The following is a 70,620-nucleotide window of genomic DNA, read 5'->3' as shown; positions in this document are numbered from 1 at the left end:
CCTTCTTCGTGCATCCACCATCTCGTCGCGCCTCAATGTCGTCGTTGAGCAACTCAGAAACCCATCATCCGCCACCACCTTCAACAATTAGAGAGAACCCAGATTCATGGTCGTGATTCGCGCCATCCCCGGACTGCCACAGCGCCTCCATCTCCTTCCACCACTGTTTCTTCTTTGAAACAATTTCACCACCGTGAAACCGTCTACCACCGTGAGTCAAAAAATCAACCAGCCAAGAAATCCAAAATCGCACAACTTCCCTCACCATTGTTCAAACACCACCAAGCTAGCAAACGTTCAAGCAGCCATTGTGAGTGTTCTCGCACCACCACGATCTAGGAACCTGCAAACAATCAATCCTCTCATGAACCAGATGTCAAGAACCCTAATCACAATCCCCTCTACGACGTTCAACCTCCACCGTGAGTTCTCCCCTGATCCAGAAACACACCCCGCAACAAACAACCACCCCTCCACTGCGACGCAGAAGCACTCTAGTGCCGCTATTACCAAGTCGCGCAGCCACCCTAAATCCCATTTGAAATCCTTATTAGGATTTCTGCTGTTGGGGAAGATGACGCTAATGTGGCAGGAGTGATGTGGCAAAAATTGGCCACGTCAACGTCCCAACTCATAAAAACTTAACCTCGTTAAGTCAATTTAACGGCAGTGCTCCAATTGACTCAAATTAACATTTTTTAGGACTAAATTGGGGATTCTAATAAAACGGGGATCGAACTAGGAAAAACCTACAAAAATAGGGACAACTAAAGAGGTTTAACTTTGTATTTATTATATAATTTTTTATATGTTACTTTTTTAACTTTTGATTTAATTTATAATATGTTTATATTTGGTAATTTTTATTTAAATTTTAAAATATTTTATTATTTGTTATTTGTTATTTATTACTTAATTTGTAATATGTAATCATATTTTTAGAATTTAATTTAATTTAATATGTTAAATTTTTATAATTATAATATCATTGATATTATTTTTTGTTTTTTTTATTTAATTTTTAATTTGTGCCGTAATGTTTATATGTTTTTTGATTTATTATATAAAGTTTAATATGTTATTGTGTTTTTTAGTAGTTAACTTTTAAAATGTTAATGTTTATTGTAGGTAGTATTTAATATCATAAGATGAATAACTATTATTTTTTTTTATTCTTAAATAAATTCTGATTTTCTGTTCGAATTTTCTTCTTTCCTAAATGAAGTGGCTGAGGGTGATTACACAGATAAGTTTTTCATTGATCAAATATTTTCCTCATGCGACGATTTAATTGAATGAGTTTGAAAGATTGCATTCGAACTTGGATTTGTTGTCATGATTATAAGATCTAACACAACAACTGGTGAAGCTGGAAGAAAGACATACGTTTTGTTAGGCTGTGAAAGGAGTGAGAAATATAGGAAGTATAAGCCAGATGTTCAGCCTAGTGTATCTGGCACAACAAAATGTGAGTGTCCGTTTAGGTTGAGGAGTAAACCTAAAAGACAGGGTTGGGTGTTAAATGTTATGTGGGCTATCACAACCATGAATTAGTAGAGACTTTGGTTGGTCATTCTTTTGTGGAGAGGTTAAATGATGCTGAACAATCAATTCTTGTTGACATGACTAAGAGTCAAGTAAAACCCTCAAATATTCTTTTGACTTTCAAAGAACATAATGAAGCTAATGTGACCACTATAAAGCAAATATATAACTGTTAAACTCATTGACAAGTGTGTTGAAACAATCGGTGCCTATTTTGCGCAGCGAAATATTAAAACAGAGTTCGATACAGATTGTTAAAAGCAAAGAGATTGTTTAGTCACTTTAAAAAATGGTTCCTTTAATTTTCTCTTAAACGTTTTATCAAAACGTTGATGAGCAGAAAATATAAAGAGTGCACGGAGTAGAAAAATCACACAGATGATTTTTATCCTAGTTCAAATCAAAAGATTCTACGTCCAGTCATTAATCACTATGAAGACTGACTAACCTTTTCAATAAAGAAATGTTTTACAATTACAATAGAGTGATTCAAAAATAACAGTAACAAAAACACGTTCCTTCGACGAACGAACCGGAAGGAAACAACTCTTCCAACTTGAAGCGAACCGCTCCGTCCTTTGACACACAAAGCGCGAGCTTCTCCTATTCACAAGACTTGACAGTAGCAATGAACGAGCACTTGAGAACTTCCTCAGATAGCACTGTATTCTCAGTTATGCTTAGTTATCTTCTAAAGTGTTTGGCAAGGTTTATATAGGCTACTGGTCTGAAACTGAAAAGACAGATTACAATTGACAATGATAATCGATTATTATAAGTGATAATCGATTATCTGCGAGACTTGGAACATTTTGAATTTCTAACACTTCAACCGATCGGCTCGAGTTCTTCATCTTCTGCCGCTCGGTTTAATTTTTCACAACCTCCTACTGTTCAGTTTTCAACTATGTTTGCCCTAAGCCCTTATCACCTTTTTCCGTTCAGCTTGGTTACTTATATCTTTCCAACGTTCGGTGCTAGCTTCTCGGTCTCAGTCATTCCTCGCTATTGCTCGGTCCGAACTACTTGGTCTTGGTCAAGCCTTAAACCGTTCGATCATGCCTTGTTTGACCACTGTCATCACATGTTCAGTCTGTTGTTGGAAGCCATTCGGTCATAAACTGTTCGACCTGTATCTGTTAGTGACCGTTCGGTATTCAACTGAGTTTGGCTAATGTTGAACTCCGTTCGGTCTTGAACTACTATTCACTGCCAAGCGTTTAACTAGTACATACCGTTCGGTCTTTAACTGATAGTGACCATTCGGTTGTTGACATATAGGTACCGCTCGGTCTTCAGTTGTGTACAGCCAGTGGTCAGCCAGTGTTCGTCTTTAATCTGTTTTTTACCATTTGCTTTTCAACTGTTGAGTGATTGTTCGGTCACGGTCATGTCTTTCACTGCTTGGTCTTGGTCATGAGGTCTACCGTTCAGTTTTGATGTCTTCTCTTATGCATAAATGCTTTTAAACTCTCATACAAGAGAAGTCTTCTTATTCTTTACTTTGTAACATCATCAAAATCATCATCTTCAAGGTAACAATGCTCCTCATTGGTAACAATCTCCCTCTTTTTGATGATGATAAAAAATCTCTTGTTTTAAAAGCATTTCTTTCCTGCACATATAACAGACTTACAAAAACAAAGATGTTAGAAGTAATCGCACTACTTGAAAAGACTTTCTCCCCTTTTTTTATCAGAAAAGCAAAAAGTAAGCATGCTCCCCCTCAAAATTTTCTCCCCCTCAAGAAAATAATGTATGCACGAAATGAGAACATGAAAAGGAGGGGATTTATTTAGGGAAAATATTATTACATCATAAGGAAATATAACCAAATTAGTACACTAATGGAAATCAAGCAAGCAAGCAGCCTAATCTAGAAATCGGGAGTAGGTGGTATTTCCTGAGGATGAAGATTGAGGCGATATTCAATGTTGCCAAGACGAGTGTGAAAATCATCAAACTTCTCAATCACATATTCCTCATGAGTTTGCTGCATTTCAATGAGTTCATCAAAACGTGCCTGATGAGCTAAACTCATGTCCTCCAATTGCTTGGACAAATTTGCAAAGTGCTCTTCCATTGAGATAGAGGAGGATGAAGGCATAGTAGAAGGTCCAGCTTCAGATGGAGCAGTAGCTCCTACTGGTTGAGTCATATAGGCATCCATATCATCATCTTCATCATCCTGATGATCATCATCCTGATGATCATCATCCTGATGATCATCATCCTTGTGAATGATCACGCGCCCACGTGCGACAAAACCCATTTAACGAAACGTTGTTTCTCCAATTTCAGTGCAAATTTCTTGGATGGGTTGGGTGAGCTCACCTTCTATACGAACTCCTTTGTATTCAATAATCCTAGAGATTAGAAGAGCGTAAGGAAGATGATAGGCATGATACTTTTTGGCCTTTACGATAGTATCAGAGATGAGTGTAGGCCAATCGATATGGATATTATTTAAAATCCCATAAAGAAGAAGGAGATCATGCTCAGAACATTGAGCATGATTTGTAGCACGGGGGCACATAAGCCACACTATCACATAATGAATTAAGCGTTCTTCTACCTTGAAGCCACCCACAAGCAGTTGACGGCGATGTGTTTGTTGTTGAGGATGTCGTAGGAATGATTGGAAGACTAGCAAGCGATTGAAGTCTGGAACACCAAGGTGAACTTTGACAGCATCAACCCAAATGGTGAGTTGTGCCACGTTAGTCCATATGTCGTCATTCAAAATAATTGGGACCCCTTTTACCTTTGTTGTGACAATACCATCGCGGTATTTTAAATTGAAGTAGAACACTCTAATGAGATCAGGATATATACAGCTTTTTTGTTCTACTAGATGAGTAAGACCTTGAGCTCCAAATAAATAAGGGAATTGGAAGCCATAAAATCGATAGAAATCCAACCTGATAAATTTAACTGCCATGAGCCAACGTTCTTGCCAAAAGTTGGCAAAATCAGCATGTTTTTCGAGATCAGACATCCAACCTTCAATGGAAGCAGGACGAGCATCTCGTGAACGAGATGAAGAAGCACCAGCATGAGAAGGATGGGATATGTGAAGAGTGAGGGGAATAAAAGAGAGAATTTGGTTATGAGGGAGTGGCTGTTTTTGGATGCAAGGAGTGGCTGTTTAATCGATTATGAGGGAGTATTTATACGAAGAATGGAACAACTAGCCATTTATGGCCGTTTTGGAACGTTGTAGCGACTCTATTGTTGATACTGCACGCGTGATAATCGATTCTTGTAAGTGATAATCGATTATCGCTTAAAAAATATTTTCCAGAAGTTCAAGGACAATCGATTATTGATGGTAATAATCGATTATCCGTCCATAACTACCCAAATGTGAAGAGCCCTCTTTTTTTTTAGGATAATCGATTGTGCCGCGGAATAATCGATTAAATGCGGACCGACCCCTTTCTCAGACGCTCGGAATAATCGATTATAACCCTTGAATAATCGATTAAATATGCTGGGAGTACGAAAAACGTGTAAAAGTCCGAAATCCTGAGTTTAAGACATATCTATGACTCCTGACTCTCTTCTAAGTTCATAGAATCTATCTTTAGGCAAGACTTTTGTGAAAATATCTGCTAATTGATTCAAAGTATCAATATGTTCTATAGAGCAATCACCTTTTTGGATATGATCTCTTACGAAGTGATGTCTTATCTCTATATGCTTAGTTCTAAAGTGCATTATGGGGTTCTTGGTTAGGTTTATAGCACTAGTATTGTCACATTTCAGAGGAATGTGATCAAGGAAGATATCAAAATCCTTCAATTGTTGTTTCATCCACAAGATTTGGGCACAACAGTTGCCTGCAGCTACATATTCAGCTTCAGTGGTAGACTAAGCGACGCATGCTTGTTTCTTTGAGTGCCAAGACACTAAAGAACAACTCAGAAAATGACAAGTACCACTAGTACTCTTCCTATCTATTTTACAACCCCCATAATATGTATCAGAATAACCAACTAAGATAGGCAATGCATTAGAAGGATACCAAAGTCCAAAAGAGATAGTTCCTTTTAGGTATTTTAAGATTCTCTTAACAACAGTTAAATGAGATTCCTTAGGATTTGCTTGGTACCTAGCACATACACACACTTTGCATAGTATCTGGTCTACTGGCAGTAAGATACAATAGAGATCCGATCATCCCTCTAAACAAAGTTTGATTAACGTCTCCTCCAGATTCATCCTTATCTAAGTAACAAGAAGTTGCCATAGGGGTGTTGGCTTCTTTACAAGTATCCATTCCAAATTTTTTAAGTACTTCTCTACAGTATTTGGTTTAGGACACAAAGGTTCCCCCTTCCATTTGCTTTATTTGTAGTCCTAAAAAGGAATTTAGTTCACCCATCATAGACATCTCAAACTCACCTTGCATTATATTTGCAAAACCCTCACATAAGGAATCATTAGTAGATCCAAATATAATATCATCAACATACACTTGAACAAGCAGAATATGCTTTCCCACTTTCTTAATGAATAAGGTTGAATCAACCTTTCCTCTAGAAAAATCTTTTTCAATCAAGAAGGTACTAAGTCTTTCATACCAAGACCTAGGTGCTTGTTTAAGGCCATACAATGCCTTTTGCAGTTTATACACATGATTAAGAAATTTAAAATCTTCAAATCCAGGAGGTTGACAAACATATACCTCCTCTTTTATAAAACCATTCAAAAATGCATTTTTTACATCCATTTGATACAATTTAAATTTCATCAATGATGCATAAGCAAGTAAAAGTCTAATTGCTTCTAACTTGGCTACCGGAGCGTAGGTCTCATCATAATCTATACCTTCCTCTTGACAATAGCCCTTTGCAACTAGCCTTGCTTTGTTCTTTGTAATATTTCCATCTTCATCAAGCTTATTTCTGAACAACCATTTTGTGCCAATGACTTGATAGTCTTCTTTTCTAGGAATAAGTTCCCAAACGTCATTCCTTACAAATTGGTTTAGCTCTTCTTGCATAGCAATGCACCACTTATCATCTTGAAGAGATTCTTTTATGTTCTTGGGTTCTATTTGTGACACAAAAGCTACTGTTAGACAAAAATTATTTAAATTACGTCTAGTAGTTACCCCTTTTGAAATGTCTCGAATGATGTTGTCCAGAGGGAGGCCACGTGGTTGTTTATAGTTCTTAGAATCCACTTCTTGATTTTGAGTTTGCCTATGATTATTTTCGTTTAAGTACATCTCTTCAAGAGCTTCCCTTAAGTAATCCTCATCTCTTGCAATAGGTTTATTCGATTTAAGAGGGTTTACCTCAAAGCCCACAATTTCATCAAAGACAACATGTAATGATTCCTCAATTATTAAGGTTCTTCTATTAAATACTCTGTACGCTTTGCTAGTTAATGAATAACCTAAAAAGATAGCTTCATCAGATTTAGCATCAAATTTTGCTAGATTATCTTTACCGTTATTTAATACAAAGCATTTGCATCCGAAGATTCTTAAATGTGACACATTCGGTTTTCTACCTTTAAACAATTCATAGGGAGTTAACTTAAGAATAGGTCTAATAAGCATCCTGTTCAGTACATAACAAGCAGTACTAACTGCATCAGCCCAAAAATATTTAGGTACATTAGATTCATTTAAAAGAGTCCTAGCCAATTCTTCTAATGACCTGTTTTTCCTTTCAACAACCCCATTCTGTTGAGGAGTTCTAAGAGCAGAAAAATTATGAGTAATTCCATACTTATCACAAAATTTTTCAAAAGATTCATTTGAAAACTCACCACCGTGATCACTTCTCAAAGTTTTGATTTTCAAATCCTTTTCATTTTGAATACGTTTTGCAAAAGTTTTGAATGCTTTAAAAGCTTCATTTTTCAAGGTCAAAAAGAGGGTCCAAGTAAATCTAGTATAATCATCAACAATCACAACTGCATAATAGTTCCCACAAAAACTTTTAATTCTAGATGGACCAAATAAGCCCATATGCAAAAGTTCTAAAGGTTTTGATGTAGAGATCATGCTTTTGGATGAAAAAGAAGATTTTGTTTGTTTTCCTTTTTGACATGTAGAGCATAATTTGTCTTTCTCAAACTTTAACTTAGGCAATCCAATTACAAGATCTTTGGAAATCAATTTATTTAGATGTTGCATATGAATGTGTACAACTCTTTTATGCCATAGCCAAGGATTTTCCTCCTTAACAACTAAACATGTTATACTATGACTAGATGCACTTTCAATATCAATCAAATAAATGTTATTATGTCTAAAATCTTGCAAAGTAATATCAAAAGAATTCTTAAAGTATACGGTGCATTTGTTACTTTCAAAAGTTACCTTGAGACCTTTGTCGCATAATTGGCTTATGCTTAGGAGATTGTGTTTGAGACCTTCAACGTATAAAACGTCTTTTATTGTCAATGTGTTTCCTCCTCCAATGTCTCTGGTTTCAATGATTCTACCTTGGTTGTTATCCCCATATGTTACAAACCCTTGCTTCTTCTTCTCAAATGAGATGAACCTTTTCTTGTCACCAGTTATGTGTCTTGAACAACCACTGTCAAGATACTATAATGACTTCTTTGACATAGTAGGTTCCTGCAAAACAAGTTGAGCAAGAATTTAGGTCCTCAATCTCATTATGGGTCCTTGGGGTTAGATCATACAATCAAACATCATTTTATAACTTTAACCCATGCAAATTTCCCATTTGTAACATCAAAATGTTTAACGTTGCATTTGTTTGATGTATGACCATGTTTCATGCAGTAAAAACAACAAACCTCATGTACCTTATTTTTCACAAAAGTTCCCTTTGCAACCCAAACTCTACGAGTTCTTTTCACTTTAGACTTCTTGTTTTGATGCATGTTTCTATTTATCACATTGCTTTTAGTAAAATTTGTTTTAACATGTGAATGAGGCTCGATTGCCTTTGCAAGTAAGTTCTCAAGTAGTTCAATATCAAACATATGACTCTTACAAGATAGACATTCAACAGGTTGTACAGATGCATTAGATTTAGACAATATAGTTTCAAGATTACTAACTTTGTTTCTCAAAACAACTTCTTCATCTAACACTTTTCCATACTTCAATTTCAGTTCATTATGCTCCTTTTTTAGTTTTTAATGTGCAACATCAAGTTTTTGAAATTCATTCATTAATTCAAAGAATGCTTTTTCTAAATCTAACTCACTAGACTCAAAGCTAGAATCACTTACTTTACTTCCAGCGTCTTCTGAGTTATCCATTAAGAAAAGATTTGCTTCTTCATCTGAATCACTTGAGCTTGAAGAGCTAGAAGATTTTCTTCCCAAGCTATGTAAGCTTTCTTCTTCTTTGGAAACTTTCTTTCCTTCTTTTCTTCACTCTTCTTATTCTTAGGACAGTCAGTCTTCACATGTCCTCTTTCTCCACATCCATAGCACTTGATACTTGATAGAGAACCTTGACTTTCTTTTCTTTCTTCACGGTATTTTTCTTTACCTTTTGCTCTCATGAACTTTGCAAATTTCTTTATCATGAGGCTCATGTTTTTGTAGGTATTTGAGGGGGTATTTTTCGAAGAGTATAGCGCAGCAGAATTAAAACTCAGAGAGCGGAAAGGGTGTTCGATCACAATTAAAATTAATTTGGTCCTTTTAGTAAAAATAATTTTTCTTTCAGAAAATTAATCAAACAGTTGATATACGTAAAATAATAAAGAGTGTAAGGAATAGAAAAGTTGACACACTGGATTTTTATCCTGGTTCGATTCAACAGAATCTACGTCCAGTCGTTAATCACTATAAATAGTGATTAACAGTTCCACTAAAAATGGTTTAACAGATTACAATCAAATGAACAGGAATAAAACGAAAAGAACCACTCTACCAACTTGAAGAGAACCGCTCCGGCAATCGACCAACGATTCGCAAGCTTCTCCTTTCACAAGACCAGGCAGAGTACCTTGCTAACTTGAAGAGAGTCTGCTCCGACTATCGACACACGATACGCGAGCCTCTCCTTTCACAAGACCAAGCAAGGGAACAATGAACAAAAAGCTCTCTAAGAACGTTCCTCTGACACACAGTGTTCTAAGCTTTCTCAGTTCAAAAAAAAACGTTACCTTCTGATTTCTCCAAATCAAATTATATAGCCAAGTACACTGAATGCCAAAGGTCAGCTCCCAACTGCCATGAATAATCGATTATTGTAAGTGATAATCGATTATTCAAGTCCATTACAGAGTTTTCAAAAAAGTGATAATCGATTATATGAAGTGATAATCGATTATTCAAGTATGACTTGTGATAATCGATTATTGCTTAACCATAATCGATTATACTAGTAAAAATTACAATGTTAACATTTTCCTACTACATTCAAAATCTACAAGTTGCTTTTTTTAAATATTTTCCTACTACATCCAAAATCTATAAGTTGCAGCATCATCAAAACACATCTTCAGGTTTTACCAATACTCCTTATTGGTAACAGTTTTCCTCATCATCATAGTCATCGTCCTCATTTCTTTTTGAAATTTCTCCCTTAGAAATTTTAGATTTGAAAGCAAGAGTCTTCTTCCTTCCTTGATCCTCTTCCGCAGTCAATCTATTCAATTCAAGTTCATGCTCACGAAGCTTTCTAAAGAGAATTGCCATCGACATTTGGGTGAGATTTTGTGACTCTGAGATAGTTGTCACCTTTGGTTGCCAAGACCTGTCCAATGATTTCAGAATTTTTACATTTAGTTCATCAGTATCAAATGTCTTACACAACTCAGTTAAGTGGTTCACAATATGAGTGAAGCGCTTTTGAACATCAGAAATAGTTTCTCCAGGTTCCATTCTGAACATCTAATATTCCTGGATGAGCGTGTTCTTCCTTGCGCGTTTCACATCATCAGTACCCTCATGTGTGACTCTGAGGACCTCCCACATCTCTTGTGTTGTCTTCCAAACTGAAATTCTATAAAACTCATCAAGTACAAAAACAGATCAAATAATATTGCGAGCCTTAATATCAAATTGGGCTCTTCTATTTTCCTCAGGAGTCTAGTTAAAGTATGGTTTTTCTACTTCTACACCATCAACAGTTTTTTTAGGAATATAAGGACCATTTAGTACAGCTTCCCAGATGCCTCTGTCAACAGACCCCATAAAAATTTCCATTTTGACTTTCCAGAAGGCATAGTTATCACTAGTAAAAAGTGGTGGTCTGTTGATGGAAGCACCCTCGGCATATACTTGATTTTGATGACTGGCCATTTTCAAAAAATTTGAAAGAATGTCAAAGCTAGCTCTTATACCAATTGTAGAAACAATCGGTACCTATTTTGCGCAATGGAAATATTAAAACAGAGTTCGATACAGATTGTTAAAAGCAAAGAGCTTGTTTAGTCACTTTAAAAAATGGTTCCTTTAATTTTCTCTTAAACGTTTTATCAAAACGTTCATGAGCAGAAAATATAAAGAGTGTAGGGAGTATAAAATATCATGTTTCGAATCAAAAGATTCTACATCCAGTCATTAATCACTATGAAGAGTGATTAACCTTTTCCCTAAAAAACTGTTTTACGATTACAATAGAGTGATTAAAAAATAACAGTAACAAAAACACCTTCCTTCGACGAACGAACCAGAAGGAAACAGCTTTGCCAACTTGAAGAGAACCACTCCGTCCTTTGACACACAAAGTGCGAGCTTCTCCTGTTCAAAAGACTTGACAGTAGCAATGATTTGGCACTTGAGAACTTCCTCAGATAGCACTATATTCTCAGTTACGCTTAGTTATCTTCTAAAGTGTTTGGCAAGGTTTATATAGGCTACCGGTCTGAAACTGAAACGACAGATTACAACTGCAAGTGATAATCCATTATCTACGAGACTTGGAACAGTTTGAATTTTTAACACTTCAACCGATCGGCTCGAGTTCTTCATCTTCTGCCGCTCGGTTTAATTTGTCACAACCTTCTACCGTTCGGTTTTCAACTATGTTTGCCCTGAGCCCTTATCACCTTTTGTCGTTCGGCTTGGTTACTTATATCTTTCCAACGTTCAGTGATAGCTGCTCGGTCTCAGTCATTCCTCGCTATCGCTCGGTCCGAACTACTTGGTCTTGGTCAAGCCTTAAATCGTTCGGTCATGCCTTGTTTGATCACTGTCATCACATGTTCAGTATGTTGTTGGAAGTCGTTCGGTCATCAACTGTTCGGTCTGTATCTGCTAGTGACCGTTCGGTATTCAACTGAGTTTGGCCATTGTTGAACTCTGTTCGGTCTTGAACTACTATTCACTGCCAAGCCTTTAACTAGTACATATCGTTCGATCTTTGACTGATAGTGATCGTTTGGCTGTTGACATATAGGTACTGTTCGGTCTTCAGTTGTGTTCGGCCAGTGGTCAGCCAGTGTTCGTCTTTAATCTATTTTTGACCGTTTGGTTTTCAACTACTGAGTGACCGTTCGGTCACGGTCATGTCTTCCACTGCTTGGTTTTGGTCATAACTTTACCGCTCGGTCATGAGGTCTACCATTCAGTTTTGATGTCTTCTCTTATGCAGAAATGCTTTTAAACTCTCATATAAGAGAAGTCTTCTTATTCTTTACTTTGTAACATCATCAAAATCATCATCTTCAAGGTAACAATGCTCCTCATTGGTAACAAAGTGTACCAAATCGTTCAAGTAATATAAAATGATAGGACCAAGTATCGTTTCCCAAGAGACTCGTGTAATACTAGTTAATTGCACTATTAATAACTCATTTAGACTTAAGAACAACATATCGATTGACAAACATGTGCAAAGAGATAAAATTACAAATATACAAGGTTGGACTTTGGTGTTTTAAGACACTTAGACATGGACTAGACTATAAATGGTATGAAATGACATTGCTAAGGTTAGTTTTCACCTATTTCACTCTTATGCTTACCCTATTTCATCTCCCCTCCATCAATTTACTAAAGTCAATCAAGAAAAACACTCTAGCCCTAATCCCTTAGGTGAAAGAGCCTAGGTTTTTCCTATTAAACTCCATTTCCTTGGAAAATATAACAAGTAAATCCACATTAATGAGATAGGATCTTAAGACAACATGTGATTCATCTTCCATCTCTAGAATTAATGACCACAAGGACTCTTGTTTCAATTCTAGGTTCCATCTTACATCCCCATAACCCATGAAACCCCAAAATCAAGTCGTGAACGTATTGGAAACAAGAATACTAGCAATTGAACAATTACACAACATATATATATATATATATATATATATATATATATATATATATATATTCAAATCATTCAACAATTACACAAGATTCAAAGGCTACAATTAACCATAACAAGATGGGTTTGGTTCTCCATTTCCATGGAGAGCCTTTAAGCTTACAAAATGGCCATTGAAGAAGAAGAACCGAGAAAGGAAGAAGGGAGTGTTCCAACAAACCCTAGCAGCCCTCCAAGTTCTCCTCTATGTGAAATCGTGCCTCCAAATCACCAAAGACCCAAACCCTGGAGGGGAGCTCAAGTGCGATGTTTTTTTCTCCCATTTGCAGATCAGCTTGATTTTGTGGCTGGTTTAGCTCTATACATTGGTAGAGGTTCTTCTAAGCACAATATTAGCTACAAATTAAGGGGATTAGTGATGAATTTATATAAATGTAGCCCAAAATATAATTAAACATTAAAACAGGATAAAAGAGAGGATTTAAGCAAGTAATAAGCTAAGGTAGAGTTGATTTTGTTTGTAAAATGAATCTCGAATAATGGTAAGAATTACCGTTATCAATAATGCAAGGTAAACTTACAAAGGATCTTTGAGAGGGTTGAGAGCTGAAATGCAACAGTTGATGATGTTGTTAGATAGATATAAATACATCCAATGGAGTAGATCTTTGTAGGATTCTAATGTGGTAAGTGACTTGTTCTAGACACATCCTAATTTAGTGCAATTGTTGAATTCATTTAATATTATTTTCTTAATGGATACCATATATAAGACGAACAAATATCGTCTTCCGTTGCTTGAGATTGTTGGAGTCACATCAACTGGTTTGACATTCACAGCCACCTCTGCATTGCTTTCAAGTGAACGTAAAAATAATTTCACTTGGGCATTAGAAAGGTTCAAAGGATTACTAATTACATCAGAGGACAATCCACGCGTTATTGTCACTAACAAAGACCTTGTTTTGATGAATGTCATTGGCAACGTATTTCCTGAGACGTATCATATGCTTTGTACATTGCACATTATGAAAAATGTCAAAGCAAAATGCATGACTGTGATGGTATGTCTTGATGGAAGTGTGGCAAAATGTGATGGATTGTGATGACTAGTCGATATTTGGTGCTTATGTTCATTGTCTTGAGTATGCCTCTACTGCATGATCTCTATTTTTTAATTATGTGAACCGTACTTGGATCATTCCTTGCAAGACGTACTTCATCAAGGCGTGGACAAACAAAGTGATGCATCTAGACAACACTACAACGAACCAATAATTGTCATTGTTAATATTAACAAATAAATATAAAAGTATAAAAGAACAAAATTAAAAACATAATAAATAATATTTAACCACAAAACATAACATAAAAATAATAAATACAAAGATCATAAAATTCTTCTAATATACAAAAATAAATATAAAATATTAACAAAAAATTTCAAACATATATTTTTAAATAAATTTAATATGATAAATAAATATTAAATACCAAATAATATACAAAATTTACGTATATAAATACAAATTAAAAATTTAAAACAAATCAAACTAAAATATAATTAAACATAATAAATCAGAAAATCATTACAAAAAAATATGTAACCGTAATTCGAATTGCAGCCATCATCAATCGGCCTTGGAACGTCGTTGAGGGCCTTAACCGCACTTCGAAGTGTGCTTAAGGCCTCATTGACGTTCAGAATGCGGCAAGCTCTCAACCGTAGTTCGAACACTTATAGAGCCTTAAGCGTATTTCGAAGTGCGGTTAAGGCCTTCGAGACTCGTCCCTGCCAATCCAAGCACCCAAGCACAAAATCAACTCTTCTACCACAAAATCATACATCCTAGCACATAACCATACTACTTTCATACATTTTTATACATTCAACCCATCATACAGTCTAAAAGCATGCATTCGAGGATAGGAAAAACCACCAACTTGACGCCAAGCCAATTGAAGACGAAAAAGACATGATGAAGAAGCATCACTACACACAAGGAAAGACCCTCATCACCATTGGATCGACCATGACAGAGCACCAAAGGAGAATGACGGTCGACATGGAGAAGACTTTGCCACGAGGGAGAAAGGGAGGGTGAACTACAAGAGGGTGAAGTGTGAGAATGGAGAGCGCGATGAAATGCGGCAACAAAAATGAAAAACGCAAATAAGAGAGAGAAAAGACATATGGGGTGGTGTAGGGTTTCGTTGGGAACGAGTGTATTAAAGAATCTGTTAAAATAATTCTAGGAATAATTGTTACTCTCTTCATTAATCTTTTCTTCTCAAATGAGATACAAATATATAAGCATTGTTAATCGCTTATACATAAAATTAGGAAACAACTTTATAAAACAGAAAAAGCCTTATAAAATTAAAATCGGTTCCTAACTAAGCGTAACAATAATTTAAATTCAAATTCTATCTTCAACACTCCCCCTCACGTTGGTGCATGAATATCACTCTTGCCCAATGTCGCAACCGAAATCGCGATGGGACGACGATCCAATAAGAAACGCGTTTTTGAAAAAGATATTTTGGAGTCGCCACCATAGTTTATTCTGGAAAACTACGGAAAAACCATAAAATGATAAAGCATGGTCTGCGAAAATGAGATTCTTGGTTCGGGAGTCGGTTACGCGTAGGGAAGGTATTAGCACCCTACAACGCAGTACCTTTAATTAAACGTGCAAAGTCGATGTGGTTTTCAAAATGATTATTATTCCCCGAATATAAGATTACAAGACGATGCAAAGAAAAATATATTTTTTATTTTTTAGGAAGCCCGACAAGGATTGACCTTGCTCCTACGTATTCTCATGTGAGAAATCAGGGGTACGTAGTTCTTTTAGAAAATTGCTTGAAATTTTGTTTAGGAAATTGTTTGAGAATTTTGTTTGGAAATGATTTTGGATAAATTTGGATTTTTGGGAAAGTGAACCTGACAAGGACTAGCCTTGCTCCTACGTATCTCCACTTTTGATGGAGAATCAAGGATCACGTAGTTCTGGCAAGGCGATATTGTTTGAAGTTTGAAAAATAGATGTTTTTTAGTTTTTGAAGATTTTATATTTTTTTTGGTATTTTTTATTTAGGAGAATGAAAAGGTTTTTGGCACAAGGACGATGCGTGCGATCACACATGTGCCTAAACCTTTAAAACATATTTTTTTGTAATTTTTGAAGAAAGAGAAAAGGTTTTTAGCACAAGGACGATGCGTGCGATCACACATGTGCCTAAACCTTTGAAACGTATTTTTTTTGGCATTTTTTGAAGAAAGAGAAAAGGTTTTTGGCACAAGGACGATGCGTGCGATCACACATGTGCCTAAACCTTTAAAACATATTTTTGGGATTTTGAAGAAAGAGAAAAGGTTTTTAGCACAAGGACGATGCGTGCGATCACACATGTGCCTCAACCTTTAAAACATATTTTTGTAATTTTTAATTTTTTTATTTTGTATTTTTCTTTTTATCTTTAATTTTTATATTTTAGTTTTCTTTTTATTAAGAAGAGAGACGAGTTAAAATGTCTATGACATAAAATTGTGAAAGAAAAAAAACATAAGATAAAATTGTGGTAGAAAATTGGATAAATTAAAAAAAATGATCAAAATGCATATAAATAGAATGAAAAGAAAATGTGTACCTCATTGAAGATTTGAAAGATGAAGCAAAACTTTGCTTGTAATAAGTTGTAAGGAGAGATAGGTTGATGGCGAAGAAGATGAATTTATAGTAGAAATGTGGTATGGGATTTACTATGTATAGAGGGATTAGGAAATAGTAAAATGTGAGAGAAAAATGAAGTAGAGTTTTGGGATGGAATGAAGAGGTTTTGAGAGAGAAGAGATGAGTATTATGTAATTTTTTTGTGTGTGTGAAGTGAAGAGAATGTAGGTATTTATAGAGTTAAGGATGAAGAAAGTTGATGAATAAAAATAATATAATAAGTTGGTGGAAAATTTAGATGAAATAAAATATAATAAAAAAAAGATGAATAGAAAAAGTTAATGTGGAAAATAAGTGAAAGAAATAATATAAAAAGTTTGTGGAAAAATTAGGTGAAATAAAATATAGTGAATAGTAAAAGTTAATGTGGAAAATAAGTGAAAGAAATAATATAAAAAGTTGGTGGAGAAATTAGGTATGGAAATTAAGTGAAAGAAATAATATAAAAAGGTGGTGGAGAAATTAGGTATGGAAATTAAGTGAAAGAAATAATATAAAAAGTTGGTGGAGAAAGTAGGTAAAATAAAATATAGTGAATAGTAAAAGTTAATGTGGAAAATAAGTAAAAGAAATAATATAAAAAAAATGGTGGAGAAATTAGGTATGGAAATTAAGTGGAAGAAATAATATAAAAAGTTGGTGGAGAAATTAGGTATGGAAATTAAGTGAAAGAAATAATATAAAAAGTTGGTGGAGAAAGTAGGTAAAATAAAATATAGTGAATAGTAAAAGTTAATGTGGAAAATAAGTGAAAGAAATAATATAAAAAAAATGGTGGAAAAATAAGGTGGAGAAAAATGGATAATAAAAAATGTTGATGGAGAAGATATAATTAAAAAATGTAAGTGGAATAATCAGAAAAGTTGATATATAAACTTAATATGGAAATGATGTGGAAAAAGTAAATGAAAAAGGTAGATGATGTGGAGGGTGAGGTGGATGGTGATGTGGAGAATGGGGTGTGATAAGAAAAGATGGGTGGTGAGGAAGTAAAAAAAGTGAGATTATTTTGGGCCATTGGATTAAGTGTTTAAAAGAAAATTTGGGGGTGCAAAAAGTAAAATAAATAGTATTTTTCATTTTGGTTTATTTTTTATTATTTATTATTATTATTATTTTTTTTGTGATAAATTATATTTATCCGGACGAAATTGGGTGTTGACAGCTACCCCTCTTTACTTAGATATTACTGGATAATATGAAAATTTGATATTTTTGTATTATCGGAGTAAAAGCTAAGTAAAGAAAGAAACGCAAATTTCGTCCGGATTTCAAAATGAACAAGGAATAAACAGAAAATTTTTTTAAAAAAAAAAATGAACAAAACTGAGAGAAATGAGGTGTAACAACCTCGTGGAGGGTGTACCAACCTTATGGATGAAGTTGATGAGGTGTCAAAACCTCGTGGAGGGTGTCAACCCTATGGATAAGTGAATGAGGTGTCATAACCTCGTGGAGGGTGTCGTAACCCTATGGAAGTGAATGAGGTGTCATAACCTCGTGGAGGGTGTCGTAACCCTATGGAAGTGAATGAGGTGTCATAACCTCGTGGAGGGTGTCGTAACCCTATGAAAGTGAATGAGGTGTCATAACCTCGTGGAGGGTGTCGTAACCCTATGGAAGTGAATGAGGTGTCATAACCTCGTGGAGGGTGTCGTAACCCTATGGAAGTGAATGAGGTGTCATAACCTCGTGGAGGGTGTCGTAACCCTATGGAAGTGAATGAGGTGTCATAACCTCGTGGAGGGTGTCGTAACCCTATGGAAGTGAATGATGAGTTTGATTGCTGGGCTCGATCATTGCCTTGCAGAGGGCCGAGATACCAATGGCACAAAGTAAAATTGGGCTCGATCATTGTCTTACATAGGGCCGAGACACCAATGACAGAAAGTAAAATGTTTGATTGTTTTGAATTTGAAATTTTTGAATTTGTTGAAATTTTGAGATGTTGAATTTTTTTTTTTTTATTTATTTTTTTTTTTGAGATAGAAATGAGTGTCCATTTTTATTTTTTTTGAAATGAGAAGCATGGTTGATGTAAATTTGGAAATTGCATGTTGATTTTTTTTGTCTTTTTGTAGGAAGAAGATTTGATAAATATTTACGAGAACAAATTCAAAGTTTTTTTGAAAATATGTACATGATGTTGACTTTGATGATTTTTTTTTGAAAGTTTTGAAATCAATAAACAAAGTGTTGCATTTTTGTACAAGGATTTGAAATCTCGATATGTAAGAGAAATATGGTTGATGTAAATTTTGAAATTTGAGGAGAAAATTTTGTTGTATGTTGATGATTTTTTTTTTTGTCTTTTTGAAGGAAGGAGATTTGATGAATATACATGGAGACAAAATCAAAGTTGATGAAAATATGTACATGATGTTGACTTGTGATTTTTTTTTTTGTTTTACTGGAAGATTATGAAACTATGACACTTTTTTTTATTGAGTCAATTTGTTTTCTTTGAAATCATCAAATTTATGAAGATTTAGACCTTCATTTTATTTTTTACAATGGATGTCAAATTCTAAAGTCAAATGTTCAAACTTGTGCGCTCAACATTTTGTTTTGAAACATCAGTGTATGCATGCCTGATATCAAGGGTTGGGACAAATGTGTGGAGGATGATTGGAAGGATTTGGAGAGTACCGGGTTGGCTACTTGGGTCTCTTACTCCTTAAAAATGCCAACGTGAAGTCGTAGATACTCAAAAGTTGCCCAGTTTGATGGCATGGTAAAAAGACGGGTATGGACAACTGTATCTGTGAATTATGAGGGAATCAGGGAGTGTGAGATTTACAAATTGCCGCAATTTTGGTGGTGATGGATTTTTGAAGTTCGGGGCGGACCAAGATCATGCGAGGCCCAACAAGGGATGCCCCAATCTTTGTATGGGTTTCGAATATTCAGATGAAAGATTAACAAAGACGCCCAATATTTTGAATGGGTCAAAACACATGAAACTCACAGAGTTGTCCCTAGTTTTGGGTATGAGTCAATTAAGCGAGGTTCAAAAAGATGTTGCCCCTCACTTTGGGTTTACGAATGATAAGATGGACTCAAAATCATACAAAGCCCCAAAGTGTTTGCCCCTGTTTTGAGCGTGGATCTATGAATTTCAGTACGGACAAAACTGAGAGGCCCAACAAGGGATGCCTCGGTCCTGGTACGAACTTTGACTATACAGATGAAACAAATGTGAGACTAACAAAGTTGCACCATATTTTGAAAGGGCCAAAACATATGAAATAAAGTTGCCCAAAATTGCCCCCCTAGTTTGGGAATCGGGGGAAGAGTTTGAATGGGATTTGAATGTGTTCAGGAATTTGTGATGGATATGGAAAGATTGGCTTGAAAAGATTGCCCCAAACGGCTTGATTTTCCTTTGTATAATCTCAATCAAAAGGGAGTTCCCTTCATCCGAGGACATTTATTTTTCATCATCATTTTTTTTTACAACTGCATTGTTGGTCATTTTTGTCTTGTCTCAAAATTAAGCTTTATGAAAATTTAAGCAACCATTATTCAATCTGTGTGGACTTTTATTAGGCTTGTAATGTGGCTTGGGTTAAAGGGTGTTGAAAGAAAGGATATAAAGGCTCAAATAAATTTTTGTGGGTTATTTGAAACAAGAGTTACCATTTGCACCTTGTATCAGTTATACGTCAAAACTGTTTTGACTTTCTTGCCATTTCTCAAATTTCATTCTTTGCTTGCCATCACTTTGTGATTCTTTCCGTTTTTACTTCACTTTTGAGGAATTCTCTTCATTTGATCACTAAGTGTGTTCTTCCTGCAATTTGAGTTGACTTCTACTGTGATGGTAACCCTTGTTTGGGTAAATTTTGAAAAGAAATTTCTTATTGGCTCAAATTTGGTATCAATGGATATATATATATATATATATATATATATATATATATATATATATATATATATATATATATATATATATATTTTGTTTTTGGATGAAGAAAGATGGCCACACATCATTTCAAATTTTGATTGTTTTATTTTCACAAGATTAATTAGGAGACAAGATTAAATGATCTCAACAAGAGTCATTTTTCTTTTTCTTTTTCTTTTTTTTTTTTTTTTTTTTGCATCCCAACGGATTCAAGTATCTCCCAAATGAAAGCCAGCGGAGGTAATGGAAAATCTGCCCCAGTATAAAACTTGGTGTTTATCATTTGGGCTCAAGAACATGATTGGGCCAATCTCTTTGGTATAGCGAGGGCTGAAGGATGATGTTTTCAAGCAATGCACACACAAATATCTCTTAAGAATATGTGATTTAAACATTTGACTACAAGAGATTATGACATCCATTACATTTTTTTTTTGAAATCTCATAAAATGGATGATTTGCATCGAAAATTAATTGACTCAACTTTTACGTATTTTTTTGGTTTTATGCATGAAGCAAAGTAATATGAAATGAAAATGATGATACTAATTGAAAAACAGATTTTTTTTTGCTTTGGAGAAAATTAGGTCTGGTGGCCAGTATGAAAACTGGGCTTGGGGGCCAGTGTGAAAACTGGGCTTACGGGCCAGTGTGAAAACTGGGCTTACGGGCCAGTGTGAGCTGGGCTTAAGGGGCTAGTGTGAAAACTGGGCTTAGGGGCCAGTGTGAGAACTGGGCTTAGGGGCCAGTGTAGAAATTGGGCTTTTGTGGGCCAGTGTAGGAACTGGGCTTTTGTGGGCCAGTGTAGGAACTGGGCTTTTGTGGGCCAATGTGAGAACTGGGCTTTTGTGGGCCAGTGTAGGAACTGGGCTTTTGTGGGCCAGTGTAGGAACTAGGCTTTTGTGGGCCAGTGTAGGAACTGGGCTTTTGGGCCAGTGTAGGAACTAGGCTTAGGGGCCAGTGTAGAAACTGGGCTTTTGTGGGCCAGTGTAGGAACTGGGCTTTTGTGGGCCAGTGTAGGAACTAGGCTTTTGTGGGCCAGTGTAGGAATTGGGCTTTTGGGCCAGTGTAGGAACTGGGCTTAGGGGCTAGTGTAGAAACTGGGCTTTTGTGGGCCAGTGTAGGAACTGGGCTTTTGTGGGCCAATGTAGGAACTGCGCTTTTGTGGGCCAGTGTAGGAACTGGGCTTTTGTGGGCCTGTGTAGGAACTGGGCTTAGGGGGCCAGTGTGAGAACTGGGCTTAGGGGCCAGTGTGAGCTGGGCTTAGGGGCCAGTGTGAGAACTGGGCTTAGGGGCCAGTGTGAGAACTGAGCCTTGCGAGCCAGCATGGAAACTGGACCTCTTTAATTCTTAATTTTTTTTGACAACAAATTCCAAGAAAATCACGCATGATAATTTGGAAGACTGTACTGAAAACACATTGTTAACAATTTGTATCTTCCACAATTATGCTGCTTTTTATTTGACAAATATATTACTGAAGGAAAATTATGCAATTTACGGAAAGAAATCTTTTTGTATTTTTTTTTTTTTTGACAGAGAAGGACAATTGGACTCAATGGGCTCCAAACCGATCTTTTCTTTTTTTTTTTGTTTTTTTTTTACTTTCCGACACGGGAAAATCCAGATCGGATCGGACCTAAGGAGAAGTAACATAGAAGGAAGTTGGACTTACCAGGCACATTGACCTAATGGATCAGATAACCTGAGCCGTTGAACTTGACACAAGAAGATGACAAAGAAAACATTTTTTTTATAGTATATGGAACAAGCTAAAAGAAATTTTTTTCATTTTTTTGTTATGAGAGGATTTCACAAGATTGAACTAAAGAAAATTTTGCAACACTACTAGACTCAATGGGCCCAACACTATTCTTCTTACAACCATGACAAGGGTGTGAATTCCTCTATTTTTATTTTTTTGCACAAATACTTGTTCACACAAATGGAAAGGGAAATTATGAATTGAAAACACAAAATCTTCATAAACATTTTTTATTTTTTCCAGAAATTCAGATGCACTGGTTCAAGAGAAACCGCATATGACAACGGGGCCCAATGAGCTCAAAAACTGTTCATCTTTCATTCTCAGATTTTTTTTTACTACAAATTCAAAGAAAATGACAACTTGGAAGATTGTACTCTAAAGACATTGTTGAAAATTTGCACTTTGATACTTTTTTTGAGATTTTTGGATTGACTTTTATTTTACAAGACTACAAAGAAAACTAGGTCAAGCTTGGACCTGAAGAAAAATCGAACCAAATGCAAAGCAGTCTGAGCTTAACGGGCCGGACGTACCCAAATGTGAGTGCGACACAAGGAATTGAAAATATTTTTATTTTTTTTGTTTTAAAGTGAAGTTTGACATTATGTGAAAATTATGAAACATGATGAGGGAAATATTTTTTATTTTAATTTTTTTTTTTGAGAATTATTCCATGAACTCGATAACAAGATAAATGCGAAACAAAATACATATGAATCAGAACATGTACATTTTTATTGCTCTAAATTTTTTACGTTTTTTCTTTAGGTACATTTATTTGTTGTATACAAAGAAAAGATGAAAAAGAAATGACAAAACGATCTCCCTTTCGTGTCTTAATCGAAGGATGGTACTTAAAGTTCTAAGACCACATACATGCACTCACCAGGATGGTTTCCTAATTCTTAAATCAAGGCCACCAGAGCTATGGCTCTTTCCACTGTCTCTCCACAACAGTCAGAGTAATCAACTAGATGTGGAGACACAAATGAAGAGAACAAACTCTAGCTGGAGTTCTCATGATAGCCAGACAGGAAATACATCCTAGAGTGACACCGCTACACAACCCCTCTATTTCTAAGTTGCGCTCAGACCCGGGTATAGGGCCTTACTCATGATATGCATATTGTGTGTGGAGGGAGATTATAATGCAAAATAACAATTACAAAAATAAACACAAATAAGTAGACATGTCAAACATAGATAAGGAAAAAGGGAATAAAAACATAATGAAAAACCACATCGAATTCGCTTATCTAATTAAATGACTTGACTCTCTAACGTCCCCAGTGGAGTCGCCATCTGTCGCAACCGAAATCGCGACGGGACGACGATCCAATAAGAAACGCGTTTTTGAAAAAGATATTTTGGAGTCGCCACCATAGTTTATTCTGGAAAACTACGGAAAAACCATAAAATGATAAAGCATGGTCTGCGAAAATGAGATTCTTGGTTCGGGAGTCGGTTACGTGTAGGGAAGGTATTAGCACCCTACAACGCCTGCCTGAAGGCAGTACCTTTAATTAAACGTGCAAAGTCGATGTAGTTTTCAAAATGATTATTATTCCCCGAATATAAGATTACAAGACGATGCAAAGAAAAATATATTTTTTATTTTTTAGGAAGCCCGACAAGGATTGACCTTGCTCCTACGTATTCTCATGTGAGAAATCAGGGGTACGTAGTTCTTTTAGAAAACTGCTTGAAATTTTGTTTAGGAAATTGTTTGAGAATTTTGTTTGGAAATGATTTTGGATAAATTTGGATTTTTGGGAAAGTGAACCTGACAAGGACTAGCCTTGCTCCTACGTATCTCCACTTTTGATGGAGAATCAAGGATCACGTAGTTCTGGCAAGGCGATATTGTTTGAAGTTTGAAAAATAGATGTTTTTTAGTTTTTGAAGATTTTATATTTTTTTTGGTATTTTTTATTTAGGAGAATGAAAAGGTTTTTGGCACAAGGACGATGCGTGCGATCACACATGTGCCTAAACCTTTAAAACATATTTTTTTGTAATTTTTGAAGAAAGAGAAAAGGTTTTTAGCACAAGGACGATGCGTGCGATCACACATGTGCCTAAACCTTTGAAACGTATTTTTTTTGGCATTTTTTGAAGAAAGAGAAAAGGTTTTTGGCACAAGGACGATGCGTGCGATCACACATGTGCCTAAACCTTTAAAACATATTTTTGGGATTTTGAAGAAAGAGAAAAGGTTTTTAGCACAAGGACGATGCGTGCGATCACACATGTGCCTCAACCTTTAAAACATATTTTTGTAATTTTTAATTTTTTTATTTTGTATTTTTCTTTTTATCTTTAATTTTTATATTTTAGTTTTCTTTTTATTAAGAAGAGAGACGAGTTAAAATGTCTATGACATAAAATTGTGAAAGAAAAAAAACATAAGATAAAATTGTGGTAGAAAATTGGATAAATTAAAAAAAATGATCAAAATGCATATAAATAGAATGAAAAGAAAATGTGTACCTCATTGAAGATTTGAAAGATGAAGCAAAACTTTGCTTGTAATAAGTTGTAAGGAGAGATAGGTTGATGGCGAAGAAGATGAATTTATAGTAGAAATGTGGTATGGGATTTACTATGTATAGAGGGATTAGGAAATAGTAAAATGTGAGAGAAAAATGAAGTAGAGTTTTGGGATGGAATGAAGAGGTTTTGAGAGAGAAGAGATGAGTATTATGTAATTTTTTTGTGTGTGTGAAGTGAAGAGAATGTAGGTATTTATAGAGTTAAGGATGAAGAAAGTTGATGAATAAAAATAATATAATAAGTTGGTGGAAAATTTAGATGAAATAAAATATAATAAAAAAAAGATGAATAGAAAAAGTTAATGTGGAAAATAAGTGAAAGAAATAATATAAAAAGTTTGTGGAAAAATTAGGTGAAATAAAATATAGTGAATAGTAAAAGTTAATGTGGAAAATAAGTGAAAGAAATAATATAAAAAGTTGGTGGAGAAATTAGGTATGGAAATTAAGTGAAAGAAATAATATAAAAAGGTGGTGGAGAAATTAGGTATGGAAATTAAGTGAAAGAAATAATATAAAAAGTTGGTGGAGAAAGTAGGTAAAATAAAATATAGTGAATAGTAAAAGTTAATGTGGAAAATAAGTGAAAGAAATAATATAAAAAAAATGGTGGAGAAATTAGGTATGGAAATTAAGTGGAAGAAATAATATAAAAAGTTGGTGGAGAAATTAGGTATGGAAATTAAGTGAAAGAAATAATATAAAAAGTTGGTGGAGAAAGTAGGTAAAATAAAATATAGTGAATAGTAAAAGTTAATGTGGAAAATAAGTGAAAGAAATAATATAAAAAAAATGGTGGAGAAATTAGGTATGGAAATTAAGTGGAAGAAATAATATAAAAAGTTGGTGGAGAAATTAGGTATGGAAATTAAGTGAAAGAAATAATATAAAAAGTTGGTGGAGAAAGTAGGTAAAATAAAATATAGTGAATAGTAAAAGTTAATGTGGAAAATAAGTGAAAGAAATAATACAAAAAAAATGGTGGAAAAATAAGGTGGAGAAAAATGGATAATAAAAAATGTTGATGGAGAAGATATAATTAAAAAATGTAAGTGGAATAATTAGAAAAGTTGATATATAAAATTAATATGGAAATGATGTGGAAAAAGTAAATGAAAAAGGTAGATGATGTGGAGGGTGAGGTGGATGGTGATGTGGAGAATGGGGTGTGATAAGAAAAGATGGGTGGTGAGGAAGTAAAAAAAGTGAGATTATTTTGGGCCATTGGATTAAGTGTTTAAAAGAAAATTTGGGGGTGCAAAAAGTAAAATAAATAGTATTTTTCATTTTGGTTTATTTTTTATTATTTATTATTATTATTTTTTTTGTGATAAATTATATTTATCCGGACGAAATTGGGTGTTGACACCCAACTTGTTAATGACTTCTGCAAACATTCTTCCTGAAACAGCCTTTGTTAATACATCAGCAAGTTGATCTTCAGACCGAACATATGGAGTTTGAATTTCTTGATTATCTAGCTTTTCCTTAATAAAATGTTTATCCACTTCAACATGTTTGGTTCTATCATGTTGAACCGGGTTATGTGCAATTTCTACCGCTTCCTTGTTGTCACAGAAAAGATTCATTGGTTGTTCATATTTGATTCCCAAATTAGCTAGGATGCTCCTAATCCATAGTAACTCACAAATGTCATATGACATACCTTTAAATCCAACTTCAGCACTAGATCTTGCAACTGCCTTTTGCTTCTTGCTTCTCCATGTGACTAAATTACCTTCTACAAATATAAAATACCCTGAAGTTGATTCCTTTGTAGTTTTATCACCAGCCCAGTTCGAATCTGTGTATCCTTCTATGCAAGCTTTATCATATTTTGAAAATAATAAACCTTTCCCTGGTGAACCTTTGAGGTATCTGAGGATATGGTATACTGTTGTCATATGTTCTTCACTAGGAGAATGCATGAACCTACTTACAATGCTCAAATAATAGGCAATGTCAGGTCTAGTGTAAGACAAATAAACTAACTTTCCTACTAACCTCTGGTATCTGTGCTTGTCCATCTAAATCTGGTTTGGATATATAGCAAGAGAATGATTCATTTCAATTGGAGTATCAGCTAGCTTGCAAGCCAACATTCCAGTCTCAGATAGAAGGTCTAGAATATATTTTCTTTGAGATAGAAAAATTCCTTGTTCAGATCTTGCAATTTCTATGCCAAGAAAGTATTTTAGTTGTCCTAGATCCTTCATTTCAAATTCAGCAGTCAGTCTCTTCTCAAGTAATTTCATTTCTTCCACATCATCTCCTGTTAACACCATATCATCTACATAAACAATAAGTATGGCCACTTTTCCTTTGTTATGCTTTATAAACAAGGTATGGTCCGAATTACTTTGTTTATACCCAAACTTCTTCATTGCTAACGTGAGTCTTCCAAACCATGCCTTGAATGATTGTTTAAGGCCATATAAAGCCTTTTCTAATTTGCAAACTACACTCTCTTTTGAAGGTGCTAGTTGTACTCCTGGTGGAACCTCCATGTAGACCTCCTCTTCTAAATCACCATTCAAGAAAGCATTCTTTACATCAAATTGCTTCAGAGGCCAATCTCTATTAGCTGCTATGGAAATTAGGATTCAGATTGTGTTGAGTTTAGCCACTAGAGCAAACGTATCTTGATAGTCTACCCCATATTTTTGTGTGTATCCCTTTGCCATGAGTCTTGCCTTGTATCTATCAACACTTCCATCTGCTTTTAACTTTGCAGTGTATACCCATTTGCATCTAATTGTCTTTTTTCCACTTGGTAAAGAAGTTATTTTCCAAGTTCCATTTTCCTGAAGTTCTTCCATCTCTATGTTCATTGTCTGCTTCCATCTAGGATCTTCTAATGCTTCTTGCACACTATTAGGAATAGATACAATGGATAATTGATCAATCGTTAGAGCATATGATTCAGATAATCTATGAGATGATACATAACTGCTAATAGGGTACTTTACTTTCACTCTCGGATCTGGTTCATAAACTAGTTTTGGTATACCTTTATTTTGTCGTTCTGATCTTCTGATTTATATATTGTGAGTGTCGGAAGAAGTTGGGGTGGAAGAGTTTAAAATAGGGACAAAAGTTACCTCAGTAGTAGGTTCAGGATGTATTTCAGAACTCTCCACAATAGATGATTCTGGTATGTAAGGTAGATTTGGTGTCTTACTTTGTGGAGGATGACTTGCATTGACAAGATCTGTACCTGGAAGATCGGTGGAGACTTCAGGAGAAGGATTTTGATTTGGTGGATTGTCCATAACAAGAGGAGATGTTGGAGTAGGAGTCATAGGTAGAGGTCAGCAGAATTATTCTTCTCCAATGTGATGAATCTCCCTCGGAGAAGAAGAAGGGTTGACTCCCCTAAATAGAAAGGTTCAGACTGCCTAAAGGATACTTCAAGTGTGACATGCATTTTGTGGGTTTGAGGGTCAAAGCAACGATATCCTTTTTGGATGTCGGAATAGCCAACAAAGATGCATTTTTTTAACACAAGGATCAAGCTTTCCGCGAAGTTTTTTTGGAACATGAACATAGGCAGTGCATCCAAAAACTCGAAGTTCAAGATTCATAACATGAGGAATAGAAAAAAAGTTTCAAGCTTCTGTTGAGGGGTGAGAAAACCTAAAACACTCGAAGGGGTGCGATTTATAAGATAGGCAGCAGAGATGACTGCCTCACCCCAATAATAGGAAGGGACATTCATGTCAAACAATGAAGCTCGTATTACCTCTAACAATTGTCTATTTTTTCTCTCAACTAGTCCATTTTGCTGAGGTGTAAGAGGTTTGATGTTTTATCCCTTTAGAAGTTAAGAATTCAAAAAAGGTTCCATTCTTATACTCGAGGCCATTATCTGATTGAAAATTTTGGATGGAAGTATTAAATTGTGTTTGAACCATACTGTGAAATTTCTGAAAAATAGGGAAGACATCATTTTTATGTTTAAGCAAAGAGATCCACACCATTCGAGTACACTCATCAATAAAAGATACATAATAATAAGAATGAGAAAATGAAGGGACTTTACTAGGGCCCCAAATATCAGAATGAATGACTTGAAAGGGAATACAACTTTTATTCAAATTGGGATAAAAAGGAATGCGATGGCTTTTAGCCATTTCACAAGTAGAACATTGAAATTCAGAGGGATGACATTTTGAAAATAAATGGGGAAATAATTTTTGAAGATAACCAAAGGAAAGGTGGTTATGCCAAAGCCAAGCACCAGAATGAGAAGAATATGGAGTGTTAGAGCATATGCTCTGCAATGCAAGTCAGTACCACCATCAGAGACGTCTAAGAAGTAAAGATTACCACGTCTAACACCATAACCAAGAATCACCTTGGTCTGGACGTCTTGAAAGACACAAAATGTGGGCCAAAAAAGCACACTACAGTTAAGTTGTGAAGTAAGCTGACTGACAGATAATAGATTGAAATCAAGAGAAGGAACAACAAGAACAGAATGCAGAGTGAGAGTTTTTGATAGAGTAATGGTACCCTGACTAGTAATGGAGGCAGAACCACCATTAGCAATGGTTATGGTGGACTTACTGCATGGGAAACAATGGTTTAACATAGAAGCATCATGAATCATATAATCTGTTGCGCCAGTATCAATTATCCAAGTAGAATTCCTAGAGTGAGCAGAGAAAGCAAGAGTTTTACCTAGGATACCTTCATACACAACATTAGCTTGAGGAGAGGGAGAGGAGTCACCATCAAAAGAGGAATAGAGGACTTTGGAGGAGACTTTCTGGCGAGGACGTTTGGTGAAGTCCCACCACGTTGGATACCCGATGATTTCATAGCAATGATTCTTGGAGTGACCAGAATCACCATAATGAGAACATAATAAGGGTTTTCTAGAGGAATTATCCTTACGGTGTTTAGGAGGATAATTGACCGTGGAAGAATGAGGAACCTGAGATAGTAGAGCTGAGGAATCCGAGGTAGGGGCAGGACTACCAATAGTGATACGTTGCTGATGTTCACAACGGACATATGCATATGTGCTCTCAAGATCCAATTTTGGGTCTTTACGAAGAATCTCTCCACGAACTTGGTCAAAATCAGCATTCAAGCCACTAAGAAAGATGTGAACGCGTAGACGAGCCATGGAAGAATGCATCCGGATCACGCCATTCACGATGGTTTCAGAAGAAGACATACGATGATCAATCTCTTGAAATATGGAGAGTAGTTCGTTATAATAAGTAGAGAAGGGACAACCATGTTGTTTGGTGGAGAAAGATCGCTGGTTTAGTTCGAAAAGGCAAGTTTCATCGGATCCATCGTAGAATGTGCGGAGAGCGACATCCCAAATTTGATGGGCAAATTCAAGGCGGATAAACCGTTGTATCAAGAGGCGGCTCATGGAGTCAATAAGCCAGCTTTTCACCCGTTTATTCTCAGTAACCCAATTATCATAGGTGGGGTCATCAATGGAGGGTTTCGTCGTTGCGCCAATAAGATACCCTGATTTGTTTCGAGCACCAATACACATGTCCATTAGCTGGGACCCAAGAGGATAGTTAGAGTCATCAAGGATAACAGTGATGGGAAAGGAAGAATTGTCTTGCTGAATGATAATATTGGAGGACGGAGTAGAGGTGGTGAACGATGAAGAGATGGAAGCATTGTCCATGGCTTAAATTGGAAATTTTAGGGATTGAAAAACCGTACGAAAATGAAGTCAGGGGTCCTGAAATTAAACAACATTTGATACCATGTTAAAACAATTCCGAGAATAATTGCTACTCTCTTCATTCATCTTTTCTTCTATGAGATACAAATATATAAGCACTGTTAACCGCTTATACATAAAATTAGGAAACAACTTTATAAAATAGAAAACAACTTAAAAAATTAAAACCAGTTCCTAAGTAATCGTAACAATAATTTAAATTCAAATTCTATCTTTAACATAATCAAAAGGCAGTTAAAGATTTTTTTGCATTCTGACAGAAACAAAAACGAAAAATTGATAAAAGTTGGAGATGGTTCATGGAAAAGCTCTAAGAGAGAAAATGAAAAATATATTTAAAGTAGATTTAACTTCGAGTATGTGAAAGTATTGGCTATAAAATTTGCGACATAACCCACTGAGAGAAATAAATATCTAAAGACAAGAATTTAACAGAAGACGAAGCAAGTGTCCCAATTCTACGAATTGGGTCCATCCTTTGATGAGTAGGTTGCATAGATTGTGGTGTGGTACATAGGTCAAGAGTAGTCAACTGAACGTGTTAAATGAAAAGGTTCACTTAATCTAGACACATTTTTGTTTTTTGCTCCCAAATTAAGTAAATATAAAGTAAGAGAAACGATGAAAATGGTCCAAAGTTCAAGAGTTACCAGTAAAGTAAAACAATCATTGTGATATGAGCTTTCTAACTCACTTAAAAAATAGATTCATATATGTGAAGAATAGTGCATATTGGAAAATGAGAAGCACAGAATCAGATAAATGGGTTTGAATTTGAAAGCAGATTGGTTCTTGTTCCTAAATTGAAATGGCAAAAAGGAATAATGAATGTGGGCAGATACATTTAAACACATGGTGAGAAAAGGGAGGAGTCTCTGCAACAGGATGCCATCATTAGCAGCCAAGGCAAAAAGAGGCACCCCACAATAATTACTCACAGACTCACGCACAAAACCATCAACTTTTTTCGATTATGGTCCCACCCTTTTCCCTTAATCCTCTGTTTCAAAATCCCTATTCATTTAATACTATTTTTTATTATTAACATTTTTACAAACATAAAAATTTACACGATTATTTTATCTTAAGTATCATCATTATATTATTCTTTTTTTCATTGGGGAAGAAGAAATCTGTAACATACATACAATAAAAATGACTAATGTTTTTCTTTTCTTTTATCTTGAAGTTGTGTAAGCTTCTGCCAGAACTTCATCTAAATACTTTTCATATTAATTCAATCCAATTATTCATGTATGTTTTAAAACTATAACCGTTTTATATATTTTTTCCCCTTATGTCAGAACCACTGTTTTTTGGGAAATTTAAGTTATAAGCTACCTTTATAATCATTACTCAATAATCGTATGTATAACTGATCCAACATTAACTAAATGGAATCAGAGCGTTTTAGGTAATACATAATTAAATATTTTCTAATCAATGGACATCAGTATAGAAGATAAGACTGCAGTTATGCATACATACATAAATAGCTCAATATACAAAGTGTACATGTAATTAGTATGATTAAATAAGTATTAAGATATGTACGAAACATTAAATTTGTTTAAAATAGTGATAACTACATATGAATTCTTTTATTATATTGTGATTAGTGGAAGTAGAGAGAATAAGACATTATAATAATTTATAGACTTAGGCAGCATCCACCTCATGGCGGCACTGTATGAGAAAAAAAATGGTGGATACAGACAGCGCGGAAACTGAGAGAAATTTTAATGTAGTTCCTGACAACAATAGTTTAATCATAGTAAAAATAGTAATAAATAAAAAAAAAGTAGTGGCGAAATGAAGATCACGAGTAACGTTGTTGTCATAAAAAAAACTGAAAAGTGTGTGGTGGCTCGTGACATGATAAGAAGCTTGGGAGATAAAAAATAAATGAGTTTTTGAATTGAATTTGTTTTTGTAGATAATAAAGAGTGGAAAAAGAATGTAGTAATTTGTGTGAGAGATATTTATGGCAAAGAGAAAAAAAAAAGGGAGTGGTGGGAGTGGGCATTTATGTGGAGCAACGGATATGTTGTTCTATGTGTAACATTGAATCTATCCATACACGTAAACATTATCGCCAACCCCACAAATTTAGGTTAAATCACAAAAGTGAAATTGGTAAATTTTAAATTGAATTTGCGTCGTCGTTTTGTTTATTATTTTGGGTAAGTAAATGGTTTGTGGGTGGCGGCCAGGACGTTCCAGTTGGAGCGTGTGAAACTGTAAAGTAAAGCGCAAAAACGAGTGCACAGTGGCCAATGCGGATTCTATTATATTTGTTTTTATTTTTTTGGAAAAATTAACCGAGGGAGAGTTACGGTTAGAGTTAGAAGGGTGTTGTTGAAAACGCACGTAAGACGTTAGAGAGAGTGACACGTAGGAGGAGACAGAGAGAAGAGAGTTATAGATTGGGAGTGTGGGCCCTCTCTCAAAGCCTTTCTCTTTCTAAGAAATTGCCACGTCACTTATCCAACCACCGTCTGCCGTCCCCTCCAACCCCAACCTTAGCTGTTCTTCACTCTCTCTCTCTCTCTTTCTTTTCTTTTCCTTTTTTATTTTCTCCTCTTTCGTCGTATCTTCCTCTTTCAATTGAACAAAACCTAACCACTCTCAACCCCTTCTTCTCTCTCTCTTTCTCTCTCTCTCTCTCTCTTCTTCTTCTTCTTCTTATTCTGATTCTTCCCCAATTCAACCTCTCTTCCTTCCCTCGTCTCCAATTGTGCTTAGTATTATTTAGAACATGCCCACTTGGTGGGGTAAAAAGTCCAGCAAGAGCAAGGACCAAGAGGACCACCACCCGCATGGCGGCGGCGGCGGCGGGAGTACCAGCGTTCTTCACTTCAACTTCATCAAGCCCAAGACTAGGCCCAACAAGAGCTTCGACGAAGTTGTCCACGTCCACAATTCCCCACGCGCTAGCCGCGATTTAGCTCCCTCCGCCGCCGACTCCGACGAGAAGCGGGGGCTCCCCTTGCCTCGCCCCTCTGTCTCTTCCACGCAAAGCTTCAGCATCGACCAGGGCCTCGTCTTCGGATCTGCCTCCGTTTCAGGCTCTAGCGTCAGCTCCAGTGGCTCCTACGAGGACCATCCCTCATATCACGCTCAGATTACTGGTGCTAGGTCTGTTGTTAACTGTTATGCTCCTTGATTAACATGAGATTCAATTCAATTCCGTTGGATTGGATTGAATTGGATTTCATTTACGCTATTATTTATTCATTTATTTTAATTTAGGTCCCCTGTTATTAGCTTAATCATTGATGAGATAAAGTGACTTTTACTCCGGTGGCTGAGGCTCTGTGACGTCTCCTCTCTTTCTATTGGAACATCATTGCATACTTTTCTTGATTTGTGAGATTCCTTTTTAGTTTTGTTCAGACTTGCAATCCCAATTCGAAACTGGCTCTTGCTACTTCCTCCCTATCTTTTAAAACACGATTTTTCACTTTTTCGTACACTTCTGCTCCTTTTCTTCTTTGTTTTTCTTTCCTCAACTTTTCTTTGATTTTAGTTTCAGAGTCCTCTCTCTCTGTAGGCTCATACTTAATACAATTTATAATCACGGCTTTGAGGAGTCTTCTTCAGTGTAGTTGTAGATTTGGAATTATCCGTTCTTCAAATTGCGTTTCCAAACTCCGAAATTGCAGCTCCTAGACTCTGGGTATGGATTTGTTCGGGGAAAATGAAGATCTACATCTTGATGGGAAATTTTGTTAAGACTTATAATTCATATCCTTTTTATCTGTACGAGGTTAACCACCCGCCATCCACCCTCACCCTCTCGAATATCTATCTGCTTTAGGCATCTAATTCATCCCAATTTATTTAGGTGAAACTTAAGCAAAAATATTTTTACCTTATTTTTTTTTTTCTATAATTAGTTAGTTTTGTAACTATAAAATATGGGGGGCCGTAGTTATATTATCTACACTCAATTTAGCATGGCTAGTGTTAAGGTAAAGGAACACATAAAACATGGACTGTTAAGTTTATTTCTCCCATCTGCTGCTGAACTAATCGATGCTGTTTCTTTATGCTAGAGCGCAAGGTGACGTGAAGTTCCATGTGAGGTCTAAAAGCCCAGGTCCTGGGTCAAGAGGGCCCACCAGCCCAACATCACCTCTTCATCCGAAGTTGCCTATTTTGAGCCTTGACTCTCCTACAGGCAGACAAGAAGACGGAAGGGGTGAATGCCATCCATTGCCTCTTCCACCGGGCTCTCCTACTAGCCCTTCTTCTTCTCTTTCCAGCGCTAGAGCAAATGGGGTGGCAGAACACACTACCAGTAACCTTTCAAAGTGGAAGAAGGGAAAGCTTCTAGGACGGGGAACTTTTGGGCATGTTTACCTGGGATTCAATAGGTATTTTTGGTTTGTTTTTTCTTTTACAGTGAAGGAAATTGACTTTCAATTCTCCTTTTTGGTTAGGCTGCAACAACTTTATAGTTTTCACTCCCTGAATTAAAGGCAGAACTTGTGGCTTTTGCTATCGGTGGTTGTATATGAGCAAATCTTTAGGCTACAAAGGAAATATTTGTGTCTGTTGTTGTGGCAATATAAAATCACAAGCTTTGAATTTAAACTATGTTCGTAGAATTATATCACAAGTCTTCTTTCAGAATGTGCACTGTGTCCAAATGTCCATGTTATGGACAAGCTACAGAAACTATATATGCTTCCTATGTTTGTTCTACGTCTCTGAAAAGCTTGTGTTGAAACTTTGCCAGTAATAGTGGACAATTGTGTGCAATAAAGGAAGTCAGGGTTGTCTGTGATGACCAAACGTCAAAAGAGTGCCTCAAACAACTTAATCAGGTAATTCTATTATTTTTTAAGATTTATGCATGGTGCCTTAAACATTCTATAGTGCTGTATTGGATTTTGTTTTGATATGTCTGATCTTCATTTTGTTGCAGGAGATCAATTTGCTCAGTCAGCTTTCACATTCAAACATTGTTCAATACTATGGGAGTGATTTGGTATGTGGCTAAAATGTTATAAGTTTTGAATCTTGTAACTATAGCTGTATGCACATAGGAAAAGAAGGAAAAAAATTAATGATTGAGAACCATTCATAAATATATATATATATATATGTGCGGATGTGCCATGTTTGCAGGGAGAAGAAACACTCTCCGTTTATTTGGAATATGTCTCTGGTGGTTCTATTCACAAATTACTTCAGGAATATGGGGCCTTCAAAGAGCCTGTTATTCAAAATTATACCAGGCAAATTGTCTCTGGTCTTTGCTATCTTCATGGGAGAAATACAGTGCATAGGTAATTTGGTTAATGGTTACTCAAAGATCTATATTTATAATATGAATTGCATGCATCTTGACTCTTAAACTTTTTTTTTTACGCAGGGATATCAAGGGGGCTAACATACTAGTTGATCCTAATGGTGAAATCAAGCTGGCAGACTTTGGAATGGCCAAACATGTAAGCTTTTGAAATGTATTCTTTAAAGAATCAATTGCTTTTGGCTGCTCATTTGAAAAGTTAGCGCTTCTTGCAAAATAAATTGGCCAATACACAAGATATAAAATCATGGGAGTACTTAAAAGTCTTTCTTTTGCTCCAGCTTCAAACCTGCTGTTCTATTCATATCTGACTGGGTAGTGATAGAGACATTCCACTTTACCCTCTTGATTACGTATGATTTCTCAGTAAAATCGCAAGATAGAAGAATGAGAGCTAGAGTACATCTGGCTCTTCTTTTAAAATTCAAGGGTCCATTTGGTGGGTAGGATGTTGCAGGATAAGATAATTATCCTACCGTGTTATGATCTGTTATTTGTTGCACCAACATTATATGATAATGTTATTTTATCACTTATCATATCTTGCCAGTAGTACAGTGTATTTCTTATCTTAAGAAAGAAGGCGAGGTAGGTTTGATAGGATAGGATAAACCCTCCCCCCCCCCCCCCCCCCCCCCCCCGGTTTTCCTCTCCTGCCCTCTCTCTATCTATAGATATAGATATAATATTGACACATAAATTTAAATTATAATGATAATTACAGTATTAAAATTAACATCTTATTAAATTTTCTCAGAGAAAAATATTTGAATCATAATATTAATTTTGCAAAATTTATATGATTTTATTAATATTAGTTTATATCATAATATATATAATAATTATTTTACTTAGCATATTATGTTATATGTATTTAGATTTATAATTATTGTGGCACAAATTTAAATTTTATTATTTATAGGCTACTAAAATTAAGTAATAATAATTTAAACATTTTTAAGATATCAGTTATAATTTTAAAATCTTATATAATCTTTTATAGTATAAAAAGTAGTTATATAAATGAAAAGTAATTTTGTATAATTTAGTTAAAATTATATTTTTATATAATTTCCATTATTTGTAAAAAATATAAATTAAAAGTCATTTTTTTAGAAAATTATGTGTAATTTAATGAAAATTTGTCATTTAAACATCCTTTATATTATATCCTATCCTTGTGTAGTTTGTTCTCTTGTGTTCACTAAACACTAAATATGATTATATCTTATCTTTTTCTTATTTTTATCATGTCCTTATCATGTCATGTCCTATTTTCTTATTCTATCACATCATGTCCACCGAATGGGTCCCATGTGACATAAATTTATGTGATAGAAACCCTTGTGAAATGGAAGAGTCGGAAGAAAAATAGTAGGGGGAGCAGAGTTTCTAAATGTATAGTTTTATGATGGAGATCATCTCTGAATTATGATTGTTCTGAAACAGATAAATTCTTCTTCCTCCATGCTTTCTTTCAAAGGGAGTCCATACTGGATGGCACCTGAGGTAAAATATTTTACCCTTTTTTCACAATTTTCATTTTGAACAGACGCGTCCTTTTCACTTTCACTGTAAGTTGTAATGTATACTGATCTTTGCTTTCTTAGGTTGTAATGAATACAAATGGCTATAGCCTTCCTGTTGATATATGGAGCTTGGGATGCACAATTCTTGAAATGGCAACATCAAAGCCTCCCTGGAATCAATATGAAGGGGTGCGATTTTGGATATCTATAACTAGCATTTATTTGCATGTTTGATATCAGCCTATTTAAAGAATATGAAGGGCAAACATTGGTTTTAATGCTTGTATTCATCAGGTAGCGGCAATATTTAAAATCGGTAACAGTAGAGATATGCCTGAAATCCCTGATCATCTCTCTAGCGATGCAAAGAATTTCATTCAGCAATGCTTACAAAGAGATCCATCGGCCCGCCCCACAGCCCAGGAGTTACTAGATCACGCCTTCATTCGAGATCAACCAGCAACAAAAGCTACAAATGTCAGAATAACTAGGGATGCTTTCCCCTGCAGTTTTGATGGAAGTCGGACACCGCCGGTATAGTCCTTAATGCTTTTTTATTTTCTTTCTGAAGTTATGTTGTTTGGCGTCTTACATGTTAATTCCATTCTCATGTTTAACATATATGTGATTTCATCATTTGTGGTTATCCTATACTGGATAAGATGTAATGATTGGATTTGATCATGTCATATGTCAGGATTTATCTCAATGGTTTGCTTAGTTTTTCTTATGCTGTACGTATTATGCAGCTCAATCCTATGTGCCTACTATTATCATGTTTAAAATAATATATTGTAGATATTTAGTATATGGCTGAGATGTGATGATTGGATTTCGTCACATCATATGTCAGGATTTTATTTCAATGGTTTGCTTACTTTTTCTTATGCTGTACGTATTATGTAGCTCAATCCTATATGCTTTTACTATTATCATGTTTAAAATAATATATCGTAAATATGTAGTAATTATATGGATGAAGTGACTTCTGCAAATCAATTGGTGTCTGTCTGGATATAAACTAGAAAAGTTGTTCAGGTTTTCTTTACTAAACATACATGACTTCGTTGTTTAGTTGTGTCTATAGAATTATATGTTAAACAGATATAATGTTGTAATCAGGAAAGGACGAATAAAAGCAGATGATTGTCTGTTATGTGTGTTTTGGTGGTTATGTAAGCTACTAGCTTTTTGTATGGAATTTGATCGTCTTTTTTTACCCAAGACTGTTGTTGGATTGCATACTCATGTACTGGTGAAGTTGGAGAACAGATTAACAGGGTGATCATGGTATAGTTATGGGTGACAACTGATAACAGAATATCGCTTTCCTTTTTTTGGATAAAAGTGTATTGCATAATTACTTAGAGCACATAATGCTGCAAGAGAATCCTAAAAGTACAGCAAAACTTGGATAGAAAGTATTAGTTCATTTGAAGTCATGGTTATAATAATGCACATACTCCGTAAACTTTATTTTGTCATTTTGAAGTTCCAAAATATCTTAAAATCAATTTCTATGGCAAGCATTGAGATGGAGCTAACTTTCTCTTTGTTTGAATTGCTTTGCAGCCAGTTTTAGATCATTCCAATAGAACGAGTATAAATTCATTGGATGGAGAATATGGAACAAAGCCAGTTCCTGTTACTTCACGTGCAGTAAGGAGCCCAAGGTTAAACATCTGACCTTCTCTTATCAAGGCCTGGTGATGAATCTCTGTATATGCTGAATAATTTTTATGCTATTTAGAATGACTCGCTGTTTGAACTTCCTTCTGCAGAGATAACACAAGGGTGATCACATCTTTACCAGTATCGCCCTGCTCAAGTCCATTGAGACAGTATGGGCCAGCCCACAAGAGCTGTTTTCTTTCTCCTCCTCATCCAACTTACACTTTGATGGGGCAAAATACCCTCCCTTCATATCCAGTGAGATCAAATGCAACATTCACTCTTGATCCTTTTCATGAAAAATCTTTTTACAAAGCCCACACACCGGGTGGATCCCCTAGAAGATTCATTTGAGTTACCGATTGTAAATACCTCTAAAGTCTTTTGGTTTCCCCGGCATACCTTGTGGTCAGTGGTTGAACTTCAATCATCTGCACTATTAGAGTACAAACTCTATGTAAAGGATTCTGGTCAATTCTTTATACATGAGAACGAGACCACCTACGGTAGAAGTGAGGTGTAGGACCTCTTGATGCAGCCATTAGACTGGGGACACCGTGCTGCTTGTAACAATTTATTGATTACTGTAAAGGCAAGTGTTTACTGTTTGTAGTAACGTTTATGTTGTATATTGTTAGTTCATGGCAGGAGAAAAAAGAGGGTAATTTTTCATACATACTCTTCCACTTTTTTAAAATTATGTATTTTACCTGAGGATGATGTGTATGGTGTGGAACTTGGTTCCAAACCGTGAGCCATGCCAGAATGATGGGCTATAAAGTTGAAAGAGCCAACGAGTCCGGAATGTCCAAAATATTAATTGGAAGCAATTTTATTATTACGAATTTCTTTGATTTATATTCAAATTACTACTGCACGTCATGAAGTTGGTGTTGAAGCAATGTAAAATGAACCTCGAAGCTCATTTTAAAACTTAGTTGCAGAGGAAATTTGCAATTTTTTTTATTGTATGACAAGAATAGTTGTCTAAAGATTGTTTATATAAAGAAGCGGTGGAATGACGTTATTTTTTATCTTTATTTTTTCTTTCGAAACATAGAATAATTTGGTTGAGTAACCAATTTAGCTATCAGATTTTTCAAAGCCTGAATGATGAAAATAGAGAGCATTTTTGTTTTTGAAAATCTAATGGTTAAAATTAGTTTTTAAATAAAACTATTATATTTTAAGGAAATGAATGTTTAAGTTGAAAAGTATTGGTATGTTGTTTTTATTCGTCTCTCGTTCAACAACTTGTTTATTACATTTTTTTTAAATGATCAGTGTTTTGAATGGAGACGTTTTAAGAGTATAAAAATGACATTATTTAGATATAAGAAAAGAGAATAAAAAGTAGAAGGAAATAATTGAAAAAATTAGAAATTTGATTCAATGCAAATTTTTATTTATCTAATCCATTTTTCTCCAAACTCCATTCTTTTCACCATGTTCTACAAAATTTGTCACATTTTCAGAGTCAACTTTGTATCAAATATGATTTATTTTCTCTTTTCGTCGTTTCCATCACTTCATTAGCAAGAAGTACCACATTCAACACATTTCTTCCCCCTATAAGAACGGCAATCGCCTCCTCTACCGTATTATCAAACACCCTTTGTCACTGTATCACATCACGCTATCACTGCCATCACGCCTACCATCATTGTCGCACCGTTGCGGCAGAAGAAGAGACGGAGAACCTTGTGCCAAAAGAAGAGAGAAAATATGGGAAAAGAAACTTGTTTTGGAAAGTTTTTCCTAGAATGTATTTCATGTATTTCGGATAACTCTTTTTAAAACATATTTTATGTGTGGATATTCTGGAAAACTCATTTCGAAAGGCATTTTATGAGTTTTGGAAAGTTTTTTCAAAAATCTTATTTCGGAAAATTTATTTCATAATACATTTCATTTGTTTTGAAAATTTTATTCTGGATAGAAATTAGAAAAAGTTTAACTTTCTCCACAAGGTAAAATGGATATTTTGAACGTTAGTGGGAGTGTGAGAAGAAATTCGAAGAAATTCTGGAGATGGAGGAAGTAAAAGCCTTAAAAAAGTTTCATGTAATTATCAATGACTTGATGTAGCATCCCGGATCACATCTGTTTGATTTAGACCTCCAAAGCTCTTAAAAGGTTGATAAATGATTATATTGTCTAGTCTGCAAACTGCTTAGAAGTTATTAAAGATAATATAGCAAGTTTCAATTTTACTCCCTTAGTAAGTCTGACAATGCTAGAGAAGTGTTTAGGACCTTGCTGTTCATAATCTCCTAGCAACCTTCTTTATTTAATTCTCCCTTGAATCCTTTCAGCCATTGCTGTTAATTGAGTGTGCAAATCAAAGTCTGAAATGGATGTCCCCTTCTACTGTTGCTGCACTTTTGCTTATTGCTTCTATTTTCTGGTTTTGCTATTATTCCTTCTCGCACTCCTTTCTATTTCAGAATCAAATAACAACGTCTGGTTCTGTTTTCTTCTTTGCATACAAGAAAAATTTTAAAAGAAATTGAGCATAACAGAGTATACAACATAGTAAGGAATATAACTAAATGTGTTAGAACTATATATACAGATTTATCCAGCAATCTAATCCAATTATAAATATCTTAGCCAAATCCCGACGACTTCAAATTAGTTCTAGCAAGTGTACTATGTGCATTTGTAGTATCAACAAATGTTTATCCACAGGAATTTATTAAGATCATCCAATATTCAAATCTGAGTTAGATTCAATAGAACAATGTTTGTAGTAATTTTAATGATTATGAAAACAGAACTAATTGAGTTTTTAAGAAGTGCAATAGTAAAAACGTGTTGACGTTAGATTTCATTTCACCTTTCTTTGTTGCACTGCTGTTGATCTTTATTTATTTAATATGCATGCCGTATAAATGTCTTAGAGTTTTTTAAGGTAATTCCAAATTCATTTTATGACATCTAAAGTACAAGGAATTCAAATTTTCTGTTGCTCTGCAGATCATTGCTGTTGCTTTTTCTTTGCAGATGACTCCATTTTCTGTTTCTACGTTTTTTATACAAACTTTTGAAATTAAAAAATCCAAATGAGAATTGATATTTATTAAAATTTAAAAGCAGGGAAGCACAGATACACATTCACAAGGCTTCGAAATACTCTGCCTTACAGATGGGGTAGAGTTTCAGATGGTGTTTCTATCTGAGATTCTTGAATTGTAAATTCTCTTACAGCGTAAGAAAAAAAGTATCATATATCCATTTAGCATTTGTGGGTCATAGCCTCTCATAGTCAAGCTTCTCTGACTGCAAATGAAAAAGAAAGAGTGAGGTAACTTGCATTTTAACAAACAGCTAAAATGAAAAGAAGAAAATGTTATGTTTGTAGAGAAATATAGAAAACTTCAGTCATATTTCATTCATTATATGACCATGTAAAGAAATCAACTGCTACTAAGCACAGTATTTATTCAGTGTATTAAATACAAAATAAGACAGGTACAAGTCAAACTCGATTAAACAAGTTATTCTTGGCCAAATACTAGTTCTGCTTGATCAGGATTTTGCTTAAGCTGTGACCCTGCAAGAATCTTACCCAGTTATAAATAGTAGTTCAAAATTTGAACACGTTAAACGATACCTTGATAAGCATGTACGTAGGAAGCCAAGCTGGAGCAGTGGGAATCCCTACCCATGCAATCTATCAATAAAGCACGAGTTTTTCTCAGTATAAAACATTAAAATTCTTGACAATTTCTTCATAATTGGAATCTAGCACATATATCATGCAATCAATTGATATAGGCTCAGCTTTGCTTGATCAAGAGAACATCATTGGCATTGCAAAAAGAGAGTTAGTTTTGATTCTTGCCGAGGTCTCACGTTCATCAGAACATTGTTTCTTAGAAAGATATTTGTATTCTATGAAAATACAATAGGATAGACAGATGTAAGTTACTTACAAGAGCATACTCTCCTGTTTCAAATATACGCATATCCAGGACCTAGAAGAATTCCCCACAATTGAATTAGATAAATTGTGATGACGTAAAAAAGCAGAGCCACCCCATGCAAACTAGTTCGACAAGTTTTGCTTTTTACCTCACCACGGTCTTCATAAATGTAGTCTAATCCTTTGTAATAAGGTGGGTGCCCAACAGAAAGATACTGAAACATTAAAAATGGACACGTCTGTGTTCACAATCGAAACCAAGCCAATAAATAATACGACAAAACAACGTTCTTCTTACATTGATGCTATTGAGATATTTCTCCTTGTCCACCCTCACAATCTGACCTTTCTTCACTGCCCCCCGCCAAAAAAGCAAGCAGCAGTAATCAAAAGAAGAGCTTTAGTCTCTTAAGAAACACTAGTCAGTTCAATGTTTGCTATACTCACAGGAATAAACTGGTTTCTTGGGAGGCTTAGGAGAAGCACTTGCAGACTGAGCCTTAGATGACCCTTCACTCTTACTCTCCGGGGTCTCTGATTCACCGCTCTGTGCTGCACGAATCAGTCGGAAATGAACTCTCTTTGTTCTCAAAATTTGGGGGAAGCGAGGAAGCGAAGGGAAGGTGGTGTAGGATAGAGTTGCAGAGAACGCCATGAAGAGAAATACAATGCCACGTGTCTCGGGTCTCCTGTGTAACGTTCTACATGTACTGGAGATAAGAGAGGATGTCACACCTTAAAAACCGTAGCTAATGAGAGCGTGCCACGTTGTTACGAAGAGGACTCAAATGTCCATTCATGAAAAGTTAAGACCAGCTTAGGAATTTCATCTCAACGTTAAAACGGTCGCGTAGAAACCATCAACGATAGGGAATGCTATGAATTTCCCATATCTTACTAGCTTCTCCGAACGTGTCGTTGCTCCTCTTCATGCCACAGTTCCCACTACAATTATCAGGTTCCGTCTTTCAGTTGGCCATTTTCTCGAACAGGTTTTGGTGAAGTCTTGTATTTCGTCCTCTTTTTTATTGATTCTATTTTTTTTTTTCAGGGGCAATAAGGCGGAGAGTTTTGCAATTGAAGGGCGTAATCTGAGATTCTCATTCACGACGAGGCAAACGCAAGATGTGCCTGTTCTTAGGGATTGTTCGATTCGCATTCCTTGCGGGCAGTTTTGGATGCTTCTTGGACCCAATGGGTGTGGAAAATCTACCCTCTTGAAGGTATTATCAAAATTCAGAAGTGAGAATCAGTGTTTTGCAGTGCAGTGTTACTTGTAACGTAACGTTGTGTATAGTGTGCAGATTTTGGCTGGTCTCTTGACCCCAACTTCAGGAACAGTGAATGTGAATGAACCTAAAAGTTTCGTTTTCCAAAATCCAGATCATCAGGTTTTTATTTTCAGACTCATATATTATTAATTTTTGTTCTTCTTCTTGATTCATGCTATCTTTCTTTTAAGCCAGTGTGGGCATTGATTTTCCAACGGCTGATAGTCATAAACACCGGCAATTTGGCTTCCTCTGAGATTGTGAATCTGCTGTTCCAATCTCGAGTCTTTAAACCAGCCAAGTAACTGTGTATGGAAATATTTACTTAATGTTTCAGCAATTGCTTACTTTCTAAGGCTAGGATGAGGGTGAGTCACTGCTAAGACACTTGACATGACTATGAAGTAATATCATAAGGTGCGGTAGCCTCTAACTACGAAATATTCTAGAGTTGCTGACATGCATGTCCTGAGCAGGCAACAGGAACCTCCTGCCTCAGTCGTAGGGAGCAGCACCAGATGTATGTGAAAAGGCTGAACAGGCTTTAGTGGACCTCAGGGGGCTCTTCGGCCCAGCAATGATTTGAGGGTGGGGGTTTGTTCTTGGTCAGATTCTATTTGATTAGGCTCGCTGTTGTAGACCTAAAACAGAAATTAACAGATAGGTTAAATCTTTTGTGTCTATGTAGGTTAAATCTTTTCGCTCTACGTTTGAAAAGGAAATTCATTGGACTTGTTTTCTATGGGAGTGGAGATATGAGCTAAAATGTTATTTTTGGATTATAAAAGTTCAAATTCAAAGATGGAAACCTCATCAAATTAATTCAGAGTCACACTGATGTCATTAGGGGAGGAGAAAAGTAGTTTCAATGTTTCTTTCTTCAGTTACCTTGCTACTATTGCTATGCTGTTTACTGACTTCATTGTATGTTGCGATATAATATTGTCATGTAATCTTTCTGATGGAAGAATTAAGAATAAGTTAACAGCTCAAACTGTAGTCAACCTGCCCTCTGACTATTTTTCTTTCTTTCTTTTCCTTTTGGGATAAACGACCTTAGACTAATGTTTAAGCAAATTTTGAGGCATTTTCTAAGCACTTCGTGTGCCTTAACTTTTTCCAAGAAAACTCCCCGAATGGGGGAATGACTGTTACAGTTTCCGTTGTACTTATTGTTATTGCCGCTATCCTGACCTCTACCAGTACCCTTTCAGAATTCTAGATTTGAGATTTGATTGTTTTTTCTTCGTTGTTTGTTCTATGGAAGCATGGCTTCTTTTTCCTCTGCATCTCGATGGGTAAGGAATGATAGTTGACTTCTCCGATCTATTTTTCTTGTTAACCAAATGTTTAACTTTTTTCCACAGTAGACATTTACAAAATATTTATGCGAAAATTACTGATGTTACGTCAACAAATTAAAGTCTTAATACAAGTAGCCTCGTCCATCAAGGGATTTTTTAGGGGTGGGGGTAAGGGAGGGGGACACCAACCACATCGACTGCATGTTTAAGTTTTGCGGATTCTTATGCAGAGGTAACAGAGAAGTATGCTCCACCTTACGTATTTTCTTTTCCTCGTTTTGAATTAAAAGAAATGTAAAGGGAAGGGAAGGAAGAAAGGCTTTTGTTTAGGGCATGCCATTTGTCAGATCTTCTCCAAATGGTCCTTTTTATTTTTTCCTTCATTTCAGAGCAAGGAGAATTTGCTTGATTTCTTTGTTCGCTACAATAACAGGTGTCTGTTGTCGTAGTTCCATCTAATAAATTTTAATAATTTGGTTGTGTATACTTGTAAATATCTTTCATCCAATCTGCTTTTGAATATTTTCTCAATGTGTGCAATTCAGGTACAACTATTGTGATAAAGAAAATCAAAATATAAAAGTAAAACACCTGAATTTGTTATCAATCTACTGAAAATTTGCAGCCCGAATCCTTATGATGTATATGATCGGACTGCCAACTGAGTAGCTTTATATTTGTTGCAGGTGGTGCTGCCTACTGTAGATGCTGATGTTGCATTTGGTCTTGGTAAGATCAATTTGACTCACGATGAAGTCAGGTCTAGGGTGTCGAGAGCTTTGCGTGCTGTAGGGCTGACTGACTACATGAAGGTAATAGGGACAGCAACCTAGAACACTCATAACAAAAGTGTAAACTATATAATAAATAAACTTTCCTTTTGCTGCAATATTCAGAGATCTGTCCAAACTCTGAGTGGTGGTCAGAAGCAGAGGGTTGCCATTGCTGGTGCTCTAGCAGAAGCTTGTAAAGTTCTGTTGTTAGATGAGCTCACCACATTCTTAGATGAAACTGACCAGGTAATCCATGAATTGTTGTGTTCTATGCCGTATCATACCATATTTGCTGTAAAATCACAAAGATTGAGGTCTTCAAATAGGTGGAAGCAAGGGACTTTACTTTCTCCGTCTACAAAAATAGTAGTGACCGTCACTATTGTTTCTTGCTTGGTGTCATTTTCTTTACGGATGCCTTTCATCAGTATGACACATTCAAGCTGACAGAACAATGCCATGGGGGCAGTGTCTATTTTAGCTTTCGGAATTCTAAACAAACAGATAACTTAACATGTTTTCAGTTTTCGTGCTTGCAGTTGAAGATGTTCATATTAGGTATTATGAAAGTTGTGTTGTAAGACCAACACTTTTTAATAGATGGCTTGCACTTTTCATTTAAGGTCGGGGTTATCAAAGCTGTCAGGAACTCTGTGGATACCTCTGCAGAAGTTACGGCATTATGGGTCACCCATCGTTTGGAAGAACTAGAATATGCAGATGGTGCCATCTACATGGAGGATGGAAAAGTTGTCATGCATGGAGATGCAGCTAGCATTAGGAGTTTCATTGAAGCCAGACAATCTGCTTATATAAACCAGATCAATTCTTAAATATGTCTTCTTTGTTTCTGAGAACGATTCCCGTTAGTCCTTGAAACTAAATTAACATGATTAGGAGGCAACACCACAGTATCTCATCTTATGCTGTCCTTTTAAAAAATTTCAAATAAGGAGAGCGATTTTAAAATACTCTTTTTTGTAGTTCAAATTCTTGAATATGAATACGATGCTGAAGAATTACTCCAATCTTATTTTTTGCTGGATGTAATTCCGTTGAATTTATCTATTTGAGACTTCTTTTGTTTCCACTAAAACTTGAAACAAGGAGAGATTTCAAAATATTGTAAGAGTTTACAATTTAGTTCTAAAGTGTTAACTTTAACTAAGTCAACGGAGATAAATTGAGACACTTGAGATAACCAAAGTTCCGGAATTTATTTCATTCTGTCAATCCTAAGTGCTCCCAATGCATCTAGAGCAACATTTTTGCTTGAGCACGTTACATGGGGTTTTATTTTATCAAAATTATATATATATATATATATATATATATATATATATATATATATATATATATATATATATATATATATATATATTGAGGGGTGCCTCATCTTTTCTGCAGGCTGCTACTATTGCTAGGTAGCCATATTAATATCATAGAGTTAGGGAAACTATGTTGACATTTTTAATGATTTTAGTTGAAGCGTAACAGAAACATTGGGAAAATTCCACTACCATAAAAGCACGTTTTGGTCTACGATAAGTTAGTGGATACTTGCTGCTACTTCTGGTTTTGAATATTCTCGTTTTGTTTGGTTTTCATAATTCTAAACTGGCAACTAACCTTCGGCTTGGTTTTTTTCGGTACATCGCATTTTCTTCATTGGTACTTATCTAACCCTTATCATTCATGCTACAGGTCAACTACACACCAAATTCCATAATTTTCTGATGTGATTGCTAACGAATAAAAAACAATTATTTTCCCTGTTGATTTATCTTTTCTAATTGTCCGCTGGGAATTGTTTTATCGTTAGTTTAGAAAGTTAAATGTCAATGATTAAACAAACAAAAAGACACAAAATCAATATCTTTATTTCATTATAACAAACCTCTACTATAAAGTAAATATTTATCACAATTAAAAACAATTTAATATTTTTTTACTATTGAGTAGATTAGATTGGCCATAAAGGGCGATGGAAGTCAATCATTACTGGTCGTCCATTAGAGTAATACTTGTGTGGATTCTTCAGTCGTTTGTTGGAGACAATCTTTGAATGTCATTCAATGCATAATTAATGATGTAATGGTCACCATGGAGTGGTTAAGGTTTGCATTGATCATCATTAAGAGGTAAATTAATGGATTATATTCCTTGAAACCCTATAAATAACAACTTATTAGGAAGGTAAAAATTCTGATTTCTGATTTTAACTAGACTTGGGGAGATAAATTCTGACTTGAGCGTCATAGTGTTTCTTGCAGGTCACCCCCATTTTGGCATTGAGAGAGGAAGATCCAAGCGAGCATTCCCGAGCAGAAGCAGCAGGAATTTTCCTCGTCCCATTCCAGTAGAAACATTTTGGCATTGAGAGAGGAAGATCCAGACGGTAAGACTGGAGCCAGGAGGACCGATCGACGGAAGCGAAGCATTCCCGAACAGAAGCAGCAGAAGTTTTCCTCGTCCCATTCCAGCAAAAACAAGTTACAATTAATCCCGCAATATTCATTTTCCCTCAAGTTTGACTTAACTAAAATCTCTTTAGTTTAATAACCATGGTTTATAAATTAATTGTTATACTATAAACCAACTAAAAGTGATTCTAACAAGACTTGCCTAAATAATAATTATTAAAATTTAGAAATTAATTAAATATCAATAGATATGGTGATCATGATTTTAAGCTTGCAATATTTTACATTACTTTAGGGTAATAATGGTAGCAGCAATAGCCGTGTTGAAAATGGGAACAAATTAACTGACATCATTCAAAAAACAAAAGCAAGCCTAAGACTTTTGAACATTTAATTCAAAGCTATCACAAACCCAAGGAACAGGGTATCTTTGCCATCCACGGTTCATGCGAATTGCAAAAGGACAAAACATAAGAAAAAAAATCCACAAAAGTTGGTAGCTGCTTCGTTCCTTCTTCAAATGCGACGAAGTTTCTACTTTCAAAATTCCCAACCCCTCTTCGTTCTCTCCGTACATCAACGCCGTTTCTGACTCCTTTAATCCCCAAATTTCGTCATTTATTTTTCAGCGCTTCTTTGCCTTCCTTTGAATCCAATCCTCGCCAATAAAACCATTACCGTGATTATCCCTGATGGGTTTTTCTCGTCGATCATAATCATATCTGGGTTTGCTAAAAAGGTTTTTCCTTTCCACGTGTCTCCTTACCTGTCGATCCTGAGCTCCATAGCTTGAACACTGTGTTCCTGTGAAGTTTTTTTTTTCTTATTTGCCGTTGGGTCAATTTAGCTTAAGGCATAACTGGATCACATGAAAATGATGCCTTCATCTCCCAATGAAGAACAACTTGACGTAGAAAATTCCAAGTTGGACAAAGACAAAGAAAGAACTCCAAGAAGTGCGAGGGTAATAAAAGTCCACAATCAGGCGTTATTGTCTGGACTTGCATATTGTTTTTCCTCCTGTGGTATGATATTGGTTAACAAGTTTGTACTTTCCAGCTATGATTTCAATGCTGGGATATCCTTGATGTTGTACCAGGTATTTGTTTTTGTGTCCTTGGAATCATTTTCCCCTTGCCCCTTTGTTTTTTAGGATAATGATGTGGAAGTTGCTTGAGCTGGATTGATTCTGACAAATTGTGTGGATGCAGAATTTGATTTCAGTTGTTATTGTTTCTGTGTTGAGTATTATGGGTTTAGTTTCGACCGAGCCGCTGACATGGAGATTGATTAAGGTCTGGTTGCCTGTGAATGTTATATTTGTCGGAATGCTCGTCACAAGTATGTTTAGGTATGCTGTCTTCAACATGGTGGCTCTTATAATGTTTTGGTTCTGGCTTTCATTAGATTATGTTATATCGAATGTTTTACATGGGGGGGGGGGGGGGGGGGGGTTGCTTGTCATAGATGCTTTATTACTAGTTTTTTACCATTCATTTTTATGTGTTGTGTAAGCCTTTTTTTAAATCTGTCCAATGCTAGGTGTGAAAAAAATATTTTGCAGAATGTACTGATGGATCCTGTTTGAGTAATCATGAAATGGAAACATTGTTCATAAATTCAGGGAAGAATTACTCATATTTGAGGATCATGGAGTTCTAAACTTGTTCTAACTTTATGTCGTTAAACATGTGATCTTAAACATTTATCTTCTGTACCAGTGTCAATATCTGAACTGAAATTACAATTGAGCAGTTTGTCACTCAATCTTGTTTGCTGTTGGCTTTTAATTATCCCTTTGTATAATGTGCAGTTTGAGATACATTAATGTAGCCATGGTGACAGTCCTGAAAAATGTTACTAATGTCATAACTGCCCTTGGTGAAATGTACCTGTTCAAGAAGCACCACGATGGCAAAGTCTGGGCAGCCCTATTTCTAATGGTATGTTGACGAGCTTGACTTGTGAATCTTGCAATCCCTTTATTTTGACTGTTCGAGGCCCTGACTGTGATGTAGAATAACGAATTCACATATTGTACCTTTACATATGAATCTTGCAATCCCTTTATTTTGCGTGCATCTCCTACAATCACTACTCTTACCAACATATTTTATCGTTCTATTATATTTATTCAAGGATTTAGTCACTATGGGGGAAGAAGTTAATTGTCTAATTATAACCAAATGACAACATATTCATACGATAGCCAGGCTCTCCAAAGTTCCATGTCATATTCTGGAAAGTAGTTGGTCAACTGTCACAACTTATCTGGGGATTACTTTGCAGGGGTCTATTTCCTACCAATAATGCATTTGTTACTGTGTGGTGGCTTGTCTGTTTTGATTTCATACTTACTATAATCATCTTTTATTTTGTTGAACTCATAGCTTTTTACTGTTTTGACTCTCTTGAAACTATGCATTATTTGGATCCTTAACTAGCATAACAAGTTTTAGATATAAAACAGCCTGAAAGAATGTCCTTTTCCCTTGTAGATCATTTCAGCAATAACTGGAGGAATTACTGATCTCTCTTTTAATGCAATTGGCTATGCTTGGCAGACACTAAACTGCTTCTTAACGGCATCATATTCTGTGAGTATTATGTTTTGTGATTCTAAACTTCATTGGCACAGTAAGTTTCATTTTTTGTTTCCACTTTGGTTACCTTTCCATTACTGCCTGAAAATGTTTTAAATGAAAGTACAACTGAATACGGGAAGATGTAAGTTTAAAACTATAACTTTTAGTTTTTGACTTGAGAGCTAGATATTAATCTAATATCATTGTATGTGCATAAATTCAATCATGTCTGTCTTGCTAAAGTCTATCATTGTTTGGTTATGATCACTGTGTTAGATAACCTATTAGTTAGTTTATTTAGTTACAATCAGTGAAGGGCACTTGTGTAGAATAGAAGAGAGGAGATTTTGGGACTTTGGGCATTAGGAGGTGTGAACCCTCAAAGTTCTGCAGTGCAGGGTTGTAACTGAAGGAGATTTTCCTATTCTTTGTATTAAGATATCAGGTTTCTATCTCATTACAATGTTCTTATGAGTCTTTCAGCCCCATTTCATATTTTTGGTTGTTTCTATTGGAGTCAAGTCCTAGTTGAAGTCTGACATTGGATAAAAATATGCAAGAAGTGCAACAAATGAGAAGAAAAAACCCACAAACTTATTTGTCTTAAGGTTTTGGATTGAAGGTGTTATTATACTTCCTTATATGGGTTTGCTCATAACCTATATGTTCCAAATCTCCTTGATGTCTCCTGTCGAAAAAACTCAACAAAGTGGTATCCAAGTTATTAATTTTTGGTGATTGGCTTAGATAGTACCAATATGGATTGGGTGAAGAATGTTTTTGCTCGAGCGAGAAGTATAATTAATATGAAAGGGACTCACATTTGATTTTATTGGTGCAGCTGACTCTCCGTAGGGTCATGGATACGGCAAAGCAAGTTACCAAATCCGGAAATTTAAATGAGTTTTCGATGGTCTTGTTGAACAACACCCTTTCTTTGCCTTTGGGATTTTTCCTGATTGTTGTTTTCAATGAGGTGGATTATCTCTTAAGAACGTGAGTTATTTCCTATACTTTTGTGATTTTTCTCAATATTATGTGCATGACACGCTTCATTTCCTGTTAGAAGGTTATTGATCTCAGTTTAAAATGTAATGTCTCAATTTTCCTTTTTGCTGTTTATTTTCTTCATGGAAACAGATCTGGAATCACAAAAGGGTGTTTTTATGTCATAAATTGTTTACTTTATGTCTGACAACAGAAGGAAAAAGATACTCTCTGTGTCTTTGTTTTTCTAATATTATATAAAATTAAATATTTGAATTTACAGGCCACTTCTGAGATTGCCTAGCTTTTGGTTGGTGATGACCTTTAGTGGAATTTTGGGTCTAGCAATCAGCTTTACATCCATGTGGTTTCTTCATCAGACTGGAGCTACAACTTACAGGTGAGCTTCCTCCCCCAAAAGAGAGAGTAATCCTTATACACTTTTTGTTTCCAATATCTTAATGTGGTAAATTAAATTATAGTTACAGTTCCCTAACAGTTTCTTTTGAAATTGAACCTCATGGATATTAGTAGGACTCATGATGGTAAATGTGTGTCTGACTGAAGTAGTTTTACATGTTATTGGCAATGGCTATACGTGTGTGCTTTGGCTTATATTAGTGCCTTTACTGCTCTAGTCCTCTGGTTTAGTGTTGGACGGGTCTCATTTGAAGCAAAATAGGTCATACCCTCCGTCTTTCTTTTTTGTGATGACTACATAAGGAGCCATGCACCTTGGTTATAACTGAGTTATAGATTATTGTTGGAACATTAGTTTTTTTGTAAATCTATATTCTATCAGAAAAAGTCACTATTTTAATTTTGTATGACATATCTGACTAGTTTACCATCTGCAGTCTCGTAGGTTCGCTGAACAAGATACCACTTTCAGTTGCTGGCATCCTTCTGTTCAAAGTTCCTACTAGTTTGGAGAACGCTGCTAGCATTTTCTTTGGTTAGTTCTTCAAATTTACTGAACTTGAAGTGTTTCTATTATCATTGTCATCATAAAGTGCATTGTATTACATTTTGTTTCATCACTGAAGGTAGAAATGCAATTGCAGGTCTTCTGGCAGGAGTATTTTTTGCTAGAGCCAAAATCCGAGAGAAATCTCAATCCTAAAGAACAGTAAAGGCTTACGTGATAATTAATGTTCACACAAGAAGGAATTATTCCCATCTGAGAAATTTGATTTCTTGGTTAAGTTGGAGGTGCACTTGAAGCCTGTGTGGTGTTGTCAGAGATGGCATCAGCTAAATTGGGAATGTTTCAGATTCCTTCTCCAAGGGACAGTTTTTGGATCTTTTGAGGAAGGCTCTGCTTGTATTGATTGCATTGGCTCACATTGGAAGCAAAATTTGCCACTAATTTGTATCATGTCACTTCATTATTCCAATGTATCATCATATTATGATTTCTTTGATATGAACACTAACATTGAAATGAGAAAAAAGAGAGTTGATCTTGCCTTTGGGGCAAGGATAACACTGTCTTCATCTTACTTGTCCCTTTTTATTTGTTATTTGATTTTATCTCTATTTATTGAAAGGAAACTTTTTATTTGTTTGATATTTTTTAATGACTTAAAAGCAATAAAAAGAAAAATTGAGTTTTGCTTTTATTGTAATCTAAATTTTTAGGTTTAGTTAACATATTTTGCAATGAAAAGTTATAGTCTTAATATTTTGCGTCAAATACAATAAATAAAAGGTAAGATGAAAAACAACTGTAGCTGTGGTGGTAAAAGTTAATTTGTATAAAATATATTTGAAATAAATAAAATGATAGAACTATTTTTTTTATCTTATATTTTAGCAGCATTTAAAATTTTCTGTATTACAAAATGATATCAATATTTTCTGTTCAAATGCGACAAAGATAAATAAATGACTAAGCGGAAAAGAAATCTTTAAGTAAAACAGTGAATAATAACTTGCTTTAGATTTAAGTGATAAGAGCAAAAAAATTATGAAGACAATTTTTTTAATTTGATTTGATTTAATTTAATCAACCATGATTTAAAATTTTGTATGTGAAAATTATTTAGATATTCAGATTTGAAACTAAGATATTGAATTGATTTAATTTATTTTTTATTTGAAGTTATAAGGAAGAATGAAGTTATTCAGTTTTAACCTAGTTTGGATCAACCGGACAAAAAAAATATAGAGTAAAAAATGAAATCATTTAAATAAAATGAAGGAAAGTTAAGAAATAAAAGATACATATAACAAATTTGCAAGTAAAGACGATTAATTTAAAAGAGTAGTAAAAAGGTCATAATTCATTTAGTTTTACAATTATAGCAATGTTCTTGAATTGAAGTAGTTAAAAAAAGTAACAGCATAATTGAAGTAAAGGGACATTTGAAGATCAAAGGAAGTAAACATAGATTTCAAATATTTTATGATAAAATATTCTGAAAACATTTATGGAAAATTAAAATAAAAAGGTAAAATTCTAGAAATAGATGTTCTAAAAAATTATATAAAAGAATTTCTAAAATTAATTTACATATAAACTAATTTCAATTCATAAAAAAAGTGTTGTAATCTTTATTCTTATTTTTTTTTTCTGATAAATACCGTTTAAATTTGTTCAAAAGACCCTTATTCTGCAAACACTAATTGGCACAGGATCATTATTGTATAACATTGTAACATGGGTTTGTGACAGAAAAACAGACAAAAATGTTACACATAGTGTTGGATAATACGTCTTCATCACGTGCTCCATTTGAGAGGAATATAACTGTTTCTGCGAATAAAAGATGAAAGATTGAAAAGCTGGTCATTCAGTTGTTGAAGGTACGTATTAATAGTTTTTTCCCTAATTTGACAAGTGTAGGTCTTGATATCGAATAAAATTATGCAATGGTGTCGTGTGGTCCTTTGTTTTGGTGGTCCTATTTTTTTCCACTCTTTTTGGTAAGTTTTGTTTTTCATTTTTTATGTACAGTCATTACCTGATTTTTTACAGAAATTATTTTGAAATTATATAAAAAAATTATATTCACAGTACCATTTTATTTTCTTCTGGACTTGACACGGAAACAGTAAAAAGGAGGATTGAGTAATCTGAATTTCAGCTGTGTTTGTATGAATTTTGGTTTTTTCTTTTCCATGGCAGGCAATCTGAATCAAAATCAGACGCAGTAGTGAAGTGACTCAACGCGACGAACGATCCATTTTCACGGTAAGTTACTTAATAGTGATTGTCCACTCAAATTGAGAGATATTAATTTAATTTCGCTTAGCAAGCAACAAGATTGAACAAAATCAATGGAATTGAAAACATTTTCTTTTAGCTGATCTCAGGGTTGTTAGGTCATCTTTGATCGCATTGATGGACTCACAGAACAACAATCCAAACCCTAATCCTCTTCATCGGAATTCGCTACCGTCGTCGATGCCGGTGTGGCCTACGATCGATGGGTCGTTGGGGTTGTCTGAGGAAGAATCGGTGACCTACGCGCGGAGGTTTTACAATTTCGGCTTCGCTCTTCTGCCTCTCCTTTGGGCCGTCAATTGCTTCTACTTCTGGCCCGTTCTTCGCCATTCTCACTCCTTCCCTCGCATTCGCCCATGTATCATAACCTAACTTCTCTTTTATAGCACTTCAATTACTTGCGAAATTGTGCACTCCTTTTTCTTTTCAATGGTGGCAACCATCACCGCTTGCTATGCATTATTTTCTTCAACTGTTTCTTTTTTCGAATGTCTAGAGCAAGTAATTATCTGGAATTAAGAAGGGGCGGCAGAAATTGAATCGTGGGTTGAACTGATATATTAAGAATTTGAACTTGTGCTCTTTTTAGTATCTGAACATGATGAGGTTGTTGTTGTTTGGTCATGATACCAGTTAGTTTCAAATTCATTTCATCAAAAAAGCTCATCAGCTCGTTCAATTCTTGGTAGTTCTGGTCGAATTAGGTTTTTTTTTTTCGCAATTATTTTCCTTTCGAGATACGGTAGGGTACTACTGAAGGTTCTGTTTGAATTTCAGTTGTAAGATCCAAACTAACTCATAGTTTTCATTGTACATTATGTACCATGTGTTTTTTCTTTTCAATTCCAATTGAGTTCAACGCAACTTAATTTTCCCACTGAAATCCAAACATACTAACTTTGGACACCTTTTACAAAGAGTACTCAAGTATTTGCAATGGCCGTGCCTGGAAGATTTCTTCAGAACGAAAAAAAATTAACAGTTGATTCAACCATAACTAGTAAAAATATGCTAGCTGGTTTACTTTGTTTCATGGTTGAATTAATTGAATATGCTTACTGATTTTAAGTAAGTTGGTGGTTAATTTAGATATAATGAATTGGTTTAGAGGCAGGTTCCTTTTCCCTGTTGATTTAGATTGTTTGGCGTGTTCGTGCAGATATTGTTAGATCGGCATTTGGGTTTGCAGTATTTGCTACTGTTCTGTGTTCTTGGGCTCTAACATTTGCCATTGGAGGGGAACGCCTCTTCGGACCTGTTTGGGATCAATTGGTTATGTACAACCTTGCTGATAGGTTAGGCCTAACAAGCTGGAGCTAGTTGTGTGGCACCTCTGATACTTATATTTTGATCTTTTATTACCACATTTACCTTCTTCCATGCCTCATGACTGCACTTGTACTTACATATACATTTTACTATATTCTGTCATTGAACTGATAGTGAATTTCATCTTGTTGACACTCTTGATAGATAAGCAATGTTTTGGAAGTAGATAGAGATCTTGGTTTCTTCACCCCACAGTGTGTGTGTGTGTGTTATAATTTGTTGTTCATGCAAGATTTATTGTCTCATTTTGATGTATTATATTATCTTACGTTACAAATACAGGGACTGTAAGTTTACCACTTAGCCCTTAGGAGACAATGCAAGCAGAGTATCTGCTCGATTGTCACTTTCTCCTGTGAAGTTCATAAGTCGCTGAGTAAACAGTATTAGTACGCAGGTTGGAAATATTACTCAACAAAATGAAAAGGAAATTCAAATTGATTGTGTTAATGTTTTTAAGTTTTTGAAAGCTAAGTTTTGAAAGCTAAGTTTTGAGTAGGAGGAATGAGATAGAAAGGAAGAAAACGACCGATAAAATTGAAAATAGAAAATTAAAATAAGAGTTAAATATGTTTTTGGTCTTTTAACTTAGTAAAAATTGAAATTAATCTCTTTGTAAAACATTGACCTAATTTAGTTCTCTAACTTTAGAAATGTATGGATTAGAGTTTTTAACTAAATTTTGTTAAGTTAATTTCATGTTTCAAATGTGTTTCATTATATTTGGAGTGTAAATTTGGAGTGTAAATTGGAGTGTAAATTTGGATTGTTTATACTGTATGATACATTTTCGCTTCATTATTAACTAAGAAAGTATTTGAGTTGTTTACATTGTTTGACACTGCTTCATTATTAATTGAGAAACACATTTGAAAAATTAAATCAATTTAACAAAATTTAGTTAAAAGAATTAAATCCACCATTTCTAAAGTTTGGAGATTAAATTAGGTCAAAGTTGTGAAGAGGGAGTATTTCTAATTTTCAATGAAAGTTAAAAGATCAAAAACATGTTTAATCCTTAAAATAATGTAAACATGTTATACCTTTCTTTTCTTAAATAGTGGGCATAATTTTGTAAATGATTTTCAAGAATATGAAACAAGCGTAAATTAAGAAAATGGTTTTCAAGAATATGAAATAGGTGTAAATTAGGAAACTTAGCTTGACCATTGATCAAGTCAACTTTCCTTAACTATTGGTTTTGGTTGACTCGACTTGACTGTTGATTTAATAGACTTAGCTAAATCTTTAGTTAAGTTTGGAGATTAAATTATGTCAAAAGCCATTATTACAAAGGAGATAATTGATTGAAGCAAGTTTGACTTTAAATACTCATGGTTATGTTGGTGAACATGAGAATGAAGGAAGCAAAAGTAGTTTCTGAGTACATCACTCTAGTTGAAATTGTGGTGAACCAACTCAGCAAAAATGAAAAAAAAACTACATGCTAGCTAAGTTGTGGAGAAGAACTTAAGGTTGTCGACCAATGAATTCGAGAATGTCATATGTGCAATTGAAGAATTAAAGGACCTATCAACCTCACAGTAGAATAACTTATCAGTTCTTTTGAGGCACATGAGCAACAAAAGAAGAAGAAGGGGGGATCAATTGAGTAAGCACCCCAAATGAAGGCATTAATTAAAGATCACAAGACACTATATACTCAAAACACTCAAGGTCGAGGAGATAGAGGAAACAATCATGGTTATAGAGGACATGATTGAAAGAAGAAAAGGAATACTTTACTCAACAAAATTGGTGTGGTAAGAGGACACATTCATGGGAGAGGAGGTTAGTTGCCAAGAAAGCTTCAAATGTTGCAAATGATCATTATGTAAAAGAGTGTAACTCAAACAAATGTTATAATTGTGGTAAGATCATACATTATGCCAAAGATTGCCAATTCGGGAATATGGGGAAGAGATGACCAACCTCTCACAAAACATGTTGAAGAGAAAGAAAATTTGTTAATGATGACAGGAAGCTCAAGTACCAATTTCACTAATATTGACCGATCAAATACTAATCTCAATTTTATTGACAATTCGAGTGTTGATCACACTCATCTTGACAAATCAAATGTTGATCTAAACTTAATATATGATATCTTGACATGGGTGAAAGTAATCATATGTCCAGAGACGAGCATCTATTCAAAGACCTATCAAAGGTTGAATTCATATGCATATCATTTGAAGATCCTTCAAATGTTGTAGTAAAAGGACAAGGTGCAATTTGGTACTCACAAAAGGATGGTCGAGTTAGATTGATTCGAGATATGTAATATGTGCCAAATATCAATAATAACATTCTAAACATGGGGCAACTCATGGAGAAAGGTTACTTGGTACACATGCAAGACCAAGTACTATTTAAAGGACAAGTTCGGATGGTTGATTGCCAAAGTTGAAATTAAAAAAAAAAGTTGGAAGCACAACTTGGAGTTAAAGATCATTTGGGAAATTTGTCTTAAACTTAATGTTGAGGAAGTGATCAAAGAGTTCAAGAAAACAAACAAGGCAAAATTGAATTTGGTGTTGTGGAGATGCACATATTGTTGGATCATCTAACAATAACCATTTACCCATTCCTGTGGTTGAATCAAGTTTTGGGAAGCAAATTGATAAAGCAAGTAGTGCTAGTTTTAGTTTTAAGTGGTTAACATTCCAGAAAAGGATCAATCCAAGAAAGACACTCTCAGTGGAATGGAATCAATTGATTCTTCTAAAGAAGAAGAACTTGATATTTAGAAGTTAAAAATTGTAAAAATTAATTTGCAACAAAGAATATCAAAGGAGACTAGAAGCAACACAATTTTTCAAGAAAGCTTAGAAAGAAGGAAATAAACTTTGCATGGGCGGCATTTGACACTTGACTAAAATATTTCAAAATTGCAAAAACAATTACAAGTTGAGAGGAATCTTAGAGCTACATTGAAAATAGGTTTGAGTATATCTTCCCGTATGGATAGTATTTTTCATCAATGGTAAAAGACAACATGAAAGATAAAAAAAATATTTAAGTTTGCGCTAGGAGTTTTGTTGAATAAATATTAAATGAAAGTTAATATTTTGAATAAAGTTAAATGAGAGTTAATGTGTTAGGATTTTTAGAATAGAAAGACGAGGATTTAGTGATAATTATTGTGCTTTGATTTGTAATAATGAGTAGACTTAAGGTTTGGAATTGAAAAGTTAAATTCTAGTCTATAAATTCAAAATTGTATTTTTTTTATTATATTAATGAAAAATGAATCAGGATATTCAAGACAAAAGACATTTTCTGAACAATTTCTAGCCAAATTTACTCATATCAGTACAATTACATGAAAGTCTTAACTACTTCTATCCAATATTCTGATTCATTTTACAAATTCAAATGCTTATCAAGTTGAAGGCATTAACCAAACAAAGAATTTCATCCTAGGATAAGTGGGGTCACGTTCTCAAAAAATTAATCAGATTTGTTTTATTCAAAACAGAAATAAGCTTAATTTTATTCAGAATCAAGTAACGTGACAAGGACATCCAAATTTCCACATCATACTAGGATGCAAAATAAGTTTATGAGAGTTTGAAATACAAAGAAGCAAATCTGATTTGTAGCCCAAAAGAGAGCAAGATTGATCACTAATCAGAAACAGATCACAAATCACTATGAATATATATGGCAAATTGGCAATGCTCACTTGCGGACAACCTTGTGAAGATTATATGTTATTAATGGAAATTGGAAAAATGAGAGGATATGAACTTTTCCATTAAGTTTATAATTAGAAGAGCATGGCTTTGATATTGTGGGGCATCAAATCTCAATCTGTTAAGAGCATACTATATCAGACTTAGCTTCAGCAGTTAGTTTAACTCACTTTGCAAACATTGATGCACTGAATCAACCACTCATTTTGTTTATAAAATAAATAGAGTAGATGGAGAGTGATAAACATAAGAGAAGTATTTAGAGAAAGAAGGAATTGTGAAAGAGAGCATTTGGAGCCAGCAACGAACTGAAAGCCACTACAAAAGCAGGTATTATTATCTTCTTGGTCTAAGTCATTTTCTGTTCATTTGTGTTGTAACTATGACTATTGTGCTAAATTATTTTTTTATCTTTCTTGGTCTAACTCATTTTCTGTTCATTTATGTTGTAACTATGTCTATTGTGCTTAATTATTTTGTTTCGTGAGTACACATATATAATACATCGTTCTCTCTGCATCAAGTTAATGATAATTTTATTGTTACAATGTGACGGTGACAGTCAAATCAAACAAGTGAATGTTGAGATGATCATGAATAATACCAACCCTTTGCTCCAACATTTCCCAGGCTCTGAACAAGGTTTCTGCTCCTCATTTCACTTTTTTCATTTTAACTTTGGTAAAGGTGGGAACAAAACGAAGCGAGTTACAAAATAGGCATATCAAGGTCAAAAGCTATTGGAGAAAGCAATATGAGAAGAGCTAGCAGCAGCAACAATGGTGAGAATAAAAAGGGTTGCAGTAGAGGACACTGGAGACCCTCTGAAGATGAGAGACGAAACTTGTGAAGCAATATGGTCCGCAAAACTGGAACTTTATTTCAGAACATCTAGAAGGAAGATCAGGTAATAATTTTTAATTTCATCATGACTGTTTTTATTTATGCATTTCCCTTTTTCTCTTAGTTTACATAACTTTTAATCCATATGTGGAAAACTTTTACTTCATTTGGGGTTTAAATGGCTCATTACCTTTTTATGCATAGGGAAAAGTTGTAGATTGAGATGGTACAATCAACTAGACCCAAACATCATCAAATGGGCTGCAATAGCCAGATTCTTCCCAGGAAAAACTGACAACACTGTCAAGAATCAATTCCATGTATTAATGGCCAGAAAGAAGAGGGAGCGTTTGGCACTATTTGGTGACACATTTGCTCATAATCCTCTAACTAATCTTAGGATTGCGATATGGTAACAATTAAAATTTGAAAACAATTTAACAACGGTCACGTATTAGTTTTTTATTGGAAGGTAAGATTTTATTTTTTTTTGCAGTCACTTGTGGTGAAAAGAAAAGCAGATTTACTTTTTTGAGATTCCAAAATTACTCCTCTATGCACCCTCCATTTTCAACTCAGATTTCATTCCTCTCTCTTTTCATTTCGGTCTTCTCGCCAACCTCCATCAAAACTGTACTTTGTCCAACTCATTGTGGAGCAAAGACCCCATGTGGGTGTTTCAGCAAGGTAGTTCAAATGCCTCAACATTGGAAGCCAAGAGATGCTCCAGTAATTGATTACATGGTGCTTGCAACCGATTACTAGTGGCTTAATAGGTACCCAATTGGGATAACGTGACCCCATGGTGATTTTACTGTGCTTAAGGCTGCCTTTGTCCATTGTTTTTAATGGATGACTCCTGTTGGTCATGGTTGATGGTTGCAAGTGTATCAAAACTCATCTTTGTCCAGTCTATTATGGAGCAAAGACCCCATGTGAGTATTTCAGCAAGGTAGTTAGAGTCCCTCAGCACTTGAAGCCGATACATGCCTTACAGTGGCTTAATGGCTATTTGTACAAAAACTTGCAAGTCACTCCCCAGTTGGGAGAACGTGACTCCCCATAGTGATTTTTTTTTGCTTTAAGATGTCTTTGTCCATTTTTTTCAATGGATGACTCGTGTTGGTCATGGTTGATAGTTGCAAGTTTATAAAGAAATAAAATAAAATAGAATAAAATAAGAAACATGAAACAATAACTTGGAAGTAAACTCATTTAGGAAGCTTAAAAAAACGTGTTTTTGGGAAACTAAATGCATCTAGTACAGTGGTCTAAAAATTATGAATTAATAGTCATTTGAAAGATCTTTAAGTCTAGATTCCAACAAAACAAGAATCAACTCATTTGCAGTTCGGTAGAGAAAGTTATCAGTAAAACAACCAGCAAAGGTCAGACCTGACACAAATATATAAAATGTTAACTTTAAGGAATTAAATGTACCTACTCAGATGTTCAAAAATTACACATTAGTAGTTATTTGAAAGCTCTTTGAGTCTAGATTCCAAAAAAATAAGAATCAACTCATTTGGTGTTCGGTGGAGAAAGTTAAGAGCAAAACAACCAACAAAGATGAGAGTTGACAGGAATATGTAAAACGTTAACTTTAAGGAATTAACTGTACCTACTCAGAAGTCCAAAAATTACAAATTAGTAGTCATTGGAAAGATGTTTGAGTCTACTTTCTAATAAAAAAAGAATCACATCATTTGGCGGTTTGTGCAAAAAGTTATGATTAAAATAGTCAGCAAAGGTCAAAGTAGATAGCACGTTATTTTATACGTATATTTTTCCCTCTTGTTCACAAATCTATTACTTATTGAAATTTCCTTTTAAAATTTGTGCACTGTAACAACATTAAATGGCATACAAGGACATGAGTTGTGCAAAAATAGTCATGAACTTGAACTACCTTGGTTCAAACACATATAGGAGTTTTTTCCTTCATAATTGAGTGGGGAAAAATTGTGTTTTGATCACTTGACACCATCAATGATGAGAAACATGTGTTTCATCCACAATTGAGTGGGCCAAATAGTGTTTTGATACACTTGATACCATCATTGATGAACGTGAGTCATCCATGGAAAAATATAGAAAAAATCACTTATAGGGACACAAAAATGACTTTGGGGAGTCAAGTTCTCCCAACTGGGCTGTAATTGATTACCAGGGGCTGATTACTTATTTGTACGAAAAGTTAAACGTTACTCCTCAGTTGGGAGAACTTGACTCCCCAAGTCATTTTTGTGTTCTTATGGGTGATTTTTTCCAATTTTTTCATGGATACCTCTTGTTTCTTATCATTGATGGTGTCAAGTATATCAAAACACAGTTTGCCCTACTCAATTGGGGACGAAACAATGCATATAGGTGTTTGAACCAAGGTAGGTGAAGTCTCTAACCATTTAGGAAGCTTACAAAAACGTTGTTTTTGGGAAATTAACTACACCTAGTACAGTGGTCTAAAAATTATGAGTTAGTAGTCATTTGAAAGCTCTTTGAGTCTAGATTCTAAAAAAAAACGAATCAACTCATTTGGAGCTCGGTGGAGAAAGTTAAGACCAAAACAACCAATAAAGATCAGAGTTGACAGGAATATGTAAAATGTTAACTTTAAGGAATTAACTCTACCTACTCAGATGTCCAAAAATTACAAATTAGTAGTCATTGGAAAGATTTTTGAGTCTAGTTTCTAATAAAAAAAGAACCACATCATTTGGAGGTTTGTGGAAAAAGTTATGATTAAAATAGTCAGCAAAGGTCAAAGTTGACAGCACGTTATCTTATACGTATATCTTTCCCTCTTGTTCACAGATCTATTACTTATTGAAATTTCCTTTTAAAATTTGTGCAGTGTAACATGTTCATTGGTGCACTAAACACCACTCATGACCATTAAACTTACTCACCCATCTAAAATAACAAACATGAAACAATAACTTGAAATTAAACTCATTTAGGAAGCATAGAAAAACGTTGTTTTTGGGAAATTAATTACACCTAGTACAATGGTCTAAAAATTATGAATTTGTAGTCATTTCAAAACTCTTTGAATCTAGATTCCAACAAAATAAGAATCAACTCATTTGGAGTTCGGTGGAGAAAGTTAGGAGCAAAACAAGCAGCAAAGGTAAGAAAAACAGAGTTGGGGAGTGTTGTTCATCCAGCTGTGGATTATAGTTGAAGTTTCTGTACAAATGATCATTTTTCCTCTGGTAATCGATTACAAGACCCCTATAATTCATTACCAGGGCAGAAAATGGCCAGAAATGCTTATGGAGCTCATCTAACTTACATGAATGTACTTAAATGACATTTTTTCCTCAATAATTCAATGGCCTAACATGTTCATTGGTGCACTAATCACCACTCATGACCATTAAACTCACTCACTCATCTAAAATAACAAACATGAAACAATAACTTGACATTAAACTCATTTAGGAAGCTTAAAAAAACGTTGTTTTTGGGAAATTAATTGCACCTAGTACAGTGGTCTAAATATTATGAATTTGTAGTCATTTGAAAACTCTTTGAGTCTAGATTCCAACAAAATAAGAATCAACTCATTTGGAGTTCGGTGGAGAAAGTTAGGAGCAAAACAAGCAGCAAAGGTAAGAAAAACAGAGTTGGGGAGTGTTGTTCATCCAGTTGGGGATTATAGTTGAAGTTTCTGTACAAATGATCATTTTTCCTCTGGTAATCGATTACAAGACCCCTATAATTCATTACCAGGGTAGAAAATGGCCAGAAATGCTTATGGAGCTCATATAACTTACATGAATGTACTTAAATGACATTTTTTTCTCAATAATTCAATGGCCTAACATGTTCATTGGTGCACTAATCACCACTCATGACCATTAAACTCACTCACTCATCTAAAATAACAAACATGAAACAATAACTTGAAATTAAAGTCATTTAGGAAGCTTAAAAAAACGTTGTTTTTGGGAAATTAATTGCACCTAGTACAGTGGTCTAAATATTATGAATTTGTAGTCATTTGAAAACCCTTTGAGTCTAGATTCCAACAAAATAAGAATCAACTCATTTGGAGTTCGGTGGAGAAAGTTAGGAGCAAAACAAGCAGCAAAGGTAAGAAAAACAGAGTTGGGGAGTGTTGTTCATGCAGTTGGGGATTATAGTTGAAGTTTTTGTACAAATGATCATTTTTCCTCTGGTAATCGATTACAAGACCCCTATAATTCATTACCAGGGCAGAAAATGGCCAGAAATGCTTATGGAGCTCATCTAACTTACATGAATGTACTTAAATGACATTTTTTCCTCAATAATTCAATGGCCTAACATGTTCATTGGTGCACTAATCACCACTCATGACCATTAAACTCACTCACTCATCTAAAATAACAAACATGGGGGGATTATAGTTGAAGTTTTTGTACAAATGATCATTTTTCCTCTGGTAATCGATTACAAGACCCCTATAATTCATTACCAGGGCAGAAAATGGCCAGAAATGCTTATGGAGCTCATATAACTTACATGAATGTACTTAAATGACATTTTTTCCTCAATAATTCAATGGCCTAACATGTTCATTGGTGCACTAATCACCACTCATGACCATTAAACTCACTCACTCATCTAAAATAACAAACATGAAACAATAACTTGAAATTAAAGTCATTTAGGAAGCTTAAAAAAACGTTGTTTTTGGAAAATTAATTGCACCTAGTACAGTGGTCTAAATATTATGAATTTGTAGTCATTTGAAAACTCTTTGAGTCTAGATTCCAACAAAATAAGAATCAACTCATTTGGAGTTCGGTGGAGAAAGTTAGGAGCAAAACAAGCAGCAAAGGTAAGAAAAACAGAGTTGGGGAGTGTTGTTCATGCAGTTGGGGATTATAGTTGAAGTTTTTGTACAAATGATCATTTTTCCTCTGGTAATCGATTACAAGACCCCTATAATTCATTACCAGGGCAGAAAATGGCCAGAAATGCTTATGGAGCTCATCTAACTTACATGAATGTACTTAAATGACATTTTTTCCTCAATAATTCAATGGCCTAACATGTTCATTGGTGCACTAATCACCACTCATGACCATTAAACTCACTCACTCATCTAAAATAACAAACATGAAACAATAACTTGAAATTAAAGTCATTTAGGAAGCTTAAAAAAACGTTGTTTTTGGAAAATTAATTGCACCTAGTACAGTGGTCTAAATATTATGAATTTGTAGTCATTTGAAAACTCTTTGAGTCTAGATTCCAACAAAATAAGAATCAACTCATTTGGAGTTCGGTGGAGAAAGTTAGGAGCAAAACAAGCAGCAAAGGTAAGAAAAACAGAGTTGGGGAGTGTTGTTCATCCAACTGGGGAGTATAGTTGAAGGTTCTGCACAAATGACCATTTTTTCTATGGTAATCGATTACAAGACCCTTGTAATCGATTATGAGGGCAGAAAATGGACAGAAATGCTTATGGAACTCATCTAACTTACATGAAAGCACCTAAATCACATTTTTTTTTCTGAACAAGTGTAAATTGGTGAAGTAAACACCAACCATGATTAATAAACTCAATCATCCATCACAAAAAGTGGAAAAACTCACCCCAAAACACAGAAAAACTATAACAAAATTAAAATTGTATTAATCAAAATTGAAATTTTATTGATATAATATTTAATAAGTACATATTATCCATCATTTTTAATGTCTTTTCTATAATAAGAGGTTTACAACTCTCATACAATCAAAATCTCTACACAACAACTCAACGTCCTATAATAATTGTAAGTCTAGCAGCACTTGTTCTCTTCACACGTTGTCATTGTCTAGAATCCAGTCACTTACATATTTTTGTTTAAATCCGAGCAACTCCTCCTGAAATCAAATTCATCAAGTCTTTTAACAAATGTAGTGTTACATACATTGGTGCTACCAATCTTGACATTGCAAAAAGTCGAAACCTTAAAGAAAGGACACACCTTTACTCCTTGATGAACATCAGACAATGGGGAAGAGGCCGAATGTGCTTCGATGGAGAGGACAACGAGAAAAATCCGCCAACAAAAAGAGGAAGAGACGAAGAAAAGGAGAAATATGCTTCGATGGAGAGGAAGAGCGAGATAGACAAACAATCCGGTGAGATTCTGATGAAGACACAGTGAGACCAATGGTGGAGAGAGAGATGACGGAGAGGGAGTGAGACCATTGAGACCAATGGTGGAGAGAGATGGGCAAGGGAGAGAGAGTGAGACCGTAAATGAAAATAAATGTTTGCTTCCTGAGATGAAACTGTGAAAAGGAGAAAACCAGTTTCTCTCTGCCTTCCCAAAATACCCTCAACGTACATTTCATTTTGGAAAAATAACATTTGAAATGGACCAATTGTCATCTGTCACGTCGCGCTGTCAGAAAGTTGACAAATTTTGGTTGTTAAAGAAACTTTATCCCTAATCTTAACATGCAAAAGTATAAAAACAAGGGATTGTATGATGGCTCATAGAAGCCAACTCCTTGGAGCACTAGTGCAGCGAGGGGCGTTTACCGCGGTTCATTTTCACTATACGTCGCGGTTTCAAAACCGCGGCATATTCAGCCGCGGTAGTAAGTCAGACACTTTACGCCGCGGTTATAACCGCGGTATATCAGTTGCGGAATATGCCGCGGTTGTCGAGGGAACCGCTGCCTAAATCCATTTTTTTAAAAAAAAAAAAAATCCCCTATATGTCGTGGTTGGTGTTAAAATCGCGGCCATATGTCTCGTTTTAAAAAAAACAAAACACTATATGCCGCGGTTGTGGTTAGAACCGCGGCATATTCCCCTGTAGTTTTTTAAAATTGCAGGTCTGTTTTTGTGATATCCACTACCACAAAAACAGACCTGCATATAAAAACATGTACACAAATTCAATTTGAACATAACAAACACATGTTCAAATGTATTTCAACATCAAATAAAGTACAAAGTCTAAGAAAATTCTATCTAATCAAATGCATTGTTTAAATCTAAGAGCTATTGTATAATCTAACTATATACTTCGCAGCAGCGTTCCTAATGAATAATAGTGACTTCTCAGGAACTGGTGTAGTAGTCTTGAATCTCTGCAAAATACAATTCATTTTATTTAGTGTATATGAATTCAACATTTGTTAAAAAATCTAAATTTATTAAAGTTAAATATTACCGTTTCCCAGCGACTTGTGATATGAGAACGAACAATATGGGTCATCTAATACATTACATAGTATCCAGACTCATATGACCCATTTTGTCTGTTACACTACAATATATCATCACAGTTGATAATAGTTAGTTAATAACATTTGTTATAAAACAATTATAACAAAGTATGACTTTAGCATATGTCAAACCTTGAGAGAAATCCAAGCAATCTTTCTACTGTTAACAATTGATCTCCCACCCATCATCATACTTGCTGGAATAGAACTGTATATAAAAAAAGGTTTTAGCATTCAGTTATATAACAAAGAAAGTCCAAACATTGAGGTTCTTACCAATCAATTGCTTGTTTGAGTTGTGTGGGAGGAGGCCTGTGCAATGAGCAGAACCACAAAGCATAGTTGTCTTGCATAGACATAACAAGAAGTTGCCAATGGCGCCTGAAATTCATAATAACGTAACTATTAAATATTAAAATCACATATGGAACATTATTATGTTAACAAAGTTGACTTACCCGGATATATAAGGCAAAAAGTATATTTTCTTGCCCCTTCCAAAACTTCTTATCAGACTCATGTTGATATGCTCAAAATCATTTGATTCATGAATTGATTGGGGATCAATGAATCCATAATCATCAGAACGCCCCAACTTATTAGTGACCCCAGACATATACCTGAAATCAAAAATTAACTTTGATATAAGGATACTTGATATACAAATGAATTTTATATATAAATAATTGGTCATAGACTTACATCGTCCATAGTTGAATAATTGAAATATTCAACTCTTGTGTTCCCGATGCAAGCTCACGGACATCTTGGCTATTAAGGTATATTGGGACCTCAGTGCCTGCCCCAAATACATTAGCATCATACTCAACCTCCAAAGGCTTATCATCAAGGATGTCAGCAAGTAGATGCAATGAAGAAAGAGGGTCATCCTCAGATAGAGGAATCTTCTCTTGTGCCTGCGTCTGTTGTTACATGAAAAGATAAGATAAGTTTTGACATCAAAAACCTTTAAAATTGAGAAGTGTAAAGAGGAATTTCATACCGAGGGGTCAGAAACTGGTTTAACCAAAAATTTAGGCCAACTGATAAACGACTTATATGCTTGTTCCACAGTGAAAATCTCTTCCGTGGACAGAGGAACCGAGGCATCTGGTATGATCATTTCATCCACTGAGACCTTCACCTCATCCTCTAATAGTTGCATACCATGACATACAGTCGCTGACCTAAACTCTGTTCCACGAGCTACCAGCACCATCTCAGTATCCTCTAAAATGTATAACAGACATGGACTACCATCGTCCATGTCATCCTCTGGGATGGCTGATGCGGAACAACTTCCTTTCGCGCTTCTCCCTGTCAGAGTAAATGTTAGATTATACAAAAGATAGAAATAATTGCACATAAATGTTTTTTAAGTTTACCTGTGGGAGGGGGAGGGATAACATGTTCCTCTATAGGAGACGGCACCGGGCGCATGCTCTGAAACTGCTGCTGGTATAGCATCTGGAATTCAGCCCTCACCTCGGCCCTGATCTCCTCTCTAAGGTCTTGTCGGACCTTTTTTGTGATCTCTTCTGTCATCCTTTGTGTATCGCTGTATGAATATGAAGGCTGACGAGAAGAGCTCCCAAAATAATCTGTAATTCCTACTCCAGGACCTGCAGCACGTACACGTCCAGGGTGCTCAGGTCGTCCAATCGCAGCAGCAAGAATATCCTGACGACCCTCTGGAGTGAATTGGCCTTGGGAGCTCTGCTCAACCAAGGTGTCCTATAACATTACAAAACACCACTATTCTTTAAATAGTTTAATGTAGTATGTATAATGACAATACTTATTATTTTAGGAACAGTAATAACTTACAATTCTTTCAGAAATCTCTCGTGCAGTGTCGGAAGAGTAGGTGCCCGATGGTCGCATACGGGCCAACTTCCATTTCTCATGTCTAGACGGTGGAGAAGGAGGCTGAGGAGGGCTACCACCCTGAGATGGTGGTATAGCATCTGTCTTTTGCTTGAGGATTTTCTCCTCAAGCTTCCTATACCCACCACGAGATAATAGGTGGGGGTTTTTGTTGTGAGCACTTGTTCCTT

General features: G+C 35.0%; 5 protein-coding genes and 2 long non-coding RNA genes across 14 annotated transcripts; 5 read left to right on the top strand and 2 right to left on the bottom strand.

Annotated features, from left to right (window-relative positions):
• The first annotated feature begins 33,035 nt into the window (after window positions 1-33,035).
• LOC108331635 (mitogen-activated protein kinase kinase kinase 3) lies at window positions 33,036-39,643 on the top strand. The gene is made up of 11 exons (XM_017566454.2): window positions 33,036-33,587; window positions 34,508-34,828; window positions 35,194-35,281; window positions 35,383-35,445; window positions 35,586-35,746; window positions 35,833-35,908; window positions 37,219-37,278; window positions 37,380-37,487; window positions 37,593-37,832; window positions 38,871-38,971; window positions 39,080-39,643. The coding sequence occupies exons 1-11, from the start codon at window positions 33,208-33,210 to the stop codon at window positions 39,321-39,323; spliced, it is 1,842 nt and encodes a 613-aa protein (XP_017421943.1). The 5' UTR covers window positions 33,036-33,207; the 3' UTR covers window positions 39,324-39,643.
• Window positions 39,644-42,021: 2,378 nt separating this feature from the next.
• Window positions 42,022-43,595, bottom strand: LOC108332038 (NAD(P)H-quinone oxidoreductase subunit O, chloroplastic). Its single transcript, XM_017567129.2, has 6 exons — window positions 43,345-43,595; window positions 43,196-43,251; window positions 43,047-43,112; window positions 42,908-42,949; window positions 42,586-42,645; window positions 42,022-42,251 (listed from the first exon to the last, which is right to left on the bottom strand). The coding sequence occupies exons 1-6, from the start codon at window positions 43,550-43,552 to the stop codon at window positions 42,222-42,224; spliced, it is 462 nt and encodes a 153-aa protein (XP_017422618.1). The 5' UTR covers window positions 43,553-43,595; the 3' UTR covers window positions 42,022-42,221.
• On the top strand, window positions 43,579-47,272 carry LOC108332037 (ABC transporter I family member 10). Of its 3 annotated transcripts, none has more exons than XM_052877200.1 (6): window positions 43,579-43,855; window positions 43,949-44,120; window positions 44,202-44,288; window positions 46,159-46,284; window positions 46,369-46,491; window positions 46,785-47,272. In XM_052877200.1, exons 1-6 carry the CDS (start codon window positions 43,776-43,778, stop codon window positions 46,824-46,826), a joined length of 630 nt encoding a protein of 209 aa, XP_052733160.1. In that variant the 5' UTR covers window positions 43,579-43,775; the 3' UTR covers window positions 46,827-47,272. The 3 variants fall into 3 exon arrangements, with proteins under 3 accessions (XP_052733160.1, XP_052733159.1, XP_017422617.2); XM_052877199.1 differs by having other exon boundaries at window positions 46,572-47,272; XM_017567128.2 differs by having other exon boundaries at window positions 43,687-43,855; window positions 46,869-47,272.
• Window positions 47,273-49,063: 1,791 nt separating this feature from the next.
• Window positions 49,064-53,726, top strand: LOC108331717 (GDP-mannose transporter GONST1). 5 transcript variants are annotated; one of them, XM_052876128.1, is made up of 9 exons: window positions 49,068-49,632; window positions 49,728-49,767; window positions 49,880-50,019; window positions 50,482-50,611; window positions 51,167-51,265; window positions 52,095-52,249; window positions 52,524-52,640; window positions 53,098-53,195; window positions 53,305-53,726. In XM_052876128.1, exons 2-9 carry the CDS (start codon window positions 49,756-49,758, stop codon window positions 53,361-53,363), a joined length of 810 nt encoding a protein of 269 aa, XP_052732088.1. In that variant the 5' UTR covers window positions 49,068-49,632; window positions 49,728-49,755; the 3' UTR covers window positions 53,364-53,726. The 5 variants fall into 5 exon arrangements, with proteins under 5 accessions (XP_017422093.1, XP_052732088.1, XP_052732091.1 ...); XM_017566604.2 differs by having other exon boundaries at window positions 49,064-49,767; XM_052876130.1 differs by lacking the exon at window positions 49,880-50,019 and having other exon boundaries at window positions 49,615-49,632.
• A 1,536-nt stretch (window positions 53,727-55,262) lies between these two features.
• On the top strand, window positions 55,263-56,982 carry LOC108331719 (probable gamma-secretase subunit PEN-2). Of its 2 annotated transcripts, none has more exons than XM_017566606.2 (3): window positions 55,263-55,436; window positions 55,559-55,827; window positions 56,629-56,982. In XM_017566606.2, the coding sequence occupies exons 2-3, from the start codon at window positions 55,587-55,589 to the stop codon at window positions 56,787-56,789; spliced, it is 402 nt and encodes a 133-aa protein (XP_017422095.1). In that variant the 5' UTR covers window positions 55,263-55,436; window positions 55,559-55,586; the 3' UTR covers window positions 56,790-56,982. The 2 variants fall into 2 exon arrangements, with proteins under 2 accessions (XP_017422095.1, XP_017422096.1); XM_017566607.2 differs by having other exon boundaries at window positions 55,549-55,827.
• Window positions 56,983-60,622: 3,640 nt separating this feature from the next.
• On the top strand, window positions 60,623-62,370 carry LOC108331360 (uncharacterized). The gene is made up of 3 exons (XR_001832371.2): window positions 60,623-60,826; window positions 61,184-61,403; window positions 61,544-62,370. It is a non-coding gene; the product is annotated as an uncharacterized LOC108331360 (long non-coding RNA).
• A 6,339-nt stretch (window positions 62,371-68,709) lies between these two features.
• On the bottom strand, window positions 68,710-69,171 carry LOC128196383 (uncharacterized). The gene is made up of 3 exons (XR_008248657.1): window positions 69,022-69,171; window positions 68,840-68,944; window positions 68,710-68,771 (listed from the first exon to the last, which is right to left on the bottom strand). It is a non-coding gene; the product is annotated as an uncharacterized LOC128196383 (long non-coding RNA).
• Between the last annotated feature and the right edge of the window lie 1,449 nt (window positions 69,172-70,620).

This window comes from Vigna angularis, chromosome 4 (genome assembly GCF_016808095.1).
Source record: "Vigna angularis cultivar LongXiaoDou No.4 chromosome 4, ASM1680809v1, whole genome shotgun sequence".
NCBI classification, from domain to species: Eukaryota; Viridiplantae; Streptophyta; class Magnoliopsida; order Fabales; family Fabaceae; genus Vigna; species Vigna angularis.
This window is presented reverse-complemented; position numbering and strand designations above follow the sequence as displayed.

Bases quoted from the DNA above. Each gene is read 5' to 3' on its own strand.
- LOC108331635 (XM_017566454.2), top strand. From the start codon at position 33,208: ATGCCCACTTGGTGGGGTAAAAAGTCCAGCAAGAGCAAGGACCAAGAG. The intron at 33,588-34,507 runs GTCTGTTGTTAA...TCTTTATGCTAG, and splicing joins GCTCAGATTACTGGTGCTAG to AGCGCAAGGTGACGTGAAGT. The intron at 35,282-35,382 runs GTAATTCTATTA...ATTTTGTTGCAG, and splicing joins GCCTCAAACAACTTAATCAG to GAGATCAATTTGCTCAGTCA.
- LOC108331719 (XM_017566606.2), top strand. From the start codon at position 55,587: ATGGACTCACAGAACAACAATCCAAACCCTAATCCTCTTCATCGGAAT. The intron at 55,828-56,628 runs GTATCATAACCT...GTGTTCGTGCAG, and splicing joins CTTCCCTCGCATTCGCCCAT to ATATTGTTAGATCGGCATTT.
- LOC108332037 (XM_052877199.1), top strand. From the start codon at position 43,776: ATGAATTTCCCATATCTTACTAGCTTCTCCGAACGTGTCGTTGCTCCT. The intron at 46,285-46,368 runs GTAATAGGGACA...TGCAATATTCAG, and splicing joins GGCTGACTGACTACATGAAG to AGATCTGTCCAAACTCTGAG. The intron at 46,492-46,571 runs GTAATCCATGAA...GTCTTCAAATAG, and splicing joins TCTTAGATGAAACTGACCAG to GTGGAAGCAAGGGACTTTAC.
- LOC108332038 (XM_017567129.2), bottom strand. From the start codon at position 43,552: ATGGCGTTCTCTGCAACTCTATCCTACACCACCTTCCCTTCGCTTCCT. The intron at 43,113-43,195 runs GTAAGAAGAACG...TTAATGTTTCAG, and splicing joins AATATCTCAATAGCATCAAT to TATCTTTCTGTTGGGCACCC. The intron at 42,252-42,585 runs GTATCGTTTAAC...TTTCATTTGCAG, and splicing joins CTACGTACATGCTTATCAAG to TCAGAGAAGCTTGACTATGA.
- LOC108331717 (XM_017566604.2), top strand. From the start codon at position 49,537: ATGAAAATGATGCCTTCATCTCCCAATGAAGAACAACTTGACGTAGAA. The intron at 50,612-51,166 runs GTATGTTGACGA...TTTCCCTTGTAG, and splicing joins GGGCAGCCCTATTTCTAATG to ATCATTTCAGCAATAACTGG. The intron at 52,641-53,097 runs GTGAGCTTCCTC...TACCATCTGCAG, and splicing joins ACTGGAGCTACAACTTACAG to TCTCGTAGGTTCGCTGAACA.